The sequence below is a fragment of the Microtus oregoni genome, unplaced genomic scaffold (genome assembly GCF_018167655.1).
Source record: "Microtus oregoni isolate MIOR12 unplaced genomic scaffold, Mior012 000018F_ref0000195, whole genome shotgun sequence".
Classification (NCBI taxonomy): Eukaryota; Metazoa; Chordata; class Mammalia; order Rodentia; family Cricetidae; genus Microtus; species Microtus oregoni.
This window is the reverse complement of record NW_024543077.1, coordinates 33,419,811-33,491,674: the sequence shown is the minus strand read 5'-3', so window position 1 is coordinate 33,491,674 and position 71,864 is coordinate 33,419,811. Positions and strand designations below refer to the sequence as shown.

The following is a 71,864-nucleotide window of genomic DNA, read 5'->3' as shown; positions in this document are numbered from 1 at the left end:
CACTGCCTCCCGGATCCAGATTAAAATTTTAAAAAGCATATGGTGCTGTATCAGGTATAAAATTTCAATTAAGCATCTCTGGTCCTTGGGCATCAATGATCTCAAATCCCTCAGGGAGTGGTCCTTGGCCATAATACAGGTTGTGTAGTAAGACACACAGAGTTAAGGACCACAGGGAATTTTGTCCATTAACAATATAGACATAAATGTAATGCCTTTTCCTCAGTCACCATAAGGCTCACAGCTGGCACTGTATAACAAGAAGAAAAAAAAAAGACACAAAAGAAAATGTAAGGGGGGGGGGGGGGGAGAGAGAGAGAGAGAGAGAATACAACAGATCCATGGCATGTAACCTTTGTGTTGATGAGAGAGTTCAGAAATGAAGACACAGACCCAGAGAAAACAGTTATTCATATGCTGGCATTTAATGACAAGTATCCATCCACATACACACGAAGAAAGAGACATGACCTACCGATGATAAACCTGGAGACAGCAAGGCTCATTTGTTCGGATTCTTCTTCACCTCTCGATATATTTACTCATTTAATCTGGGAACAGGGCAGGACCCCTATCACACAGAGGCCTCTCCTGCAGAAGGAGAAAGAGGAGGATCAGAGAGCAACTCCCCTGCTTCTGTGATTTTTTTCTTCTGTTTCTTTCAAGCTTAAAATGTTCCATATGTCAAGTGCCATGTTTTGAAATATTATGTTTTGAGCCCTGATAGTAATTTTCTCCAATGAGATGCTTAAGAGAAGACATGGATTGGTACCACTGCAGATCAAAAAGGATGGGGAAGAGGAGGAGGAGGAGAAGCAGAAGACGATGAATGGAAGACAGGAGGAGATGAAAGACGAAGAGCAATGGTGTGTGTATATTACTAGCTTGGAATTATTTCATTTTTATATCTTCACTTTCTGCTTTCTCGATTTTGGCTTACAACTTCATTTTTCCACTGAAAGACATCTAAACTTTTAATTTTTGAAAATGAGTCTGCACTGTTACGATAATCCAATATACGAAGACACGGAATATACTACAAAGCAAAAGCAAACAAAAACCACACAGGAATCTGGCAATCAAGCTTGAGGTGGGGGCTCTGTTTACATTTATGCTACTTTTTTGTAACTGTTTTTATTGAGCTCTATACTTTTGAAAGAGCGGAAAGAGCGTGTAAAATGTTGGGGTCTAAATTGCCGTTAGTCAGCCATTTTGAGCGGTTATCTAAAAGGTATTTGGGTCATGTCTGAGTGCAAAGGCAGATGAGTTTAGAAGCCTTTAAATCAGGCGTTAAATGTAGAGGTCTGGGGTTTTCTATGTCTAAAGGATATCCCAGAGGAGATATTGGGTTCATGTTGCTAGGCGAGTTACCCATGAGTCAGGCAGAGAAATAAGATCCAACGGCTTGGAATTTCTAGCATCCCCGAAATTCAGCAAGGATGGAATGAGAAGGCACAAACACAGGGCAGGGGCTAGAGCTGACCCCGAGGGACCCGGACGCGAGGGTCTGAGAGACAGACACATGGGTACCAGAGAGAGGTGAGAAGCCATGGTGGAGAAATGAGGTCTCCCTCCTGGAGAATGGCCAGAGGTGCTTGTCGGCCAAGGGGGTCAGTCACGGCCTTGAAGACAGTGACTGGGGCTTCCCCTGTAGAACTTTAAGACAATTCTGAAGCCATTTCTGACAATTCTGAAGCCCTCTCCGTCTCAGCAGTAATTCCCCTGCTTTTCCCCTCCCCCCTGAAAACCAAGGACCTAACAGCTACACATGCACGTATGTTCTCCAAAAATTGGGGCAAGATAACCTTTAGGATATTGACTCAGTTCCTGAACAATTACCCACACACGTATGTTTTGACTCAGTCCCTGGGAAACGGGGTCAAAGTGACCTCTTGCCTCATCTGATCCCTAAAATTAATCCCTAAAAATATTAATACTAAAATAAAATCCTCCTACGACTAGAATCTTTTTGTGTTTTATATATAAGTAAAACTCAGGAAATGCATTGAATTTGAATAAATAGTAAATAAAATTAAAACTAACCTGCAATCCCAGGCTTAAGCAGAAATTTGAGACCAGAAGTACTGTGAGTTCAGTCTATGTGACATAGCAAGCCCCCATCCCAAACACAAAGAACAGGAAATACACACTCCAGTGTTAACTGCTTCAATTCAGACTTCAGCTCCCTCGGAGTAATGACCTGAGAAAACTCCTGTTCAGTTTCTGATCTGCAAATTAGATAATAATAATTGCCTAATTGGATTGTCAAGAACATGGTGAGTGGGTCACCTTGCAGGTGGTTGGCCCTGCGGGGTAAATCTTCCCGTGGCTGCTGGTCGGGGGTGAGTGACTGCCTTAGAAGCCTGGTGCAGAAGCCAAGCCTCTTTCCTGATTCATAAAATGAACAGCCAGAGAGGTAACGCATGCTAACTGTGCTTTAAAGCCTTGGGAGTCGGGAGCAACTCATTTCGTAGATAACATACATATAAAAATAGGTGAACATTAAAATTTACTGGAAAATATAAATTCAGCTGCAAAACCCTGTCCTAACTTCCATAAGTCTCGGAAAAGAATCCTAAAATGAACTGTAAAGTAACTCCACGATGTCAGTGGTGGTCATAATCAATACACAAACCAATTAGCACAGCTCAGGAGATGATAACTCCCGGCTCAAGCTCTTTTGAATGTAGTATTCAGTAAGGAAACGAGAATGTTCTTGAAACAATAAATTTTTATTTAAAACTATCTAATGTGAATTGTAAGATATAACATGGATGGTCATCACAAACTACTGTCCCTGGCGAGTGTATTTTTGGCTTATGGTCATCTTTTTTCTCAAATGATCCTGGTATTTCTGTGGGAACCATCTGGCAATACGATTTCCAAACATACATTAGAATCTGCAGTATGGAACTTTGCATGGAGCTATGCAAATAAGGTCAGGGCTAGTTAAAGCTATAAACTATAATTGATGAGGAACTCCAGCGGAACAGAAGGGCTTCTATTTGCCAAGCACTGTGCTAAATGCTTAAAACAGAAAACCCAGTCAGATGCACATTTTAAGAAAACTCAGAGTCTGAGAACTTTTTAAGTATTAAGGGATAGAGAGAGGGACTTTATCAATTCCAAAAAGATGGGAGTAACAGACTGAAAAGCATGGGCAAAGAATGAACGACCTAACAAGACAGAAGCTGGACGAGACGTCAGACTTCCCCAGCCAATTCCCAAACATTACAAAGCTTGCCATAGGCTTGCCTTCCATGAACTGTTGAGTAAACGCGACTCTCATTCTACAGAGTGGGTTCTGACAATTGGATAATCTGCACTGGGAAGAACTGATACAGAAAAAAAATTGTAATAAATCACACTGTAATTAAAATGTTAAACCTTTAATATTTAAAAAATTAAAATATTTTTAATACTTAAAATAAATTAAAAAAATAGAAATCCCGGCAGGATGGCTCCGACCTATAATCTTTGCATATAGGAGACTGAGGCAGTGGGATTGCCATAAGTGAAATGGAACTGTGGACTACAGGATTAGGACAAAAGCCGAAACACACACACACACAAACACATACACACGTAAGCACATAAAAGGAAACTGTTTAGAAGATTTGTGTATCCTAAATCTACACACCTGCCTAAAGAAATATCCCCAGAGAAAAATCTATAGGAATACATGTAACTAAGACATCTATATTATAATTCATGCATAAAATATAAAAAACATTAACAGAATACAGTACAGTTTCTTTCATTGCTCTTCATTTAGCATGGTCCTTTTCCACCTGTGGGTCTCAACCCCCTTGCGGTCAAATATCAGATATCCCGCATATCAGATATTTACATTACGATAGCAAAATTATAGTTATGAAATAGCGCTGAAATAATTTTATGGTTGGGGGGTCACCCACAACCTGAGGAACTGTATTAATGGGTCGCAGCATTAGGAAAGTTGAGGGCCACGCTGTTCTTTCATTGTTGGGGGTGGGGGTTTTGTTCCTTTTTGTGAAATTATCTTCAAACTAAGTTTGTCATACTCTAGGAGAAAATTCAACGCCATTTGAACTGGGCTACTCATAAAATATATGCTATTTTCCTGTAAGACTGAGTCATTATACCCAAGAACAAAGACTATCTTCCACCTCCCTTCCGTTTTCTGGTCTTGTTTCTGTTTCCTTGGAGTTCGTAGAGTCACCAGGCGGTCTTCAGACCATGGGTGAGAGGGGTTGAGAGAAAGAGAGGAAAGAGTCACGGCCTATGCTCCGTCAATCAGAGCAATTGTGTCGGTGTCAGGGTAGGAATGGATGTTTGTCCGTCTGGGTGAACAAACATCCACCTGAGATTGGTTTTTGGACCCAAGAGGAAAGAAACACTCTGCCGGGGTGTTGTCAGTGGCAGAGTACATGCCGGTTTTACGGAGGGACTGAAAACAAAAGCGATACTTGCTATTCCCCAAAATAATCAAATAAAGGAGGGAGTCAGATTCCCATCCAAACATCCAAACTCTTCCAGGTTGCACCCGCTTTGCCTGATTATACCTTTTAGAGCCAGCGCAGGTATTGTCTCTCTATGCTAGTTCGAGAAGTTGTTTTATTCCTACTGAAAGAGGCCACGCGGTTAGCAGTAGCTTTGCATTGTAGGTTGAGCACAATTTCCATTGGCGGAGAACCCTGTCTGTCTCCCGCTCACGCTCCTCCACTTCATCCGGATGAATCTCCTCAAAGGGGAAGCCCAGAACGGGAACCACGGAAGCCTTTCCCCCCAGAGAGAACGCAGACCCGCGGTCCCTCCCAGTCACTTTCTGAGGGAACTTCTGCCTGTCTAACTGGACCAGAGAGGCCTTTGCTTAAGAGCCTGCAATTAAACGTACTGTAAGAGTTCAGCTGGGAAGAAATAGCCTTTCCCGATCTGTTTCTTCCCACCCACAAGACATCGTTCCATATGCATTAGACTCCTTATAACCGTGGATCTGGCGTGCCCCGCCCCCTTTTGCATTGGAACACGAAGATGAAGATCAGCCTCCGCGTTATGATGGCTTTTACAAAGCAGAAGGACACCTCGCAACTGATTAAACACATGCAAAAGACAGAAGGCATGACCTATTTGTACGCAGTTTAAACACGTGCCCCCGAAAGCTACAAGATACCGTTCATACACCTGTCCTCATTTCACGTATTCTGCCGCTCATTGCTTGAACCACAAAATGCAGAGAGCCCAGCAAGCGGGAGCAACGCAAGCAAAGGCGCAGCTCGCCATTTTCCCAGCAGGGGCCTCCGCGGCTCTCAGCGTGAGGCTCTGCCTCGCAAGGATGCCAAAAGCCTGCTACAGTCTGACTTTCCCGCTGAAACTGCAGCTTGTAAAACAATCAGGATAAACGATTCCTATATGGTTATTTTCTCACACGGATTGCGAGAAACGGTTGATGTGAATTTGGCTCAAACTAACTATCTGAAATAAGTAAAGAAACCGCATTTCTACCTCTGGAACCACAAAGTGAGTATATTTAAATACTAGGTTTTAATACTGCCCTTGGAGCGTTGCTTTAAAGACCGTGTTATGTATTCCAGTTCTATTATGCTTACGGGAAATGAATGGCCTTGCATCTCTTCATCCCTTCTAAAACAGAGGTTATGCAAATTATGTAACGTATACTCTTGTAAAAAAATGCATCCAAACCACATAAAAACTAGAAACCATTACTTATCTCCACCCATTCCTCTATTTTTAATTATTACGGATCTTTATGTACTTCTAGAGTTCCGTATATTTTTTTAAATATTTATTTATTTATTATGTATACAATATTCTGTTTTGCGTGTATGCCTGCAGGCCAGAAGAGGGCACCAGACCCCATTACAGATGGTTGTGAGCCACCACGTGGTTGCTGGGAATTGAACTCAGGACCTTTGGAAGAGCAGGCAATGCTCTTAACCATTGAGCCATCTCTCCAGCCTCAAGAGTTCCATATATTTTTTATTCCACTCCTCATCTTTCATTTCTTTCCCTTTCCATCCCCTCTCTCTTGCTCTCCATTCGTTTGTTTGTTTGTTTGTTTTTTGGTTTTTTCGAGACAGGGTTTCCCTGTGGCTTTGGAGCCTGTCCTGGAACTAGCTCTGTAGACCAGGCTGGTCTCGAACTCACAGAGATCCGCCTGCCTCCTCAGTCCTTTGCTAGGGCCTAGATTAATTTTCTGTTGTATGTATTTCATAGACAGCATTAAACTGACCTGTTACACGTGTACTGATTTGACCCTGAAAATATTGATGAGGAGCTCGGGATATCTTTGGGCATCTGGAGGGAAGATGGAGCAGGAAAACAAAGAAACCATATACAGCAGGAAATATAAAAGGGTTTTCTGAGAAATAACCCGCTCTAGAGTATATGTGGACAGGGCTTGGAGAAAGGGGTCCTCACAGACTAAGAAATGGTACAAACAGCCAGAAGCTTGTGGGGACAGAGGGACCAGCACCAAAGACATCAGCTCGGAGGAACCAAAAGGCTGTTCTTGGACCTCATCACCCTGTACGTCCTCAGCCTGGATTTAGTGACTTCTTTTGCACCCTCTCTCAAGAAGGTATCTAAGTCCATGGAGCCTGGACCAGGCAGAGTGAATGATCCTTGACGTCTGATTTCTGCCTCTCTAACAAAATGATGTGATAATAAGCTTTACAGAGATACATTTTGTTTTGGCTCATAGTACTAGAAGGTTCAGTCCTTGGAGAACTGGCCCCACCCCTTTGGCAAAGCATGACGTCATGCTAAGATCATGTGATGGAACAAAGACCTCACCTCATGGGCAGGAACCAAAAAGAGATAAGGGAAGGAGACAAAGGCCTTTTTGGCACTAGAAGCAATGGACATAATACCAAAGAACTAGAAAGGAAAGTCTCCTACATAGTACCATCAGAAATGGAAGAGGACCAGATGGTACATATCTGTAGGACATAGCTCGGGATGTGTCTGTGATTTCCAGAGAAGAATTGAGGGGAAGCCCCACTATGAACACGGATGGTAGCATCCCTAGTCTGGAAGCCTGAGCCAAATGAAAGAAGAGAGCAGAGTAGCACCTGGTGGGGGACTCCCCTCTATCTACTGGGAATGTTTTACAACATTGGTTAAGAAAGAAGCTGCTTTGGCCTATGGCGAGGCAGAATAGAGCTAGGCAGGAAAACAAAACAATGCAGGGAGAAAGAAGGTGGAGTCAGGAGATGCCAGGTAGCCTTCCAAGAAGCAAGAGATGAGGTAACAAGCCACAAGCCTTGTGGTAAAAGATAAAATAATAGAAATAGGTTAATTTAAGATGTAAGAGTCCGTTAAGCCTGAGTAAATAGGCCAAATAGCATGTAATTAATATTAAGCCTCAGAGTGGTTATTTCATAAGTGGCTTCAAAAACAGAAAGGTGGAGTAAAACTGGTCCAGGGAGACCATTAGGACCAAGAATACTTCTAGCTACAAACGCCCACATATCCCCTTTCTCTCCTTCTACATCACCGACTTGAGCTGCTGAGTTGTGCTTTTTCCCGTTCCCACCCTCCCACCACGGTGGATTGGCACCTCTGAAAAGATGAACCAGGATCAATCCTCTCTACTTCTGTCAAGTATCTGGACACATGACAGGAAAAATAACGAATGCACCTCCTTGTTCATTGCTATCCCGGAACTTAGCAGCGTTCCTGCATATCGTGAGCACATGATAGATGTCTATGGGATAAATAAACTACAAAATATCTACAGCAACTTTTTCCATGGTGAGAATAAGCTCCAAAGGCTGGCTTTGAAAATGCGTCAAGAGAATGTTTGTGAACACTGAAAATTAAGAAAGGGGACTGAGGGCAATCTGAAAGAAGCAGACCTGGCATTCAGTTGTAAGTAGAAACCCAAGCAAGTGTAGCAGACCTGTGTTTGAAAGAAGAAGAAAAAAACATGGGTAGATGATTGTCCACAAAAGCAGGAAGAAACCCAGATCCTAGGGGAGGAGAATATGATTATGCAAGCAATGCCTGAAGGGAAAGCCATCCCGACTCAACACTCAGAGTGTGAATCTCTTGATGGCACCATCCCTTGAGCTCGGTGCTCTGTCCTTGCTGGGAGGCTCCTCTTGAACGGAACTACTCCTGGTGTTTGTAAAGTCCTTGTTCTTCCGAGTCTGCCTATCTAGGCATTTTTAGTGCTGTGATTATGCTGTCCCTAAAGCTGGAAGAATAAACCTGTAGGACAAGCTTTGTGAGCACTTGAGTGACACCAGGTCACCTAGAAGGATGGCCTTTCCTGGGTGTACTAGGAAAAGGGTGGCGTAGCTCTTGTCAGCTTGAAGCAAGACAAAATGTTTCTGGGAAGAGGGAATCTCAGTTGAGGAACTGCCTCCATCACATTGGCCTGTCTGTGTGTTTATGGGGCATTTTCCTGGTTGCGTCATTTATGAGCACCTAGCCCACTGTGGGCCATGGGTAGATGGGCTCAAGCCAGATGAAGCACTCCTGCGTGGCCTGTGATTCACTTCCTGCCCCCAGCTTCCTGCTGACTTCCTGCCTTGGCTTCCTTCAATGACGGTAAGCTGTAACCTGGAAGAAACTCATTCCTCCCTCACAGTGGCTTTGCTCAGTTTCTATCACAGCAGCAGAAAGCAAATCAGGACAAATGGGATTGCCAACCTCCTAAAATAAAGACTACCCCTGCTGTGATGGAGGCAGCGTGCACAAACCACAGAAAGTACTGGTTTCAGTCCTTTCTCCGTCACTGATGTCTCCGCTTCATCCTGTGCTTTCCTCAGTATCACCTGTCTTCCAGAAGAGGAAAAGAGTGGCCGTTGCTTGGCAACCAATCATATTTTCTTTCTGTCTTACTGTTTTTATTGAGCTACATGTTTTTCTCCACTACCTTCCCTTCCTTCCTCCTCACTTTCCTTCTACCCTCTCCCATGATCCCCATGCTCCCAATTTACTCAGGAGATCTTGTCTTTTTCTATTTCCCATGCAGATTAGATCCACGTATGTCTCTCTTAGTTGTCTTTCTTTGTTGTCTAGGTTCTCTGGGGTTGTGAATTGTAGGCTGGTTTTTCTTTGCTTCCTGTCTGAAAGCCACTAATGAGTCGTACATATTATATTTGTCTTTCTGGGTCTGGGTTACCTCACTCAATATGATGTTTTCCAGATCCATTTGCCTGAAAATTTCAAGATGCCAATATTTTTTCTGCTGTGTAGTACTCCATTATGTAAATGTACCACATTTTCCTTATCCATTCTTCAAAGGGCATTTAGGTTGTTTCCGGGTTCTGGCTGTGACAAACAATGCTGCTATGAACATAGTTGAGCACATGTCCTTGTGGCACAATTGAGCATCTTTTGGGTATCTACCCAAAAGTGGTATTGCTGGGTCTCGAGTTGTTTCCTAATTTTCTGAGAAATCACCACACTGACATCCAAAGGAGTTGTACCAGCTTACACTCCCACCAGCAACGCAGAAGTGTTCCCTTTACCCCACTTCCTCTCCAGCATAAGTTGTCATCAGTGTTTTTGATCTCGGCCATTCTGACAGGTGTAAGATGGAATCTCAGAGTTGTTTTGATTTGCATTTCTCTGATGGCTAAGGATGTTGAGCATTTCCTTAAGTGTCTTTCAGCCATTTTAGATTTGTCTGTTCAGAGTTATTTGTTTAGGTCTGTATCCCACTTTTTACTGGATTATTTGTTCTTTTGATGACCAGTTTCTTGAGTTTTTTTGTATATTTTGGAGGTCAGACCTGTGCACGATGTCAACCAATCATTTGTAATAAAAACAGAAAACACTTGGAATCCCCAGAAATGTGGTGTGTGTGTGTATGTGTGTGTGAGTGTGTGACAAGGGACTGACCCCAGAATCTTACATGTACTGCACAAGTTCTGTACAATATGCTATATCTCTAGTGTGGGATATTATTATTATTATTATTATTATTATCTCTTCTCTTCTACAGAGCAAATAGAAGCAGAAGAAAACAGAACAAACAAGAACACATTCTGTATGTAACATTGTAGTTCCCTATTTTGCTGAGCTACTGTCTCAGGAAAACACTTATTGAATGTTTGTCACAAATCTTTTAATATCCTGTGCCCCTTACTGTTGGTTTCTGTTCCCATCCCCGCCCCCCATGTCACCACTTGCCACCAAATTCCCAACCTCATCTTGTCTCTGTTTAATATGATAGCATAGGTTACCAGCTTTTCATGGCCACTCTGTCCCTATGCACAGTGACACATCAATTTTATGTCTTTCTCCCTGTCCCTCTTGTGGCTCCTTCACTAATTCCAGTGTTAGCTCACCGGAGCGTCATCCTTCAGGACTCTGCGCTGTCAGTCTCTCGGTCATGCTGACTGCTGCAAACGCACAACCTTACTGCGCAGCCTCCACTTGGCAGGCTACACACTCTGCCTGTGACTCTAGCGGAGGCCCGGCTGGTGTCCCGTGCTTTGGATCCCTGATGTGCTAACAGTCTATTGTCATCTCCGTCAGACCACAGGAAAGCATCTGTAAACAGAGACATGAATGCAAACAGCCTAAACAGACAACACAATTACTAACTCAGACACAGAGAGAAGTCAGGACTCCAGCTGGGTTAGTTTACTTTGGTGTGGTTGGGTTTCAGTTGGAGACACCATCTCTATATAGCATTCTCGCCTTGAAATAATGTGTGCCCAGACAGCCCTAAATTTCCAGAAAGATGGCTCGGTGGTTAAGGGTACTTGCTGCTCTTGCAGAAGATCCAAATTCAATTCTAAATACCCACATGATGGCTCACAACCATCTGCAACTCCAATTCTAGGGGATTCAATGTGCTCTTTCAGGCTCCATAGGCACCAGACACAAACATAGTGAACATACATACATGCAAGCAAAAACACTCATACACATAAAATAAAACATATACTGATGCATTTATCTAAATTGTTTTATTACTAATAAAAACTCGGGAGTCAGATATTAGGATGAAGAAAAACTTATTCATCAAGAAAGTAGTAGAGAAGTGATCAACTAGCCCTCTCGGTTCACACTTCCCCTATCAAAAAGGACGGAGAATCTTTCTAAGCCCCTCCCTATTCCTCCCTGTGCTTCTCTATCCTTGGTCTGGTCCTCCAAAATCTCTACGGCTCATTCTGGTCACCTGGCCGCTGACTCCACCTCCTGATTTAAGGTTAACCTTATTAACCTTAAATAATAGTCGTAGTGAGGTCAAATATCCCACAACAAAATGCCTTTTTATTTTAATTTGTAAACCTTCTGCCTCGGCCTTCCATGTGCTGAGATTACAAGTGTGCACTCCCAAGCCCGGCACCTAGCTTTCTCGGCTCTCTCCCTCCGTCCTCTTCTCCTTCCGTGGGTTTCAGTAAGCGCCGCTGGGCAGGCTTTTCCTACTGACTTCACCTGTTACTGCTACAGTACCAACATTCTCAGGCTGATTTGTAAATTGAGGGAATTTGTTTCTCCCCGCTCTGGAGTCTGGAGAGTGAGACAGGCAGGTAGGGTTAGTTATCTGCTGAAGCTTGCTACAGCCTTGCAGGGCAAAAGCAGCAAAGGAAAGGTTCCTTGGACCGCTGATGTCCGCTCTGAGGGTAGAGCCTTCATGTCCCAGGTGCCTCCTAAAACCCCACTTCTTACTACTATAGCATTAAGTTACATAGCAAGTCATTATATATGATGCGTGCCTATGATATTTGATTACCCAGTCCCAGCTTATACATTCCTTCTCCGTTTTGAAGCAAATTCATGAGGAAAAAAGAAACTCATGAGGAAATAGAAAACTCAAGATGAGCCAGCAGAAGACACAAGAGTACTAAGAATCAGCTTCTTGAATTCCAGGGTATGATGGCATATCAATCAGAGTTCCCTAGAGCAACAGAACGGGGAGCCTATAGAATGAATCTCTGAATCTCTCTCTCCCTCCCTCCTTCCCTCCTTCTCTCTCTCTTCTCTCTCTCTCTCTCTCTCTCTCATATATATATATATATATATATATATATGAGATGGGATTTATTAAAATGACTAACAGGCTGTGGTCCAGCTAATCCACCAACTACTGCCTATTAACAGAAGGTCTAAGAATCCAGTAGTTGCTTGGTCCATAATGCAGGATATCTCACTTGGTCTTCGATATATGCCAGAATCCGGAAGAAGTAAGCTCTACTGCCAGTGAAGAAATTGCTAGCAAAGGGGGTGAGGGGCTGGAGAGATGGCTCAGAGGTTAATAGCACTGCCTGATCTTCCAGAGGTCCTGAGTTCAAGTCTCACCAACCACAAGGTGGCTCACGACCATCTGCAATGAGATCTGGTGCCCTCTTCCGGCCTGCAAGCATACATGCAGGCAGAAAACTATACACATGATAAATAAATAAATCTTTTAAAAAAGAAAGAAAGAAAGAAAGAAAAGAAAAGAAATTGCTAGCAAAGTGAGAACAGGCAGGCAAAGAGTAAAAGCTTCCTCCTTCCATGTCCTTCTGTAGACTCCAGCAGAAGATGTGGCCCAGATAAGAGGTGGATCTTCCTCCCTCCAAAGATCCAGATTAAAGATGTTTTCCACCTCAGAGATCCAGATTAAAGGTGTGTCCTCCTAGCTCAGAGATTGTATTAGAAGTGGCCCTTCCGCCGAGTGGTGGTGGTGCACGCCTTTAATCCCAGCACTTGGGAGGTACAGGCAGGCGGAACTCTGTGAGTTTGAGGCCAGCCTGGTCTACAAGAGCTACTTCCAGGAAAGGCTCCAAAGCCACAGAGAAACCCTGTCTCGAAAAACCAAAAAAAAAAAAAAAAAAAAAAAAAAAAACCAAAAAAAAAGAACTAGTTCCAGGAAAGGCTCTAAAAGTACACCGAAACCCTGTCTTGAAACAGTCCCTCCCCAAAAAAGAATAGACATCACAAATGGCTGGTTGGTTGGTGTTAATTGCCAACTTGACAGAATCTAGAATTATCTAGAGACAGGCCTCTCGGCATACCTGTGGAAGAGTATCGTATTACATTTAGGTGGTAAGAGCTGCCTTCTATGAATGATGCCATTCCTTGGCCAGGATCTTGAACCATTTAGATGGTAAAGGGGAGTAAGCAGCATGCAAACGTCCATCGTCCTGCTTCTAAATTGTGGATTCAATCGGAATGACTGATTCTAGTTCCTTCTGTTTGACTTTCCCACCATGGCAGGCTGTGCCCTGAACCCTGCGCTGGAACAAGCCCTCCTCCCTTAAATGGCTTTGGCCAGGTGTTTCATCACAGCAGCAGGCCAGAAACAAAGGCACTGGGTGTGCCTAGCAATTCTCCCTGGAGCATGCAGATTAACTAGTCCCTCGACTTTCTATTCTTACCTCCAGATGCAGTATGTATCAATATTTTAGTATACACACACTAAAATATTGAATAAAAGAAATTCCTTTTCTACGGCCCATAGTAAGTTGTATTATTAAATGTTTATTTTCTGGCCTAAGAAATTTGCTGAACTTTATTTAGCACGGAATAAACCTAGGATGTAATCGGTCCTGTCTCCGTTGCTGGGATCAAGGAAATGAGATTGGAAAGCCAGAGGTAATGGCTCATGCTTGGAACTACAGTTCTCCGAGACTAAAGAAGATGGCAGCATGAGAATGGCTTGGGCTACCATCTCTCGAAAAAGTGGGAGAAGGAGCAGTGAGATTCTGTCTCTTAAAAAAAAGGAAGAGGGGGGCTGGAGAGATGGCTCAGCGGTTAAGAGCATTGCCTGCTCTTCCTAAAGGTCCTGAGTTCAAATCCCAGCAACCACATGGTAGCTCACAACCATCTGTAATGAGGTCTGGTGCCCTCTTCTGGTCTGAAGGCATACATGTAGAAAGAATTTATTGTATACATAATAAATAAAATGAATATTTAAAAAAAGAAGAGATTCTACCTATTATAGAATAAAAAAAAGAAGAGGGGAGGAAACAAAAGACGGCGTGCTTAGACTGACATATAATTTTATAAGGTTGCACGCGCAGCTAATACAAGACAGAGCTCAGCCTCCAGAGTGACTGTTAAGTGACATCTCTTGCCTCTCTCTGATGCTTCCACGACACTATATTCTCCTGGATTCTGTCTAGGAGAAACTCCTACAGGTGAGAAAAGATAGACAGTCTGGGATGCTACTTAAGAGTATTTGTGCACCGGACTCAAGTATAAAATAAAGTATCAATAAATTATGTCAACCTGCATATGTCTCTTCATCTGCGGTAAATACACATGCTAAGATCCTAGTTTAGAAAATGATAAAAGATTAATGGCTTCTTTGAAAAGCTGTGAAGTCGTCAGTTTATGCAAAAGCGGCTTCCCGCGCGACAAAGTCTTGCACGGTCAAGGTTAATCAAACACACAGGAAGGCTGTGTGTACACTGCTTCAAATCTATCAGGATGTCAGTTCATCATTCAGGAAAAATTGAATATTTAATCTTTACAACCACTCAAAATGAAGCTTTATATGTGTTAGCTGTCTAAGGTCAGGCTGATGGGAGCTATAGGCTAAATCGCTTAACCTCGGTGATGGTTATCACTCCATTAGACGGGAGACTTGCTAACCTGGGCCAAGAGAGCTGGAGCTCTTCTGTCGATGCACTTAGCACCGGGCAGCTGCTGGCTCCGGGTAAAAGTGGAAAAAGAGAGAAGCACAAGAAACGGGGCGTTAGAAACGTTGCCCATGGACTAGGCCTTCCGACACAAGGCCTGAAATGAGCCAAAGAGGATACTCCAAACGGGTATGCCAATCCACTTCTCCCTGTGTTAGCCCGATGGAGGTAATCGCAAATAAGGTCAAGCCCTTTCTGGGTCTCAGATTTTCCTAGCGCCCCCTCCCTCCCGCCGCTGTCCCTTTTCCTTTCTCTAACCTCTTGTACCTAGAGAGCTCAATTAGTTCCTGAGCTTGCCCTTTCCCCCCATGCCCCCATTCTTGAATACCTTCAGGTACGAATCCTCAGCAAACACAGCCCTAAGACACTGAGAAACTGGGGGAGCGGCCCATTTGCACAGGGGTAATGATTAGAAACGCGCGCCTTAATTTGCATAATCCCTCTTCCTTCCGCGCCTCATAACGGTCTTTGATAATTTTTTTCTCCCTCCAAATGGCATGGGTTGGGAGAAAGAATTAAGCAAGCATCAAAGTTCTGGTTCCTGTGTTCTCAGCTATTACATTAATCTTTAAGATTTCCGCTCCCATTTATTAAAAACCAGTGACTCGTCCAACTTTACACACAAATCCATATCACAGTTAATTAGAATTTTGGTACTCTGTTTGTCTTTTCCTTTATTAATTCCTGCAAGCATGAAGCAAGCCTGTGAGCTTGGTTGTGGAAGAGAGAAGAAAAGAAATCAGACACAGCTGTCAGCCAATCAACAACCAGCAATGGTCCCACAGTAGGTACGCACCTTAGAGGGGAGCCTAGGTCCCTTGGGCTGAGGGAGCCACCCTCTAAGCAACCCAGGGAGTCAGGTTGGTCTTGTATGAAGTTGAGATTAGTTCTTGGCCCCAACCTCTAAATAAGGGACTGGAGATTAGAAGCAAACAATGGATTTTTTTTTTTAAAGAGAAATGTTTACTCATCCACGATCAGCCAAAACAGTCAATCCTTCCTGTGAATTGACTCTATCCTTCCTTTCTGAAAAGTGTGTGAGTGTGTGCGCATGCGTGTGTGCGCGGGCACGCGTGTGTGTGTGTGTGTGTGTGTGTGTGTGTGTGTGTGTATGTGCGCGCGTGCCCCCACATGCAGGCACAAATACCTTTGCAAAATTTCAGCTGCAAGCAGAAAAAAGGAAGTGTAGAAAGCAAAGTAGATCTAGACTGGAAGCAAGACAGCAGGACAGAGAGAAACTGGACACCAAAGAGGCTAAGCACCCTGGAAAGGCAGGCTGGCCAGGACACACTCGCAGTGAGGAGCTGAGAGCCACCGCTCCAACACCAGGGTTTTTATTGCATATTGATTTTGCTTCAGGAGGTTTGTGTGGAAATCACATAAAACAAACAGAAAACTAATTTTCTTCCCAAACTGCTCTCGAAATGGGTTGGGGACTCTCTCGATGTATTTTCTTATTTAAAAATATCACTTGCATTCCTAACACCCTGCAGTCTATAAAGAAAACACCAAAGGGGAGGTAAGAAATGCAAGGCTCAGCGCACAAGCTTCAGTCGCCCACGGAGAAACCACATTTGAGTTTTGGGGCGCAATGCGTTCATACATTGAAAACACCTTTTTTTTTTTTAAGAAAAAATAAAGTTGTTTAATCACACACTGTGTGGAAGGCAACCATTTGGAGCTCTGGGCGTGGGGAACCTCAAAAGGTACTATATCCTGGATGGGAGGGCTGACCTGGGCATGCTGGGTCCTTCCGAAGCATCCCCCCCCCACAAGTTCTGGGAGCACGCTGTAATTCGGAGGTCCCGGGTTCACCTCTGCATGGATGGTCCCGCTCCCCAATAACTGCCTCCTCCTCCAACTCAGCAATGGCCCTGCTGCCAGCACAGGGCCAGCAATGGACATCCCAGTGGCAATGCCCAGATGCCCAGGCCAGTTGAGAAATACAGCAGGAGCAGAGCCACCTCCCCTCAGCCTCGGCTCAGCCGGGCCTGACTCCTTGGCAGATGAAGCAGGGTTACTGGTACTCGGTTTGGTTCTGTGGCCGGCCCCTTTCTCCGGGTTCAAACAACCTGAAATGGCACAGAGAAATTCTGGGCTTTCAGAGTTTAGAACTTCATGCCACTTCCAGTTTGCCCTCCTGGAGGTGAACAAGAATGTGATCCCATAGTCTCCTGCCCTTAGGTCTGCCTGCTGCAGTGCGCCCCCATCCCTCGCCCTCTCCCAACCCGGTACCCTCGCCACTACCGTTATGGACTCTCCTTTAGAATCATGAGATAAATAAGCTTCCTTCCCAAAGCTGATTCGTCATAGGATTTTATCACAGCAACACTGAACACTTCACAATTGACTCTGCTGAATCCACGTCCTTGTGAGTCCGTCTCTGCCATTCATGCCTTTTGAGATACCGCCCAGCGCTCTCCCTGCTGTGCCCTTTGAACCCTGCTTTCCCAATTGCTGCAGTTAGCATCACTATCCTTGCACAGGGCTCTCCCGGGCTGATCTTAAAGAATTGCTTTCGTTTTGCAATGCAATACGAATTTGCTATATTCCAGTGAGCTATTATCGTCTTCTATTCAATGTGTGTGTTGGGCAGATTCTCTAAAGGAGAAGAACCATATTCTCTCTCTCTCTCTCTCTCTCTCTCTCTCTCTCTCTCACACACACACACACACACACACACACACACACACACGAAACAGGTTTCAGTACGTTGACTCACAAGATACAGCCCGGGGAGTTCACAAATGGCCACCTTAGAACCAGAGAAGATGAGAACCAGCTAGCTCTTCCGTCGGCTAATCTGGACTCCTTAGCAATCCCAATCTGGTGCTGCAGGAGAATCCTGGACACTTGTTGGAACCCGAAGAAGGCGGAGTCTGCTACCAGTGAGGGACAACCACAGCAGTGGTGGCGGCAGTGGCAGTGATGGACCCTGTATTAATCACCCGTTTCTAAGCTCAGGGACTCAAGGGCACCCAGAGCACAAAGCGGTCAGGTGGAAGTCATTCCGGCGTAACGGGTTGGTTATCAGCGCCTCCTGGTGCCTGAGCTCCTCGCCTGGGAACCGTGACTCCTTCAACAGGGCATAAACTCATTGAGAAGGTAACTACAAACACTTACTTAATACTTAAAATTTTCTAGGTATCCCTAAACTTACTTGAGGCTATTATGTCGTCGGTCTCCCTCAATGTAAGAATCAAGCTTGTGTGGCCTCCTGAAGTCAGCAGAGGCTTTTCCAAGAAAGGTATCTCTTTCTGTCCCACAATTAGGCAGAGTGCTAACCCCACCTTCCCAGCAGGAGATCCTTGCTACCTGAGGTTGACCCTTGGTTCCTAGGACATTCTAAGCGGTCCTAGATGGTTAGATATTAATATAAAGCTTCACCAGTGGAGGGCAGCAGAGAGACTGTCTTGGCAGGAAGGACGCTAGTGCTGGGCGGCTTGTTCCTGGGGTGGACCGCGCTCCAGCTCAGGAGACACTAGGGAATGCTCACCTCGAGGGGAGTGTCCTTGGCACTCCAGAGGGGAATCGCCTCAAGTCTAGCTCAGTCAGCTTCCCGGTGTGTCTTCCACATACCCAGTTGGTGTCTTCTAGGCTGTCAGCGCCCACTTGTGTTCCCCCAACCTGCGCCACCAGAATCAACAGACCACAAGACACAACCCCTGGACTCAGCCCCACGGCCAAGAAAGAGCTCCTCTGGATGGGGGAGATGGCTCAGAGGCTAGGGATACTTGGTGCTCTTCCAGAGGACACAAACTCTGTTCCCAGCACCCACATCTGACCCCTCAAAACTGTGATTCCAGCTCCAGGGGTCTGACACATGGCATTTAAAAATTTTTTTTTTAATTAATGCATGAAAAGAGAGAGGGATTCTTAAGAGAGAGAGGGCCTTCCTGGACTAGCTCCTTCCTCAGCTCTTCTACTTCCGTCTTAGAGAACCCCCGTCCCTTGCACCCCCATTCTGCTAGTCTCTGTTTGCCCATTGTTCATTAATGTCCCGATGCTAACTAGGAAAGCTTGATTTTGAACCTCTCCATGCTCCAAACACTGCGGTCCCCATGAGTACAGGCTAGCACCCTAGTACAGACGGGAGGACTGAGGAATTTCCTACTTTCTCAACTTTCTTAGCACATCAGAGAATCTCAGGGGCCCCCCTGCCCACCCCTGGGGCTGCTGCAGAGTTTGAAATATATGCTTCAACCAGCTCCAACGCCAAAGCATCCTGGACCCTCTGCTCCTTCCCTCTTCCTTTTACGTTACAACCGTGTGTAGTTACACTCCTTGTATGGAGTTCTGAGTCCACTGCTGGGGTGTTTTGTCCTCCCCACCTTTCACCGTAAGCTTTTCAGTTCTTGATGTTTCTACTGAGATGTCCTCAGGCACTGACTGACCCTCTCCTCAGCAATGCCTACTAAACCTATTCAAGGGGTGGGGGTATACACGATCAAAACACATTGCGAGAAATTCTCAAAGAATTAATAAAAGAGGCTGGCTCATTCGTGCCTTTTATTTCTGATTTTTAAAATGTACTTGTTTCTCCTCTTACATGTCCATAGCCTTGTAGGGTGCCAAGCTCTCTCACTCGAGTCCTTAGCCGATTTATCATGGTTGTTTTATTTTTTTTAAATGTTTATTTGTTTATTATATATACAATATTCTGTCTGTATGTATGTTTGCAGGCCAGAAGAAGGCACCAGACCTCATTACAGATGGTTGTGAGCCACCATGTGGTTGCCAGGAATTGAACTCAGGACCTTTGGAAGAGCAGGCAATGCTCTTAACCACTGAGCCATCTCTCCAGCCCCTATCATGGTTGTTTTAAATTACGGGTCTGGGGCTGGAGAGATGTCTCAGTGGTTAAGAGCATTGCCTGCTCTACCAAAGGTCTTGAGTTCAATTCCCAGCAACCACATGGTGGCTCACAACCATCTGTAATGAGGTCTGGTACTCTCTTCTGGCCTGCAGGCATACACACAGACAGAATATTGTACACATAATAAATAAATAAATAAATAAATAAATAAATAAATAAATAAATAAATGCACACCATGTTTAAAAAAAGAACAGCATATCCGGAATGCCCTGAAGAGGAGACTCAGAAAGGAAAGGCCTGGGTCACTGCCATTGTTATTGTTTGGGCTTCCCTTATTTTTGATCTCAGATTTTTTTTCAGTCTCGACCTCCATCTTTCCATCCGTTACTGAGCAGTTTCCCCCAGTTCCCCCGGAGTTGTCTGTTCCTGGGTTTCCACTCCTGGATGGTTTTCTGTTATTTGCCACCCACTCCGACTTCAGGGACACGGCCGTTCCCTCCAACCTCACTGCTCCCTCTGTCCTAGGAAGAATTACCCTTACTCTAGTACTCAGTTTGTGGGTGCTGTCAGGATGCAGCGGCAGCTCCTGCACTTCTCCGCCCCATGTAAAGAGTTACTAGACTCCAGTGTCGAGGGAATAATAGCAAGAAAAAAGTTGGCACACAAGGCTTTCCCCCATCATCTCCCCCTTTTGTCTAAACAAGAGCAATCTAAACCCAATAAAAATTATATTTTTTTGTTGGATTCACTGTGGCAAACACCAGACAGGAAAGCTGTACCTATGGAAGGCCAGCCATACTGTGTGCTGAACGGCCATTTGGTCCACTTAGGAAGGTCCTCATCAGCTCTTCTAAAGGGACTTTCGAAGACACCAGTGATCATTTCTTAGATTATTAGTTCATTAGAGATCTCGAACTAGAGAAGTTTTGATATTCTCCATCCTTGCTGGATGGAATTCCTGGTAAAGAAGAAACCTTCTGGATCTGTTGTTTCTCTCCAGCCCTGTGCTCACAGGGGGCATAGAAACACCCTTTGGGGGAGCTGGAGAGATGGCTCAGTGGTTAAGAGCATTGCCTGCTCTTCCAAAGGTCCTGAGTTCAATTCCCAGCAACCACATGGTGGCTCACAACCATCTGTAATGAGGTCTGTTGCCCTCTTCTGGCCTGCAGGCATACACACAGAATACTGTATACATAATAAATAAATGTTTTTTTTTAAAAAAAGAAACACCCTTTGGCACTTCTCAGAACAATTAGCGCCTTCGCGCCCTACAAAATACAAAGGCGATTTTTAAAATTCATGGATTTTTAACATTATTTTCAGTTTATTGCCATTATCTTGGTGCACATTTTCCATCTTTTGTAAGAAAGCAGCCCTCTGAATCGGCCCTCTGGTCTTTTTGAAATGAGCCACGATTCTTTAAAAGATTCCTTTCTTTCAGGTCCAATGAGATGTTTCCAGCTACTCACTCCATTTCTTGCAAGTCTCCAAGGAGTCCTTACTCCTTAATAGGAAACAGCATTTAGAAGCTACAGCCCTGGTTCTGGAGACTCCTTCTTACCACTCTTCACACACAAGGACTAGAAAATGGGCTATTTCAAAGAAAAGCCCTCAGTATTTCATAATGCTACTTCCCAAGAAAATTGTCTAGCTGATTACAACTTATAGACTACTTAGCATCTTTTTTGGACAGGATTTTTTTCGTGATTGCTGATATTAACAAAAACTGTATTTTACCTTACCAGAAATACCTATAATAGCTTCTGGATCCTATTACAAATATGAATGTTGCTTCTTTAGTTTTACCTTGAGGCGTCCCCACTAAGAATGCACAGACAAATACTTATTTTTATAACACTTGAAATAATGTCTATTTTTAAGGGGCAAATATAGCTGGCTTCATTCATTTTACCTTTGCTAGGGTTCTATAGCTACTTTCTTGTCTTCATTTTAGGATGTGTGGCGACAAAACCTTGGCATAGTCTCGGCTCCAAAGCTTTGTAGAGAGCAGTCCAGCATACTGCAGAGAAAAGTCCTGCAGAAAATAACCAGGCTAGCTAAGGATGAAACAATTATATTTTATTTATTATAAGGAGAAAAACTCACAAAACAGGAAACGAGAAATCCAAACACAGTAATGTGGGGGGGAGGGGAGGAGACGTAGAGTGTGTGCACACAGAGATGCACACCTTTGTACCTGGGTCCCAGCAAAGCCACGCCCTAACTAAGACCCACCTCTTAAAGATTATTGGCTAACAAGGCTTTCCCTCCTCATCTCCCCCTTTTGTCTAAACAAGAGCCATCCAAACCCAATACAAAATTATATACAATAAAAACAGATATTAAGTATAGAATTACAAACAGCATGAGCAATATTAAGCTAATACAGGGGAGCATGTCTTATTTTCTGCTAGCTTTGGCCACGGATAGCACACCACTTCAAAAAGGCACAGACGCTGGTGTGCACTTAGGATTCTCCAGATCAGCTGTTCTGCTGGATCAGCCTGTCCTGTTCTTCGCATCACGGGATGCCAGGAGGCTGGCACCTCAGCTGGAGCCAGATAAACTACAGATTCACTATGTCTGCTAGGTGGCAGGCTGTCCCGGAAGTTCCTCAAATGGCTTCTTATCTCTGGCAAACCTAGTACTCCTCCATGATTGAAACCTCAGGACTCCAAGAATGTGAAGCAAGTACCGTGTACAAGTACTGATTCGTCTTTGGTGGGCACTGATCATCACTTTGATCGTCTCCTGAAGCAGAAGCCAGAATAGAAGATGAAGACATGTCAAGAGGGAGGTCAGCTATCAGCTATTGGAAGCTATTGGTAGCTGTGCGCTACCGAGAGCCATGCCCGGCGACAGCACAGTGACATAGGGCAAATTCCAGAGTAAATTATGAATGAAAGAGCTTGCTTCTTCAGTCACCAAGAAAGCATGCCGTCAAATGTCCATAGCTTTTCCTATCTAATATGAAGAGTACTTCAGCGTTATTTTAAAACAATTCTCACATGAACGAAGTTGGGAACTATGGTGGTTTGAATAAAAATGACCCCCAGAGGCCCAGAGGGCATAGCACTATTAGGTGCATCCTTATTGGAGGTGTGCCACGAGGGGGTGGGCTTTGAGGACTTAGACACTCAAGCCTGGCCAAGGTCACTTTTACTCCTGCAGATCCAAAGGGAGAACGCTCAGCTACCTCTCCAGCACCACGCTGCCATGCTTCCAACTGTGATAATGGACTGAACCTCTGAACTGTTAGCCAGCCCCAATCAAATGGTTTCCTTCCTAAGAGTCGGGGTGGTCATGGTGTCTCTCCACAGCAACAGAAACCCTAAGACAGAAATTTATGCTTTTAAGCAGGACTGGAAAGGCTCCTGTTTGTCTGCTTCTGTAACTTTCTATATGTGAAGAACATTTTTTTTTCATATGAATAAAACATGCTTTTTGGTTTATCATTTGGTTTTAATTGTATTCTATAAATGCAGTCAAAATTTATCAGTCTTTCCTTTAATGCTTATATATCTGGAGCCATTTTCTCCTCTATTCTCAAGCACTGGGGGAGTATAAGACTTTTTTTTTTTTTTTTTTTTTTGGTTTTTCGAGACAGGGTTTCTCCGTAGCTTTTGGTTCCTGTCCTAGAACTAGCTCTTGTAGACCAGGCTGGCCTTGAACTCACAGAGATCCGCCTGCCTCTGCCTCCCGAGTGCTGGGATTAAAGGCGTGCGCCACCACCGCCCGGATTTTAAAACGTGTGTAAGGGTTCGTGGCAATGGCGCTATACTAACGCTTAAAGTCCACATTTCCCTTGCTGGCATACTGTGACACTTGACTGTAGACCGGATTAATTAGGTCTGTGCTCAGTTAACATACTGATCCCGGGTGAAATGCTGAAGTCTGTGCTTCTCTCCTCCATCTGCCCCTCTGCCTAGAGAATTTAGTAACTAACCACAATCTTGTCTCTGCCAGAGCCCTACCCAGTGCGCCAGCAGGAGCCTCAATGCATCAACATCACTCAGCAGTTAAATTACAGGGATTTGTGTGTGGGGTTTTGTCATTTCCTCCGCGTATGATCTCGGGCAAATATACTCTATCTTTCTAATGAAGATACCACCTCCGTCACGGGGTCATTTTATAAAGTACCGAAATGTAGGGAATTTGCCAGCCAGCGTAGAACCTGGCGTATTGTCAGTGCTCAATAAATTAGTCTATTACAGGGAAGAATCCTTAATCCCCAAGTGATAAGAACGTATGCTAATGGGATGAGATTAATGCAGAAACAATTCTACCGGCCGTGAAGCTGCTCAATGTTGTGAGCAAACACACACAGAAGGGTAAACTTTGCTAAGTAAGCAATGTGGGTATTCTAGGTATGCCAACTGAATACAGCCTATCAGCGAATGCTATGAAAACACAGAACAGCACAGGGTGTTTGTTACGCACGCCATACACACACACACACCCAGTCTGGGAATCGAGCCGAGGACCTGTACTGAAATCTCTGAAGATTCTAGGCAATGCTCTGCTCTCAACTTTCCATCCCAGACTTGGTGCCCTGTCCTACCAGAGGGTCCTAGCTGAGACCTCCAGCCATCAGAGTGGTGTGCCCTTCCCCCATCCCTCTGCCACTACTAAGCATGTCCTCTAGCTTCTGTCTCCAGCTCAGCACTGTCTGCCCGGAGGGCTTGGGCCTCTAGGTAGGAATCTAAAACTATAAATCCCTTTAAACTGAAAAAAAAAATTTAACATTGATTGATGGCTAGTAGGGAACATTGGTTTTATAGGTGTTGAGAAGCATAACAGAGAATTTCTAGAGGGTTTTTTAAGTGTAAGGCACTTTTTTTAAAAAAGCCATGAAGATCACCTAAAATAGGTACATTTCATTGAATATAAATTTTACACTAAAACTTGAAAATTCCAATGAATAGCCATGTTGGAATATCAAGAAAAATAATACTGTCCAAACAGATTCAGATGGATTGGCTGTGAAACACAGAAATGAGATGCTAAGACAAAAGGCAGGTAGTGAGAACAGGTGTCTGTAAAATTCAGCATCTTATAAAATGATGAAAAATGTATTGTATATTTTGTCATAAATTACTTTATGTGCAAGTGCACAGCAGTAGTGTCCTGTGAGTGGGAACACCTCCTACTGTGCCTGCTGCTTGTCCCAAGCCACTGACCTGGTCCTCTTGTTCTTCTTCTACTACACATTCCTAAGTAGGTCCGGGACCCTTTTGGGCAGAGGAGAATGAAGCCTGGTCCATTGGACCAGTTGGTCAGATCTTTGTAATGAAAGTCCAACCCTATGTCTTGTCGCAGTGGATCAGTGATGTAAGTGCTTTTCTATACCAGGGAAAGGTGCAAAAACTTAAAACTTATTCCCTGGAGCTGCACACGGTCGTTCATGCCGTAGAAGGGGAAAGGAAGATCAAGAGTTCAATGCCAGTCTGGGCTGCATACGCCCCACCCCCCCAAAAAAAAAAACTTATTTTTTTAGCCAGGCGGTGGTGGCGCACGCCTTTAATCCCAGCACTCGGGAGGCAGAGGCAGGCGGATCTCTGTGAGTTCGAGACCTGGTCTACAAGAGCTAGTTCCAGGACAGGCTCCAAAACCACAGAGAAACCCTGTCTCGAAAAACCAAAAAAAAAAAAAAAACTTTTTTTTAAATTCACGGAAATCTCTGAATATTCAGTTGGATATTGTCTGAATTCTTTCCAAATGGCATGGAGGAATGATAACATTTGTCTTACTTCCTATAGCCATAAGGGCCTTTGTGTTTGTTGAGTCTTGGATATAGAGATGCTTTGTACAAATTGGCTCGGATTCCTCAGAGGGCTTGACTGCCCCACTGTCCTAAGCTAGGTTCGTGTCATGGCTTTGGTAAATAGCAAACGGAAGACTCAAATCAAGAGCTCTTCTGCTCAAAACCATGCTTTCACGGTACATTCTGACATGTGAGTTTTGATATGCAAAGTTCATACAACGGCATGAGACAGCCATTTGTCATAAAACACCACTGAGTAATAGATTAGCTCCTAAGAGCAACTTCAGGCTCTACTTCCTTCTCAACAAAAGGCATCTTTAGTGGCGGTTTTCACTAATCCTAGGACTTGCCAGGAAAGGCTGGAGAGAGGGCTCGGTGGTTAAGAGCACTTGCTGCTCTTGCAGCAAACCTGGGTTCAGTTCTCAGCACCCAAAGGGCAGCCAACAACCATGTCCAACTGCAGTTCCAGGGTATCTGGTGCCCTTCTAACCTCCGCAGGCACCGGTCACACATAGGATGGATGCATAGCTACACATTAGGTAAAACACAACTTGAAAAACAGTCTTGGCGGTCTTGCTTTTGTTTTCTTTTTCGAAGTGTTTCTCTGTAGCTTTGGAGCCTGTCCTGGAACTAGCTCTGTAGACCAGGCTGGTCTTGAACTCACAGAGATCCGCCTGCCTCTGCCTCCCGAGTGCTGGGATTAAAGGCGTGCGCCACCACCGCCCCAGGCAATCTTGCTTTTCTGTATCTTGGAGGCAGTTCAATATTTGATCCGCTTAAAGGGAATTTTCTATTGCCTATTTACTATGATTACCTCTTAATGTCATGTATTTCCTGAATAAAGCAGATAAAAATTGTTACCCTATGGAATAGTGGACCCTCTTCTCACCTTAGCTAAGGCAGATTTGTTCACAGATGCTACTCAGTAACTCCAGTAGATGATTCTAACGCAGACAGTTTTTGTTCAAGTAGCCCAACTGATCAGAATTCTTGGTCTTAGGGCTAAATATCCAAACTCGGGTGGGAATTGTGCTTAAGATGGGACGGAGACCTGAAGGTGGAGATGGTGTGTCCTCTGCATCCCCAGTAACGTCAATGCCTCCGAGCCTGTTTTTATACTCATTTTTTCACACTGAGTGACAGGAGTTTGAGATGCCACATTCACTTCCTGAGCAAAGCTTTTAAAAAAAAAATGTGCTTTAAGTTTTAACCTTCTTTTCAGGGAGGAAAAGTCAGTTTTAACTAGATAGAGGTCAGTGAGCCCATGCTACTCCTCCGTAGAGATTTATTCTTAAGTTGGGCAGCTCTAGGCCAGCCTGAGCCACAGTAAAAACTCCTCTCAGGAAGATCTGAGCTCAGCTTTGGTGTAATTTGAGGGATTCTGTTTGAACCGAATTTACAATTTCCAGCATTCCTATGTAGAGGGCCTAATGATCTCTATTCAGAAATGCTTGTTTCAGGCCGTCATCAGTCTGTGCTTTAGAGAAACATCCTTCTAAATACATCTTTCCCTGTTCAATACAATTTCTATATTCTAGATTTACATAGACAGAAATGAGAAAACAATCCTAAAGTCACGCTGTCACTATGAAAGGGAGATGGGCAAGGACAGGAGACAAAGATGTCCAAGTGTTTGATGCAGGGTCTTCCCGACCCAAGCTTCCTTCCAGGTCAGAGGGCAGTTCGTAGCGCTGAGAAGCTCCATGTATGTTATCTGAGCTTTACCTGACATGTATTCAAGGTTACTCCAGTCAGTCTGTGAACAAGAAAGCTAGCCTAGCTTGAATCCAGATGGGAATGAATTTTAAATACCAATGACCTTTAACTTTATCTGGAAATGGTAGGCACGGGTTTTTTTTTAAGCATGCCAATAGCCCCTCGGTGTGTGTTAATACATCTGTGGAATCTAAGATACTACAGGTCAACAGTGAACTGTCAGCTCGCCCTCAATGCTCAGGGCACACCCTAACGTTTTGGGTTGTTTATCTTGACTCTTCAAAGGACTTCAACACCTATTGGCTGAAATGTTAAATGTTATTACACTGAACACCTCATAAAGGTTAAGAAAAAAAAATTCTTCAGGTCTGTTATCGTGCACAAATTCTTGTTAGTAACTTAATGGAATTGATTTTGAGTGTGTTCTGTGGCTTCAGAATTATCAGGTCTTTGTTCATTCAGAAACCTGACTATAGCCTTTGAATCCAAATTCTAGCATATTCTCAATAAACCAAACTTCAAGGCATCTAGAGAAATATGCCTAGAAAACCATTTTCTAGCTTCTTCCTTGGGTGATGGGCTGTTTTCAAAGGTCACAATATGGCGTCAGCAGAAGCATGCCTCAAGTGTTAATCATTAGAGCTGCTTTGTGAACTGCTTTAACCGCTCCCAGTACAACCCCCATCTAGGGCCTCGGGGTGTGAGGACCTCACTAGCCAGTTCTCTCTGCCCTCAACCCCCTCCTGCCGTCCCTGTAACAGAAAATGACTGCTACCATCCGACCCTCATCTCTTAACAAGAATCAGCCTCCAGCAGTCACAGGTGAGGGCCTCAGTGAGCTTAGCGCTTGGCATACGCTTGTTTGGGAAAAGTGTTGTTGCTTCCGGGGCTTCCCAGTCATCGCTGGAACCTCAAGAGTCACATGCACAGCTTGGCTTCACACCAGCAGCCAGCATGCTAATGACACCCAAGAAGGAAAGCATTTCGGCACCACGCGTCAGAGCCTCTGTAAATGGAAACTGTGGTGCTCGTTTGTACTACAGGACTGCACAGCTTAAAATATATAGATGGCGAGTTAACCTTCAAACCACATTCTAAAAGCAATCACTCACTAAGACTGGAGAAAGAGTCCAACAAGGAGTGGGTACGGTATAGGAAAGCTGGGCTGGTTAAGTGCTTCTGTGAAGGCAAACTTGAGTGTTTGGCTATCTGGACATCTTTGGACCTTTTAAGTGTTTTGGACCACTTTGTGGCAACTCTGGGCACATGGCCAGACAAAAGGGACAGGCTGGCCTGATCATACACTGTTGCTCCTGGAAACAATGGGGACCCAACCCTAGAAATACGTTTCTACACTAATGGTTTTTGTTCCACTGGGTCTTGTTGAAAGGTGTATTAACGCTGGTGGCTGGCGGACGGCGTCAGAGGAGGAAGGCAGACACTTTCTTCCATCACTTCCTGACGAGTGGTAGCCAAGCAGACTGGGAAGGCAATTAGTCACTACTGTTTGGATGTCACTTTGCTTTGGAAGTGTTCCTTAAGAAAAAAGAAACTTGTTAATACATCAAACCACATGAACATGTCAAATTACTGAGAGAAGCGTCATTCATAAGGAAAATCTTAGGCCATGTTCTACTTAATCTCAGTATCGCAGAGCACACAGACACTTCCGCACGGAGCCTGGTATTCCCTCTGTTAACATTCTGACCATAGGAGATCCGACTGATCATTTACCGGAAGTCACTGTCATTCCCTACATCCAAATCCTAACTCCTCACTGTTTTTCCTAATCACGACTTGCCTGGGTACCACAGGTTGGAAGAAAATGAATGCAGTTAGAATGGAGGGTCCAACGAGCCACACCTTACCATACTTCAATCTGTCAAAGTTCAAATCCTTCTTTAGAATTACCTTCAACACCACGTCTTCCCACACATAAAGGTACTGCTGTTCCTACCTCTTAAAGTGTCAACATTAACTTGTAAATTATTTTTATTTAAAACATGTCATTACAAAACACAAGCTTACTTTTACTCTTAGGTAGCTTTTTTTTGAAGCACTCAGCAGTGTAGACAAAAATCATAAAAAAAAATCACAAAATAAAATTAGCTATAATTATTAACGTAGGAACAAATGACCAACTATCTATAACATCAAGGCCCTGCACCTATAAACCATAGGTGAATTCCCTGCAGTTCCTCAACTGTTATAATAATCTCCACGAGGAGCCTACTACATTGCAAACTGAAAATCTGTTAAACGAATGAGAACAAACCCCGGCACAGACTGTCCCGAAATGCTACAGAACCTGAATAGAAACTTAGTTATTGGACCGTGTGTGAGGTGAGGGGAGAGCTGGGGAGCAGCCAGACCAAAGCTAAGGCAGCTTCAGGGAACCGGACTGTGTCCTCACAGAACAAGACATCAGGACACACAGCCCCCACCCTACCATCTGCAATCGAGGTACATACTTCTTAAGCCATTTATCCTCGCTTATGAGGCTGTGATTTGGGTTTGGAAACTAAAGCGCATGCACACTCCTCTAGAAGAGAGGCCGTGCCCATCCCAGTGTTTTTCCTTCTACCCGATGACCTGTAATAGGTCGTCACGTGGCTGTCATTTATCTACAAGTGTTTTGTTTTTAGTAAGACCAGCCAGGGGTGCTGGTGCACAACTTCACCACAACACCTGGGCGAGGGAGACAGGAAGCTCTGGAGTTCAGAGACACACCTGGTCTATGAGTTCCCACCCAGCCACGGCTACAGGAGACCCTATCTCCGAAGGATTACAGCTACTGCAGTGTGGTAACTCCCTCCAGTTCCACCAATACTCCACATGGTCGTTTCAAAAAGAAAGCATTCAAGGACTCCGCTGTAAACTTTTCTTCAATGTTTGTAACAAATGGTAACAACATTATCTTCAACAGATTTCCTCTAAAGATAACTTGTTATATATTACACGTTTTATTCCATAATTCCGATAAAGAATCTGGGTCTCTGGTAATTAACCAAGAATGTAGGATGATTTCGTCCTTGGACAAATCTTAACCGCAGGCCAGTCACTCCAGGCAGTCAGTCACGGCTGGGTCACAAGCACTCAAACTGCTGCCAGCACTGGTCAGGCTTCTGGCTGGGGTGGAGATCACTTCAGCTGGACATAGCCCAGTTTAAGACAAAAGAACATTTTCCATGAAATGCTATGGCAGAAGACTCACCATGGCTATATAAGGCTGGTGTCTTAAGTAACTCACCCTTGAAACAGGGACAGGTTTTCAAGTGATGCCCAGTAAGTTCTGGCTCTAAAAATAAATGTTCCTGCTTTCAGAGTTCCTATTCTTCAATAGGAAGGATGTAATCGAGCAGCTTAACGCTTGCAGTAAAAACCAACCATTCTTAACAAACCAAAAATATACAAGGAAACCCGTAAGAGACAAACTTTTCACAGTTAGCAATGAAAAAGTGCACTAAGTGTTCAAGTAGGGCAGGTAGTTTAGCAACTACATGTGTCTCTTTGGTTCAGGTCATCTTTTAAAGGCTCTCCTTGGATCCCTGGCATTACTGATTGTGCTCATGACTGTCTGACTACTACGAGCTCCTGGTAGCTGGGGATTGATGGGGTCCCGGCCATTGCTTCTACCAGTATATGGAAGATGATATCCTCTTGATTCAGGGCCAGTCTGGATACCATTTCCTGCGATAAGAATTCAAAAAAAATTAGCATCATTTTCAGAAGTGGTCTATATTGTGCTACAGAAACACAATCATTTAAGGTCTTACACACAGTGAAACTTATAAATATCACAGGAAACAAACACTTTTATTCTATAAGGAAAAAAGTGGGCTCTGGGCCTCTGTTTTACCAAATACATGACCTCGGTACTGAATGAACAGAAGAAAGAAAACCTAATGAGCAATAAAATTAGGAATAGAGTATAAAAAAATCATTAACTGCCTGTATGTAAATCAGAGGAGAGGCAGAGAACTCTTTGAGAACTAGGGCTTGACTCAAACACAGTGTTCCAATGTGATCAAACTATTGGCAGACAGATTTTCCACAAGGTGAGCTGGTTACAAAAGCCTTCAGCTGCCCTAATGAACTCCATTCACAGAAGGATGCTTCCCAAAAGACACAGGCTCCGGCAATCACCGGTGAGGTCTGCGGGAGAAAGGCCGCTCTGTCTCACCAGCTGCTACTCTACAGCACCATTTTCCTAGACAGGTCCCAGTGCGCCAGAAGACCTAGCAATTCTGCACAGATTATAAACAGCCACTACATCATATGCATTTGTAAACACAGAAAAATAAAAGATCTGTCTGAGGGTTACCAAAAATAGTCTTCTTACTAATCAAGAGAGCAGGGTTTAAATACAGAGGGTGCTCAACACTTGGCCTGGACAAGCACCCTCTAACTTCTGCAGAATCACTTAATCTGAGTGTTCTTGCTAACACTAGAGTTCCCATCTAACACAAAATTAGAATTTTCCCTGTACGTTTTTCATAGTTCCCGGAATGCTTGCACATCATCACAAACATGGACAAAGTCTTACCCAGTGGTCCAAACGCACTGACACTCGCTTTATCCTTCTCATTCTGCACCTGAAACAAGTTTTAAGTTCGGCAAATGAAGACAGAAGTAACACATGTAGAAAATTTATATATATATTTTTTACTTTTAAGGCTTCAAAAGTGGTTTTCCACGATATTTAATGATTTGTCTAAGTCCATGCAATGTTAAGGCATTCAGAAATCTTACCCAAGCTTCTTAATAGCTTTTATTACACCCAGTATTTCCTGATTATTACCTTTACTCTGCAAAATACTAAACAGCACCTCCATCTATTGTTACAAAGCATACGGACTCACAGAATCTATGGAATAAAAGCTACTTTAGAGATTTCTTCTGTCGAGCCAGGGTCTCATAGTCCCCAACTCTTCAAACTCGCCATGTAGCTAAGGATGAGTTTGACCTTTCCTCCTATCTCCAACCTCCTGAGAAACAGGACTTCAGGCCTGTACCACCATGCCAGTCTGGTAAAGAACTGGGGAGCGGAGCCCAGGGGGGCGGAGCCCAGGCCGTCATGCATGCTTGGCAAGAAGTCTATCTGTTGAGCCAAATCCTCTCAAGATTGTTTCACAATTCCTTTCATCACAGTTTGGACATCAGAGGTTTAGCCTACCGACAGAATTAACTCAATCATAACAATATACCATGTACTTGGATTAATTACCGTTTTGTTCTGCTGCCCTCTGTAATCTGGGTTTGGCTCACTGAAATTCGGCACTTCTGAATACACCATACAAAATCTGCAACAAAGCAAAGGCCGTGTAGAATGATTCCCAAACGTTTTCTGTATAACCTCCTTCACTTACAAGAATGAAAACCTTCAGTGTCAAAGAATTACCTTAACATTAGCAAGCTAATCCAATTAATTTGTGATAAAAAAAAATCCCCTAAATAACTATATCCCGAATTAACACCCAGTTATTTGATTCTCTCACAATCCCTCTTGTTCACCATGAATCTGCAAAAAGAATCAAAGGCAAAGAATAACTTCTACATGGCTAAGACAGGTAATTGGCTATCAAGCCACACGTCAGCCCAGGGCTTCTGTAACTGACATCACAACTTGGCACCCTGTTGACACAAGGGTTTCCTCAGCTCTTCAACTCTAAAAAGAAACTAGACCCCGTCTGGAACCGTCTTAAATTGACCCCGACAAAGACGAGCCACCCGTGAGTGGGTGACTTCCTGTGGTTCTTCCCTGAGCTCATCTCCACTACTGTAACATCTCCTGACATCTAGCCAGATCCTGTAATCCCTAACACAGGACACTAAAGGAAGGGCCGGCCCCACTGGGGCTGCTCTCAACACACCTGAGTACTGACCGGGTTTAATCCAGTGACCTCCCTACAGCAGGAACCAAGTGTGCAAGGCTAAGGAGGCAGTTTAGAGTTTGCACCAATTATTCTGCTGACATTATTGGAAACTCAGTCACACGAGATGCATTCCAATACTCACTCTCCAATCTTTTGAAGTTCACCGCCCCTTCCAGTATAAAGAGTCAGGCATCCTTTCCACATTGATGCATACCTGGGGGCGGGGGAAACAGATCGGGTGTTCAGAAGAACGTAGAGCTCTATTTCATTTCCAGTGTGTTTCTGTGTTAGATACAAGTGCAAATCAACCTTTCTACCCACCGTGTCGAGTCAAATATAGCCCGTGTAACTCTTCTGAGAAATGATACAAAGAAAATTCTACTGCCACATTATGATGTAATCATCTCAACTATAACCCTAGGAGAAAATGTTGAGCACTGCCTCAGACTGAACCCAGGCCTTCCTTCCATACACTCAGAAAGCACCCAGCCACTAAGCGAGGGGCTCCCAGATCCTGTTTTTAATAAAAGCCTTATATTCAGACAGCTCCCTAAGCTGTGCAGGCTGGGCTTGACCTTGCTCTGTCACCCAGTAGCCCTAGCCACTTCCTGTCGCAGCCTCGGGAGGAACTGGAAAGCCAGGCGTGGGGCTAGCTAAAGGAAGGCGAGCTGACCGGACCGGGAAGGCTGAATCAGGAAGAACTCAACACAGACACTCAATTTCCGCTGCCAGAAGCTCCTCCTCAGAAGCCACTTTAACTCCTCTGTGGCCTGGCTTTCCTCTCCCTTCCTCTTCCCCTTAACTGAGCTCCACATGGAGAAGTCTACAGAGCGTAGAAAATGCGTGTTTGCCTCTAAACGTGCAATGCAGAGGATCTTACAAGCGTCCCTTCTGCTGAAATGAGGTGCCTGTGTTTTAAAATAATCTTAACTGCAGTCCAACAGTTCGAGAAAGTGTAACATTTTCTTCTAAAAGATAATGTGGAGAACTTGACCAATGAGAGCAAGTCCTCACTGACAGCAAAGCAGCTCCCCTGTGCCAACTACTGATAATTTAGGCGCAGCAGTGTGCTTCCCCAGAACACCATGTCTCTCGCCTCCAGAATCAGACCAAAGTCTGGGTTTTCAATGTTTCTTTGTTCAACCACCAAGGTTACCTCATGGCTTAAATATGGCCTATAATAGATATTTACTGCTATCATTATTGTTGTGGTTGTTATGGTCTTCACCATAGCCTCCAAAGAAGGAATTCTTCTTGGCCGAAGTGACAAAGATGTAATGTCGTGTCACAATGACTCAGTGTTTGAGAATAAGATGTCTGAGTCCTGACTCTCACTTCCTGCTTTTATGACACTCTACCTCACTTCCTGAAAAGGCTGCAAGGCCTACACCACAGTGTCCAAGAGCTCCTGCCCGGGGAACTTAAGGCTTCTCTGAGCCAACATCAACTGCCAACTATCTTCCTGGTAGTGACCAATAAAATCAGTACAATTCTCATCACGTAGGCTTTCAGATTTCTAAGATTCTTTTCTGGCCTTTTCTTAAGACTAACATTTGGGGAAAAGAGTAAAAGTTGATGAAAAACAGTGTTCCACCTCTGTAGCCAACTAAACGGCCTGAAGGTATCAGACACCCTCTGCCACTCGCTGTGTATTTGGGGGTTTGGGGGAGGAGGTAAGAACATTGATCTCACAGAAGAAATCATTTCCACAATCATTTGAGACACGGTCTTCACCTTTCCTGAGTACAAATATGACCACAGAAAATGTTAAGTTCAAGCTAGGACTCAGATGGCAGAATGCTTGCCTGGCATGCAGGAGGCCTCTGGCTCATCCCCAGGACATTTGGGTACATGCCTGTAATCCCACCACCTGGGCGGTGGAGGCAGGTAGGTCAGAGGTTCAAGCTCTTTCTCCTGGACATCTTAAAGTTCAAAAACAACCTGGAATATACAGGAGACACTGTTTCCAAAAAAGGAAGATAAAAGAGCAAAATTCCCAGCTACTGAGTTTATGCCCATACCACCTAAACAAAAACTGTTGACAGGACTTCAAGGCACTAAAAAGAGAAGGATTTGGAAGACACTGTATCAAATGTATGGACCTATTATAAAGGCAGTGCAGTCTTAATAGCCTAAAAAGACTCACGAACTCACACACAGTATTTCTAAAAAATAACAACGAACCTTTCCAATTGGAGGTGAGGAGTTAGTTTTGTACCTGAAATACGCTTAGCCCACCAAAAACAGTTCAGAGCTTCTTGAAGTAGCCCATGGAAGAGCCAGGCAACTTAAGAACTTTGAGAACTTGGCTGGACGGACCCCATAACCCAGCCAACCCCACACCTAACCCCAATTTATGCACACCTACCCTCTGGTCAACCGAATAATATCCCCGGTCTGTATGAGCCCTCCGATCTCATCCCACACAGAAATAGTGATGCTGCCCGTTCTATCAGCTACTTTGCAGGATCTCACTTCATGGCCGTCTTTGGTTTTGGTCACGCGTCCTGTGAAGATTTATAAAAATCCAAAGGTGGGGGGAAGAGATGTGTTAGATAACGAGGCCGTTCGGGGCAGCTGCCTCACCCTCCTAGGACACGGTACAGGACTGGCTTCTGTCCCGGGGTAGGAGCCGAGTCCGGCCTAGGGCGGCTGGGAGCACGTGTGGGTGCGGGCGGGGGGGGGGGGGGGGGGGGGGGGGGGCGGGAAGAAGTCCGAGCGCTCGAGGGCGTGGGGCGGGCTGCGGACCCCACTTACCTATCTCCAGGACAATAAAGACGACATTTAAGTTTTTCAGTCCGGCCTTAATGTCTTTTATAAAAAGCGGAGGGTCGTTGACCCCAAGCATACTGAGGCAGGTGCGGCTACGCTGGGCAAAGCTTCCCACCCTCCGGGGCCAAGGGGCAGAGCCGGGGGAGGGGGAGCAACCTGGGACGGGGCTGGTGACCGGGGTCAGAAGCGGTTAGGCAAGGGCCGGGGAGACCAGCCCTGGAGGCACCAAGCCAAAAGGAAGGAAAAAAAAAAAAAAAAAACAGCTCACAAGTTCCAAAATCAAAAAGACGACGCACTCCGCACACCGAGTGGGCGGTGAGCAAACAAGGGTGCGGACTGCCGCCGCCTGGGCTAAGGGAAAGAGGCAGCCGGGGACCGCCCGGCCCGAGTCTCGCTGTCCCTCGCACAACACACGCACGCACGCTCGTGCCCCTTCGGGCTCAGGCTCCGGGAAGAGACCGAGACAGCAAAACGGCAAAGCAGCCGACCAAACGCGCAGCCAGCGACTGCCGAGCGCGCCCTCCGGCCGGCTTTATTACTCCTTCGCTCCGCCCATTTTATGGCGTCACGCGACGTCGCCACGCCCACCAGCCCGCCTATCGGGGGAAGCTCGGGGCGCCCAGGCCCAGCGCGGCCGCTCTAAGCCCCGCCCCGGCCACGCAAGCCACGCCCCCTGCGCGGCGACCGGCGCTCGGCCACACCCTCCTCTTCCCGGCCGGCTTGCAAAGGTCTTCCGGGTTTCGATCGAGCCTGGGGTTTGGCCACTCGCACAGAGCGTGGGCTTCTCGTCCCTGCCCTCGGGGGACTTCAGTCCTCCGGCCTGGCCCTTTCGCACCGCGATCCCGCGGAACGATGCCGTCTCGGACCCCGTGGGTAGAGCAAGTGTGCGGTTGAGAAGGAAACAGGGCTCGGGAGAGTGGGCGAGCGGGACCGAGGAGCCAGGCCCGAACTTCCCACCCGAAGGGAGCTCGCCCACCAACTTCCCTCCTTTAGGCTTGTTTAAAATTGGGATCCAGTAAAACGAGGTTGTCTCTTACAGTAACTTGTAAGCCTCTTTGCATGCTAAAAATAATAATAATATAATTATAATAATAATAGAGCAAGGTGTGGCCAGAAGTTTGGAGAGGTGGCTAACCATTTCCGGAATTCTCAACCATTTGCCCTCATAAAGAATTGGGCTGAACCATGGTGGCTCATGTCTTTAATCCCAGCACTTGAAAGGCAGAGACGGGCACATTTTACAGAGGCAGTGCCAGGACAGGCTTCAAAGCTACACAGGGAAACCCTGTCTTAGAAAACCAAATTAATTAATTAATTAAGGGAGGCTGCTCAGAATTATATACACATTTTATAAAGAGGACCTGAATACTTAAACCGGGCCCAGCACGGGTCTGGACCAGATGGGGTCCCATCGCCCAAAGGGGAAGTGGGCGCATGCTCCCATCCCAAACTCAGAAGCTACCTCCGACCCATAACTGCTCACAAATGAAAAGTTCCCTCCAAAAGAGTCTCTCTGGTGATACAAACCACTCTTGAGGCCAGGCCCTATGCCCAGCAGTAGGTGACCAACACAAAACCAGCCCGGAGGCATTTTTGGATGTTCTTTGTCAGGGCTTTTCTTATTTTAACCTTAAAGGTCATTTTCATATATTTTATGGTTTCTGGTTCTGTGGTTTTGTGGGATTCCTGTGTGCGAATGTGTGTCTCTGTGGCCGTAGGTGTTTCTTGTGCTTTTTCTTTGGCTCTTTTTTTTCCCATTTGTTTGTTTTCTTCTATTTGATTTATTTTATTACTACTTTCCAGATGCCTGTTTGTTTTCTAACTAGAGAAAGAAAGTGAGTGGATTTGCACGGGAGGGGAGGTTGGGAGGACCTAGGAGGAGTTGGGGAAGGAAAACCATAATCAGAATATACTGTATGGGAAAAAAAGCTATATTCAATAAAAGAACACACACACACCCAAAAAAAAGAGAAAAGAAAAGAAAGCCCTGTAAGAAGCAGAAGCTACTGTGGAGGCTGGCCCTGCCCTTCCCTGCCCTACCTCCTGGGACCCACTCAGCTGATCCTCTCTCACTTCCTCCCCCAGCAGGGAGGTCCCCCCCCCCCAACATGGCAGCCGCTTTCTCTCTAACCCAAAGGCTGCACTGATTTTCATAGAAAACGTTCCCAAGGAGAAAAACCCCGGGGGTGGGGGAGGAACCTTTCATGGTTTCAGCGTTTGTTGTTGTTGTTGTTGTTATTTGTTTGGTTGGTTTAGGTTTTTTGAGGTAGGATTTCTCTCTCTCTCTCTCTCTCTCTCTCTCTCTCTCTCTGTGTGTGTGTGTGTGTGTGTGTGTGTGAGAGAGAGAGAGAGAGAGAGAGAGAGAGAGACATACACACACACACACACACACACACACACACACACACAGCGCTGACTGGCCTTGAACTCTCCCTGCAGACTAGACTGGCCTTGAACTCACCCAGTAGAGCAGGCTGGCCTTGAACTCAGAGCTCCGCCTGCCTCTGCCTCCCAAGTGCTGGGATTTAAAGGTGTGCACCACCACCACCACCACCACCACCCCCCCCCCCCACACACACACACACAGTCAGTCTTACAAAACTCAGAGAAGGCTTAATCTGGATGCAGAGCCAAGAGTTGCTACTGTCCACTTGTTTCCTATGTCCTATGTAAACTTGAAAGAACGTATGAACAAATACTTAATGTATAAACTCAGGATGGCTGGTCCCAGAGCCCCTAACAAGCCTTACAGAAAGTATCAGATTCCCTATGCTCACTCCAGACACATGTGGGTCTTATGACTATTTGGCATTCCCATTTACTAGCTGGTTTGCTGGCAAAGGCCTGCAATCTCCAGCACTTGGGAAGCTGATCTGAGCTATATATCAAGGCCACAGATTTCTGATTTACTATGGTGATGTCTCTACAATCAAAATGGATACCTGTCTCTTACTTTGGAGCATTGTCAAGCTCATACATGCACACAGACACCTTCACCTCATTGTGAAGAAAGAGTTGGTGCTTGCCGTGCAGGGGTGGTGCACGCCTTTAATCCCAGCACTTGGAAGGCAGAGGCAGGTGGATCTCCATGAGTTCGAGGCCAACCTGGTCTACAAGAGCTAGTTCCAGGACAGGCTCCAAAGCCACAGAGAAACCCTGCCTCAGAGAGAGAGAGAGAGAGAGGAGAGAGAGAGAGTCGGTGCTCTGTATTAAGGTTCTCTAGAGGAACAGAACTGATATATCAAAGGGGAATTCATTAGAGTGGTTGATAGGGTGTGGTCCAGCTAGTTCAACAATAACTGCCTCCTGACAGAAAGACCAAGAATCCAGGAGCTGTTGGTCCATGAGATTATATATCTTCAGGTGGCCTTCAGTCGCAAGGAAGTAGGGATTACAACATAAAACCTTTGATTTTGTGGATGAAAAAAAAAAATACAAGCCTGGAGATGTTAATAGGAATACCACCTATATATAGTTCCTAATGAATTCCTACGTTCCAGTCATAATCACTAATAGTTGATAAGATTATGGAAAGGACATAACTGGACTCTCTCAGCGGGACTGACATCAAACCTTCCACATGTTTACAAAGCATCCCCAGGTAATGGTCAATGTACAACCAAGCATGGGAGGTTAAGAGAGGTTTTAGAAGAAAGTAATTTCCATTTACCTTTTAGTTACCTGGACCAGGGTTCCCTTGTACTGGTTAGTTTTACTGGTGACCACTTGGGAGTGGCATTAGTGAGTACGACTTGATATCATCAAATTCTATTGGGGGAATTTTGAAAACATATTTCCTTGTGTACTTTGTATAGGCATTAAACATAATTAACCTATTGATACTAAACTTATCTTTGCTAGGAGTGAGGCTGTGCCAGAATTTTAAAAGAAGTGCAAAAAAAAAAAATATCCATGGCTTTCTGGAACTTACATTCTAAAGGAGTAGACAGAAAAAAAAATGGTGGAATTATATAGTAACTAGTGAGCCACGAACAATAGGGTAAGAAAGTAAAGCAAGGGATAGACCTGATTCTGTAGGTAGACCTTCAGAGGGCTCAGGGATTCTGCAAGGAAGCCCGAGGCTCTGGATGAGTGTCAGGCTAGATGACACCCGAGTAAAGACAGAAAGACGTTCATTTTTACTAAATCAGTTTCTTTAGTGGGGAAGTCTGTGTACGCGTTTGTTTTTACTGTAGGCTGGACAAAGAGCCACCCACCACTGGACTGTATTCCCAGCCCGTCTGCACAGCCGTTTCTGTTGTGTACAGGCACGCGTACCACATTGGTTCTTTCCTTCCTCATTTATGTGAGTCCCAGACATGACTGAGCTCAGGTCCTCAGGTTGACGTTTCTGTGAGTCCCAGACATGAATGAGCTCAGGTCCTCAGGTTGACGTGGCCACCATTTTACCAACTGAGCCATCTCACCGACTCTTTATATTATTATTTTTAGATTACAAAAGTACATCTGTCCTGATATGGAAATGAGGCCGGGATGCGGGGAAATGAGGAAGGGCTTTGCCTACCATGCAGAAAGCCCTGGGTTCGAAACCCTGGACCAGATAATAAATATGGGTACTGTGGTCAGGTTTTTATATAATGAAAGCCCACATGTCTGTTCTCAAACTCCCCATCTGGATGGATATCTATCATGTAATGGCAGGGTCCTTGGGGCTTGAGATGAAGATGTGGGAGAAGAGTTTTAATTTTCCATTTATCTGCTTTATCTGATTTGAATTTTTGAATTTTCTGATCACTAACTGATAGGCATATAGATTTTTGCTGTCAGTATACACTTTTATTTTCCTCTTTTTATACTTTTGTTCTATCTGGCACCGTTGCCCACACTTCCTCCATTTGACGGAACTTCAGGTCTCGTGCCTCTCGTCAGTACGTCTCCCCTACAGTGTTTTTTTTCAAGTTACAGGATTGTCCATATGTCCGATTTCCTATTTCTTCCAGGTACTGAAAGTCTTTGTGCGCTCTGGGGAATTATGCGTTGTCTAGCTGTCTGGAAAGCAAAGGGCCGAGTACGTAAAGCAGAAAAGAGAAGTGAGCTAGAACCTGATGGAAACCAAAGCCACTGGTTGATGAACCAAACCCCCAGGGCGGGGTTCCTGTACCACCATCTAACTAGGGCAAAGAGAACTAGATAAAAGGCTTAGGGGAAAAACAAGAACAGCGAGCTCACTGATTCCTTTTAGGGGAGATCACTTCTAGGTAGGGAAGCATCACACTAATGTCCCTTTGTCACTTTTCCGTGACTTATTAGCTGATCTGTCCTGTGTGGGTGGGACGAACAGAAGAGGCAGGGACCTTTAAAAGGGAAACAGTGCAGGCGTCCTTGTGAGTGTAAGACAAGTCAAGAGCTTGCTTTTTTAGAGCCTAAAAAAAAAAAATACCAAAAGATGCACACACACACACACACACACACACACACACACACACACACACACGGCGGGGTTGGGGTCAATAGACAGACGCTCGTTTCTTTCCCAGTGTGAGCAGCACAGGACTTCAAGGGGCTCCTACTCCTGTCACTCAAGGACCCAGGTTCTTTCCGTTTCCCAGTCACCATCACCTCAGGGCCCCAAAGCTGGGCTGTGATTGGGTTTCGCACTCACACCCACAGAAAGGGAGAGAGCAACTTCAAGGCAAATGAGGTCTCTTTAAGGCACAGAAGAGGAGAACTTCTCCAAGGGGGCACATTTCAGCCTCCAAAGTGTCATCATAGATTATGAAAACCATCTACGTCTTTTACAACTCAATTCTAGTGAATGAGGCTAAAATCCGTATCCCCTCCCCTACAACAATGCTAGGCAGCTGTAAAAAGTGATCAAAGCTTTAGGAAAGATGAGTTAGAAGTGGATTGGCCCTCGTGTTATCTCTAAAGCAAGCAAGCAAACAAACAAACAAAATCAGCGAAGCACCAAGAGGCCAGGATGTGTTTTAAGGTCAGAAAATGACGTAATGAAAGGAGAGCCAGGACCCAAATCTTCCATTTCTTTTTTTTTTTTAAACTTTTTTTTATTTAACTTTTATTATGTTCATTGGTGTGAAGGTGTCAGATCTCATGGAACTGCATTTTCAGACAGTTGTGAGCTGCCATGTGGGTGCTGGGAATCGAACCCGGGTCCTCTGGAAGAGCAGTCAGTGCTCTTAACCGCTGAGCCATCTCTCCAGCCCCAATCTTCCATTTCTTATCTATTGTTACTGACCCTTCTTCCCGATGTCCTTTATCATTTGCTGAACACTACGTTCTTGTTTTGTTTTGTTTTTAGACAAGATTATCACATTGTCCAAAGGCTAGCTTGGAGCTCACTGGACAGCCTGCACTGGCCTGGAACTCAGAGCAGTCCTCCTGCCTCAGTCTCCTAAGTGCTGGGGTTATAAGGATAAGCCACCACACTGGCTGTGTTCTTCATTTAACCCGAAAGGGTGTAAGCTGAAGACAGTGGCATCTCTCTGAGCAGGTGAACCTGAACCGTTAAGCTGCTTCTTTGCTAACACAGTTCAACCTTTCAACCTCTTTCTATAGGAAGAAACAGTCACGAGGATTAACTTTGGGTATGAATTAGATGCATGAAAGTGCTCATCAAAACCTAGTGGCTTCAAAACCTAGTGGCTTCAAAACAGCATCTGTATACTTTCATGATGTCATCTAGGAGTGACTTCCGGGGGCCTTGCTGTAAGCATTCATAGGCTCAAGTCATCTTGATGGCTCATCTGAGCCTAAAGGGCCTCAGGAGACCGCATTCACACATCCGGCAGCTGGTGGCTCTGCACTGGGACACCTGTTCCTCCCACAGTGTCTTCTGTCCTCTGGAAAGTGATACCAGGTTTCACAGCAAGATGACGTCAGGGTTTTGGGAGGGAGGTAGACGCTTCCATTCTAAAGGCCTAGACTCTGGAACTAGCAGCATTTACGTTTGTTCCATTTTGTTGACTGTCCAATCTAGTTCTAAGGGAATGAGATAACATCCGTGGCTTTTTCGTTTTGTCCCCAGCTCTATCCAAGTCACCTGACGGGACTTCAAATGCTACAGTTTACTTCCCTTGACCGGAACAGAGGGAGAGAAGAGTGAAACTCATTCCAGTCAGGGGATAATTTCTAAAAACAAGCACACCTATCCCTCTCATACTGTGTGGGTTTGGACTTAGTCCCAAAGCCTCATTTGTCAGCAAGGGGAGGGGTCTGGAGAAGAAGCATGAGCCAAGCCAGAAGTTGGCAAACCGGTCATTCGCTACAGAAGAGCAGATGCAGATTTAAAAACATCAACTAGGGAAGGGGGGGAAAAAAAAAACGAGGCAGAGATTAGAGATAAAAGACAGGGGGAAAAAATGTAAGAACAAAAGCCAGAGATTGCAGAGCAGGGCATTTGGGGAATGTCTGATGAAGTGAAGAATCCAACAAAGCTAGAGTGGGGGATGGGCACTAGATAAGGATGAAGAAAGGGAGGAGAGATCTGGGCCTGATAAGGACCAGTGTGCTGGGAAGGAAGAGACCAGAAGCAAGGGCACCTCTGGGCTCCTCAAGTCCAGCCCAGTGCTTGGCTAAAGGACTCGCAGGAGAGTCTTATGTATAGCTCTAACAGTGACAGATTCCGATGGAAGACACAAGGGGCAAAGTCTGGAGGAAGCTTTGTTCGAAGCTCTCCTGTGGGAGTCACAAGTGATAACACCTGGTAGGAAATGCTGCCCTCGGGGGAAGTGCTCTACAGACTTGGTGGCCCAGTTCTAACTGAGTGCTGGGCACGCTAGTGCTCTCCTTAGGGGGCAGACCCAAGTTCCTGAGTAACAGAAGGAAGGTATTGAATATGGACTGTGTTGTTCACGCACTTTAAGCATAGGAAGTCACACATAACTCAGATAATGGGTGGGAACTCTCCTGGACCCTAAGCTTCCAGATGCCAGTCAAGTGGCCAGACACAGATCTTTCTAGAAATAGCAATCTTTTTTTTTAAATTTTTTTAATTTATTTATTTTTTATTTTGTTTTGTTTTGTTTTAGGCAGGATTTCTCTGTGTAGCACTTTCTGTCCTGGAACTAGCTCTTGTACACCAGGCTGGCCTCGAACTCACAGAGATCCGCCTGCCTCTGCCTCCCAAGTGCTGGGATTAAAGGTGTGCACCACCACTGCCCAGCGGAAGAAAGAGCAATCTTGTACCTACTATTAACTACTCCTACTATTCTTTGCACACAAGTCCACAGAGAGGGACTCAAACCAGAGTGGAATAGGAGGCAGGAGAATCAGCCAGGAAACAGTCTCCACAGCTAGTACAGCAAAAAGTAAATCATGAAGCCGGGCGGTGGTGGCGCACATCTTTAATCCCAGCACTTGGGAGGCAGAGGCAGGCGGATCTCTGTGAGTTCGAGACCAGCCTGGTCTACAAGAGCTAGTTCCAGGACAGGCTCCAAAACCACAGAGAAACCCTGTCTCGAAAAACCAAAAAAAAAAGTAAATCATGAGGCAGAGGAGCTAAGACGGAGAGCAAGGACCAGACCAACAGCAGAATTCAGAAGCCGGGGAGTTAAACTGAGCGCAGGGAAGTCTTAACTTGCACAGAAGAAAGAGGGGGCTGTCCATATAACAACCTCAGCAGTGCCTTTGAGGAACTGGAATTCTTCCTTAATTCCGGAGGTGAATGATCCATGTTCCAGTTCTACATGAGGCCTGGTTGTTCCATTGAAATACCCACACACTTGCCTCCTCCTTATTCTGCAGTACTGTAGTAAATCCAAGTTTCCCAGGATCAGAGGCACATACATCTGTGTCCCTTGAAACCCAAAGCACGTCAGTCTCATATCATGGGTGCCACCCACGGAAGACGTAGGTAGACTTTTCTGAGAAAAGCTGGGATGGTAGTCAAGAGACAATTGGCCAGTCAGATAAAGGGATTGTGACCCGCAGGAGGTTTTCCTCCAAGATGGCTACGTAGCCATACCTCGGCTCCATCAGGCTACTCACAAATTATTCCGATGAAAAATCTTTATTCATTTTAACTTGGCTACTATAGTCTACTTGGTCTTCAGTCTCTGGTCCTCCTGCGTCCATCACAAGGACTCTGCACTCAGCAGGAATATCATTTGCATATTCTATGCAGCTCCTCTGACCACTTCCCATGCTCTGGCTGGGTCCCCTTTGAGTGAGCCCTGTCCACGGCACGGCTCTTCCAAGTCTTGTCATATGTTCTCATGTAATATTTATTAAATATATTATACTAGGATATTTATATGCTTATCTTAAGCACACTGTGTGCCTGACACATAGAAAAATGCTTCAGAAGGGTAATGCTTTAAAAGATGTGTACACTGAATAAACAAAGGCACACATAAACCAAGAAACAGTATAATATTTTATATAGTGGAGTTCTGATACCAAAATCAAAAATCCTTGATTAAAACATTCAATTTTCACGTCTCATGCTTGAAACGATAGCTCTTAACTATTAGGGTGCCTGGTATTTCCCAAAATACATTGCTCCCCCTTTTTTCTTCTTTTCTTTCTTTCTTTCTTTCTTTCTTTTTTTGTTTGCTTTTGTTTTTTTAAGACAGGGTTTCTCTGTGGCTTCAGAGTCTGTCCTGGAACTAGCTCTTGTAGACCAGGCTGGTCTCGAACTCACAGAGATCCGCCTGCCTCTGCCTCCCAAGTGCTGGCATTAAAGGCGTGCGCCAATACTGCCAGGCTCCTTGCTTCTTCTTTAATGAGATTATTAGTTTCCACAGGTTAAAGTGGATACATTGGCGTTGACTGTAATAAATCCCCCAGAGAGGAAGCAAATTCTTTTGAATTGTGGAAAGGCTTAGCCATTCCCCAGCTATGCAAGTTTAGTGCCGACTGCACACTGCTCAAGAGTATCCAAAGGTGTTTACGTGAGAAGGCAAACGCGGCCCAGTAGTCGCACAGCCCTTTCTAGACTAAAGCACTTCCAACCTCGGGGCTTCACATGTGCATGTGGGCTTTCCCAAGGAGGCTGATTTCAAGAACTATCACTTCGCTAAGCTGACACTTCCGGCACTACAACCAATTCCCTAAAAAATTGAAGGCGGAGGGAGATAGGGCCATAGCACCAGCATCACCAGACTGTCTTCGGGTAGGGGGGTCTCTTGAGTCTAGCTCTTTAAACATTGGTAGGTGTGCATTGTAAGTGCCTTTTATTTGCCCAGGTTTTGAGAACAAAAGCCTTTGGTTGAACACTCTGATCAGTAGCTCTGGTTTATGGATGAACATTCACGTGAATTATACAAAATGAATTCCCAGAAACTGGAGACAGAATTCGTTTCTCTGGATAGCATCACCTGAATCTGAAGTTCATTAGAATTAACTTTTCCAAGAGAATGAAAGCCTGTGTGTGTGTGTGTGTGTGTGTGTGTGTGTGTGTGTGTGTGTCTGTGTGTCTGTGTGTACAGCATGGGCTACGGTTGCCCTGCTTCATAGTACATACAAAGGACAGGGTGGCAAGGTCAGAGAAGAAAACACTGTTTCCTTGAAACATTTCCTTTGTGTCAGGCACTTGGCATCCGCTCTCCTGGAATCCCCACAGCCCTCTCTCTAAAGCAGGATTTATTACCCACATTCCACAGAACTAGAACTTCAGCCATATTTCATTGCCTGTGTCTCTACCAGTCAGCCTAAGAGACAGCGAGACCATGTCATAAGACCCAAATCCCCCTAGACAGGTGGAGCTCACACTCAGTAACAACCCCCAATGGGTGGCAACAGTCAGCAAACCATGGCCCAAGCTGCTTGTCTGTTCTGTTATCTAAGGCTACATTCCAAATGTAGGGCCAGAGCTGAACACGTGGTCTGCCGAGTTCAAAATATTTATTACCCATCCTGTCCTGAGAGACTGTGCTGAGCCCCGGCACAGAACCCGTCAATCAAGAGGCAGTGCCAGTGTAAGAAAAGCAATTTAAAATCCAGCACGCCCTGGAAAGGAGTATTTTACGGGTGCATGGGAAACCCGCTGACTCAGCGTCGATCTAAAGCCGGTGTTCTAAAGTCAGTCAATTCCCCTTGGCTTGCTCTCTCATCTCCAGAGGAATCTCACCTTAAGTATATCATTCCAGGATGATGACCACCGAAAACACATACAAGGAAACACACGTGTAGTTATCACGAATGTAGCCAAGTTATAGGTGGTTCAGTGTTTCAGATTCAAATCACCACATCATGCAATTAGTATGATTGTCCTATACAAGTGGGATTATATGGAGAGATTAATAAAACAGGATTTATAAACTTTACAGTAGGATTGTCACTGCCCCCCCCAAAAAAACAAGTTTATTGAAAAATGTTCTAGTTGAGAAAACAGATAATCAACCTCTCAAGATACATTATGCTATCAGAATCTCCTTCATATCAAATAACTTCAAATAATAAGTAGGCTTAATTGACGGAAGATGTTTGCAGTGTTCAACAATTTGTTTTCAATAAGTATACTCTTTATTTGGTCTTACACCAAGAGGGCAAAAGAAGCCAAAGAACATAAATGCAGAATGAGTTTGTTTTCTTTCTAAACATGTGTGTGTGTGTGATGTGTATGCATACGTGCATGTATGATATGTATATATTGTGATGTATGTGTGATGTGTGTATGTGTGTGTGCTATGTATGTGTGTTTGTGATGTTGGGTGCTTACGCGTGTGATGTGTGTGTATGTGCATGTGTGTGTGATATGTGCGCATGTGTGTACCATAGCATGTATGTAGAAGTCAGAAGACAGCCTGGAGGATTTGGGTCTGTCATTCCACCTTCACACGGGCCCCAGGGACGGGATACAGGCTGTCAGGTTTGTATAACACGCGCTCCACCCAGTGGGCCGTCTTGCTAGCCCTACGAATGATTTAAACAACGATTCACTAGAAATGGCAGACCGGGAAGCTGCAGAGTTGACGCCGATTATCTCGGCCTTACTGCTCCAAGTCACTTCACTTCTGAATCAAGGCGGAAGACGCCATGCTGGGCCTGGAGCAAGAAATAAAATAGAGCCAAGACAGATGAAGTATAAACTAAAGACTTTTAAATAATTTTTAAAGTGAACAATTTTTTTCTTACCTTGAAACTTTACAATAACTGGCGATAATAAACGTGCCTTATTTCAGCCACTTTTATACGCTTCTACTTTAGGACAATTTCGGATTTATAGAAACCTACAAAGGTAATACAAAGTTCCTATATATCGCTCAAAGGAATTTCCCTATTGCTGGTATTATACATTAATGGGAAATACTTGCTATGATTAATGAACCAGTTCCTAATGGCAGTCCATACCATCATCAGCTTACTTAAGTTCTTATCTACTGTGCTTTCTAGGTTGCCTTGTGCTTCTTGTCTCTGAACCAATTAAATACTGGCTGGAGAAACTCGAGGACTAGGAGTGATTTAATCCGTGAACAGAGGACCTCAAGAGTGAGGGGCTGGGCTAAGCAGATGGCCGATCAGCCAGTGAACTCAGTGAGCTGCACAGGGCTTTCCGACGAAGAGTTTACTATGAACACACACCACATGCACGCACGCACGCATGCAGGCACACACACGCATGCGCACACACACATGTGTACACACATGCACACACGCAGGCACACATGCAGACACATGCATGCGTGCACACACACAAATCAGTTCTCTGCAGGTCTATAATGGGTCCTTGTCCCTTCCTTTATGCCCCGCCCTGACTATCGGCATGAATTCTCACGACACTCGTTTGTCCTGAGAACTATTAAAATAAGAATACCCTGCCACAGAGAACACAGCAAACTCCACCCGTCTTGACTTTGATATGTTCTTCACAGGATAAACTTTTCACGAGGCCGGGAAGAAAACATTTGTTTCTTGAGGGTGGGGACAGAATGGTGTGGTGGAGAGGGCTCCGCAACCACAAAGTTGGAAGGGGCCTGCCGGGAGTTTGGAGGATTCCTAGTCGTATTGGGGGATATATAAGTGTCGTTCTTCCAACTTTTAATAATCCCTTATAAATGTATGGGGAAATCAAGGCCAGGGTGGATTTTTCAAGTCGGCAATCATTAATAATAATTAACTTCACTTAATGGTTCATTAGGTACCAGCATGCTTAAGGATCAGGAATGCCTAATCAATGCGTGAAACCGTCTCCAGACATTGATTAAGGGTACTTATGAGGGTTGCTTCAGATTGCACCTTTTAATTAATAATTAAATTATATTTAATACTAACACCAACTGGTTTCCTAGAGATTTTCTTTCAAATCTTTGAAATCCTTTGTTGGGGTTTAATTATTGGGTAAAAGTCGTGTTTCACAGTGGTGCTTCCTCAAGCCTGGACCCTCAGACTGCAAACCTCCACCTAATCCCCGTGACGCTGGCAAGCAGGGCATTCCGCTCCAGCTGGACGGACAGACAGCCCAGGCAGGCAATTACACACTTAGCCAGACATAAGCCAAAGGCAACCTCGCTCCAACTCCAATCCGTGTCCAGCTTTGAAACTCATGAGCAATGTGTTGGTTTTCAAATATCTGAGCTTCCATGGGGTACTGGCCTGGGCTCATTCGTTGTAGTTCCTTTAGCCAGCTGAGTTCAGTTTGCTGCGGGGAGTATCTGGAGCTGAAACAGAAGAGACTCTCGCGGTGTCCCACCATAGCTCTGGATATAGTCAGGAAGCAGAAACACACAAGTGGCCACAGCTGATGTGTTTCCAGACAGTGACAGGAGCCTTATTGGAATTGAGCAGCCATATCCGGGCAAAGCTTGTTCCCCACGGAGCTTCAAGCCCAGGGAGCTCCAAAACCTCTCAGCTCCTTGGGAAACGTATAGTGAAGTTCTGTATCTTGTAAGATTCCCAAGTCACTGGAAAAATGAAAATAAAAAGCCATTTTGTCTCAGGTTCTTTATGAGTAAAATCGAAAGTGGAACTTGCAGGAAAGTAGCATTTCAGAACCGTGTGCACTTTGATACTGCGCAGAATCCCGTCCCCTATATGCAAGGGGAAGCCCTGCTAAGGCAACCGGCTGAACTTGTAATATACCTCAAAACCGCACAGGAAGGTGAGGCTCACAGGAACTTAAAGGCTGCCTGTTCTTCTTGAAGGTTCCTTATTGGAGCCCCAAAAGATTGTCCCTCAAGGCAGTCTACTCAGGCTGTACAAACAACCTCACTCTTGGAATGACAGAACTGTAGTTTGGGTTCAGAGTCCGCCAGTGTCCACTGCACGCATGCGCACAGACACTCACAAGGCACACGAGAAAGCACCAAGCGAGGAGCAAGATTCCTTGTGATTCTTGGCAAGTGTGTTTTTGAATGTGCTTCGGGAAAACTCGTGGCATGCATACACATGGGAGCATGCTATCTGTTTTGTTGTTGGTTTGGGTTTTTTGTTGTTGTTGTTGTTGTTGTTATTTTTTTGGTTTTCCGAGACAGGGTTTCTCTGTGTCTCTTTGTTGGAACTCGCTCTTGTAGACCAGGCTGGCCTTGAACTCACAGAGATCTGCCTGCCTCTGCCTCCTGAGTGCTGGGATTAAAGGCGTGTGCCACCACCACCTGGCCACTATTTAGTTCTCTATAATCTACAGTTATTCTCCAACAGCCAATCAGTGTCCCTGTAGGTCAAATTGAAAGGGTTTGGGCCTGGGTGAATAATCTCTACTTTTCCAGACCAACCCTGCTAAACTTGCTTCACTTTTCACAATCCTGGACACAATCTATCAGTTGTAGTACTCAAGGCATATCCGTGCGGTGCATCCATTTCCAGTATAATTCTCCACAGAGAAAAAAAATATGTATAATATACTCTGAGGGACCAGAACGAAAGCACACCTAACCCCTGAATCCACCTAAAGTAAAATATTTTGCATATTAACAGTAGATTCGTCTACAGTTCAACAGTGGGCCCCTAGTTGCCCTGCGTGCTCCTCACCTACAAGTAACCATGGCTCCCTTGCTAGAAAAGCAGCTGGGATGCATCAGGTCCCTTTCCTTCCCAGTTGTGGGAGCCGGCAGAGATCGCGACATCTGCCTTTCTGTGAGTTTCCCACCCCTACCCCGAGGAACTCTGGCTCAATAGAAACTCTTGCCACATTTTCCCCCAGGTGACCTAGACAGGCACTTGGCCTGATCCTCTTCTCTCCAACTTGAAGAAATGGCCAGGCAGGGCCTTCACCCCACCCCACCCAGTCCTCCATTATTCCTGGCAGACCATAGGCAAACAGAGTGACTACCTCTCATGCGTCCTGTTGGAATTCATCCTTTAGGAGAGCAAACTGCCTCTGGGCACATGACTCAGCCTCCCGTTCTGCGTGTCTCATTATCCCGGGCAGGGGTCATGCAACCGCAGCTGCAGCTTCCTTGCAATTCCGCTCCATGCTGACCATCTCATTATCCAGGGCAGGGGTCATGCAACCGCGGCTGCAGCTTCCTTGCAATTCCGCTCCATGCTGACCATCTCATTATCCAGGGCAGGGGTCATGCAACCGCGGCTGCAGCTTCCTTGCAATTCCGCTCCAGTTGACCGTCTCATTATTCCGGGCAGGGCTCATGCAACCATGGCTGCAGCTTCTTTGTTATCCTGCTCCATGTCTGCTGTTTTCTGAGATCACAGCATCTGCTCCAGTCTTGCAGCTATGTGGGAGTGGCCCGCATTCATGCAGCAGACCCAATTCAAGAAGAAGGCAGGCTACCCCAGAGCACAGGGAGGGAAGTGGCTCCACTGGGTGCCTGCCCCAAACCTCCCACTCTAACATCCTCTTTGGGCAGACGGCTCAGCCTCAGCTGTGTGTTTTACTCCCTCAATCAGGGATCCCCCAACTGTCACTACAGCAAGAAAGCGTGCTACCCCTTACTAAATGGCTGGGAACGGCTATTTGGGGATCCCCCAGCCCGCCACCACAGACATTCTCCTCATAAATGGCTTGGCCCCGGTACATCCCTTTTCATTCAGTAAAGGCAATGTGATCGCTCCACCCAGACTCATCTTTGCTTCTGGCAGGTTTCTGCTCCAGTTTGTTATATGACTTCTTGAGTAGACAGACAGAGAAGATGTCTATTCACCCAATAGAGTCCCACCAAGTGAAAGAAATGATCCCATCCAAGTCCACCTTAGTGAACGGTGAGTTTACCGGGTTTACATATAGGATCACTGGTGACTCTCAGACTTCTTCATCACTGAAAAGCCCCACCCCAGCCTGGGTAATGAATGACTGACAAGAGCTGCATGGCCGGGGGCGGTGGTGGCGCACGCCTTTAATCCCAGCACTCGGGAGGCAGAGGCAGGCGGATCTCTGGGAGTTCGAGGCCAGCCTAGTCTACAAGAGCTAGTTCAGGGACAGGCACCAAAGCTACAGAGAAACCCTGTCTCGAAAAACCAGCTGCATGGTTCGATTCCCTATCTTGACTCAAATCTTCCACCTGTACACTCTACCATTCCACAGGATGGCATGTAGCTAGGGCAGGATTGTGCACAATAAGGGGGCAAGCAGGAGTGGCTGGAATCTCAGACGAGGGGCTGCTGATCCTTCCTACGGGGGAATGGTAACAGGCCCAGGCTCGTGAGGATCTCATGGAACTGATCCCAGCTGCTTTGGCTTCAAGACAAAGATTGGCCAGGCCAAATCGAGAGGACATTTTTGCTACAGGCATGACAAGGAAGAGGTAGATATTGTTCACAGCTAGTCTCCGTAGCTCATAGGGACTGTGTTTCCTTTCCTACACAGTACTTCATTTTTTTTTTCAAATTAGTCTCTTGTTTTGATGTTGTTATTGTTGTTTACCTAGGTTTTCTTATACTTATTCATCTTCTCCTTCAATTTTATGGACTTCTAACAAGAACCCTAATAAGTTCCTCTTCTGGTGAAAAACTGGCTTACCTGAATCTGGATGAAATGCTGGTCAATATTAACCCTAATAGGAAACTTAGAACTTCCTACACAATAAGTCCTAAGGCGTCTGTCTTTTTTCTTCTCTCTGGTTTACAAGCCTTCCTCATTCTCCCTTACTTCCCACCACTTAGGAACTGCCTTCAAAATAGTAAAGAGGAACTAAATGTCAAGAGAGTTTATATATCTGAAAACATGCTCATTTATACTTTGTGCTTTTTCAGTAGAAAACTAGAAGTCTGTTTTTTTTCTCTGAATTTTGAAGTCCCCTCTGTAATGGTCTGTCCTGTCCCTTTAAGAGACAAGCCCCACCCACTCTCTCCCCCTTCCACCGAGGCAAGCAGATCTTCCTTCTGCTTCTAGTCTGTGCTCTCTTTCTTTTCTATTTCCTCTCCTCTCCCCCTTCCCCCCTTTCTGCTTCTCTCTGCCCTTCTCCCCCTTTCCTTTCCTCTCCATAACCCACTAAATAAATACCCACTTCCTCTGCATGCTGTGCCTATCCATCTCTGTCTCTCACCTGCTAAGACTCTGTGAAACCAGCCTACCCACCAAGGTCTCTCATCTGCCACCTCCCACCCACCTGGGACCCACAGAGGTCTTGGGTAGTGAGACCTGGCTTCCCCTCATTGCCCACTGCTGCGCCTCGGGGAACTACAGCCTTTTATCTAAACCATAACACCCTCTGTTGGACTCTACAATTGTTTCTGTGCTGTACATTTGCATCTGTGACCTTCTGTTGCTTGATTTTGCAGATGGTAAATGTGAAGGGTTTCCCCCTTAGGATCTCGCACTTTCGTTACTCAGAACTTTGTTTATTCTTTGACACAGGTGTACAGAGTATATAGGGACAGGGGTGTAATTCAATGGTCTAGTATTTGCCTCGCTTATGTAAGGCCTTAGTTCAATCTCTAGTAGTATAAAGAAAACAATATAGACCATCTACCATGTGCCAGCCATGGCTGAAGGTCCTAGGAAAATGTCAAAAAAAGTTTCATCATCACATTCCTACAAGGGCATCTATCACTCCCGCTCTGGGAGCATCTGATGGGCCTGTTCATCTGGAAACAGAGTCTACAACCCACTTTCATTAGTTTTCTTCTCCTCTCATGCACTCTCTCTCCTTTTCATAACCCTGTTATTAGATGTTGAGCCTCCTGACAGGTCCTCTGATTTTCATATCCCTTCTTCCCCACATCATCCTGATATTAGTCTTTTTGCTTACTTCCTTGGGGGGTTCTCCTAACTTTATCTTTTAGCTTGTATATTGAATTTCTCATTTCTAATGTCATATATTAGTGGCTAGCCTCTTCCGAGTTCACCAAATATTCCTTTTGTAGACAGACCCGTTATTGTTTCCTACCTTCCCTTATCTCTCTGAAGACAAGAGAGTTTATGTTTGAAGTTTTGCATGGGCAGAATTTGTTTCCTTTGGGTTACTGCCTTCTATTTGTTTCGGTCTCTATCTTTCATTAGTAAGCTTTTTACAGATTCTTGCCATCCCTCACTGGCCTTGTGCGTCCCTAGCTTTGTTTTGAGAATGGGATTGAAAGTTGGTACTCTGTGCAAAAAAGAAGCTCTCTTTTGTTTGCTTTAGGATGGTGTAGCAGAGACCCCTACACTGGACCAAGGTCAGTGCCTTTCTTCATAGGCCAGTGGAGACTGCCTAGGGAATGAGTTGAGGTTTCTTCTGGGAAAATGAAAGCCTGCCTACCTCTCTACCCATGCTCTGGGAGTCAAGTAAAAGAAGAAGATGGAGGAACCAGCTCCAAAATCAACAGCTAGAACTGGACCAGCCGTGACCATATTCTGGACAAAATACCCATCAGGCCTCTTGTCCCTTTTGTGTTTCCGTTCCTTTATATAAGGTGAAGTGTATTCAGCATATCTGTCACCTCAAGTCCAAACTCTGAGTGCTACAGTGCCTTTTGATAGTGGTCACTGTATTCATAGAGGCACCTCACATTCTCAGTTACTCATGTCAGAAACCAGGGAGCTCTTTTACTCCCACATCCTCATTTCACCAAATCCCACTCCTGAGTGTGCCTGCCTATGACCATTGAGGACATGACTGTACTTCCTTTCGTGCCTTCTGTGAAGGTCCCAGTCCCAGTCCACACTACCTCTCCCTATACTTTCCCAGTTGTCACCTGCTATTGTCCCTGTTGCATTTATTCTCAGCCTCTCACTTGTCCACACTACACACACTGCTGCAATCACTGTCTTTGCAAAACGTCAGCCACGTCTGAACTCATGCATCCGCTTCCATCTTTCCAGGGCTTCCCAATCAAAAGAGAAAAGGTTCTGTGCAAGGCTCTGCAGGCATTGGCCACACCCTCCTCAGCCTCACCTAGGAGGCTGCTTCCCCTCCCACAAGCTCTTGTTTTCTGTCCTTGGTTTCTGGTGTTCTCACAAAGGCGGAAAGTGCCCTGGCTACAGTTGTATACCCAGTCTAGATGACCCCTCCACTTGGCTCTGGTTACGGCTTGTGTCTTGGCTCAAGTATAATTTCCTCAGAGAATCCTAGCAAGGTCAGGGATCTGTTAGTATAAGAACAAGCATTTCCCTTGCTTACTAATGAGCTCCAATTTAGTGACTATCTGATTATTATATGTCTGCCCCAGCCAACCGTAAGTCAATAGTGCCAGGCATGGTGATGCATACCTTTGATCCCAGCACGGGGGAGTCAGCGACAGGCAGATCTTTGAAAATGTAAGGTGAGACTGGTGTATATGTTGAGTTCCAGGCCAGGCAGGGACACACAGTAAGACCTGTTCTCAAAAACAAAATCAACCAACAAAAAAGAGTATCTCAGCCAAAATATCCCTCAGATTCATGACATCATCACACGTTATCCACACCTTTTAATGGATGGAGGGCTTTGTTACTTTTTAAATGCTGTAATACATTTCTTAGGATCATGTTGCTTAGTTGTTTGCTGAGTCGGGACCTTGCTGTACATCCAGGCTTACCCAGAACTTACTGTCTGCTTTCCTTAGTCACACCCTGGGATTACAGCTGTGTGCCGTAAGCCTCGGCTAACTTCTTAGATGTGTTGAATGTAGATAGCTGTCAACTGCAGTGGTAAACAATCGCAGGCTGATTGAGTAGGGGGTGGAGAATCAGACCAGTCTGAAGCTTTCAAAAGGCAAATTAAATTTTATCCGTGTTTCATAGATATTACAAGCGATTGGGTTAACGATCAATGTCAAACACAGGCAGTGTTTTGTGACAATGTTTCCTTGGTGCTGTTGTTATCATTATGGAGAATTTATCACTCACTGGCAATAAGCAAGGGCTTGAAATGCATTAGTGCGTGCCATCCTCGTACCCAGTCCTAAGGTGGTCTATAGGTGGTGTTTCCAGTTTAGCAGTGACAAAACCTAGGCAGGGCTAAGAAAGTGGCCAATGGTTGACATAGGGTCACATCCAAAAATCTGACGTCAATGAGAAAAGCCAAGTGTGTGTGTGTGTGTGTGTGTGTGTGTGTGTCTGAAAGTCAGGGGATGGCTTGCAAGAATCTGCTCTCTTCTCCTAACCTGTGGGATCTGAGCATCTAATGCAGCCATCAGTCTTGTTGGTAAATGCCTCTACCCTGTGAACCATCTCGCTGGACCAAGCAATCCCTTTCTCTGGAGAAAGCGACCTCACACTGGGGAGGCTCTTTATTTGGACACAAAGAAGGAACATTTTGAAATCATTCAGCACTGAGACAAGCTACTCTGACGGATGGGTATCCAGCCCCAAAGAGCCATGTGTTATCTTTAAAAGCAGAAGTTGGTCCCACGGTTAAGTAAAGCCTAGCTCCCCAAGTTTGAGAAGTCGTTTATAGCTAGCTTCTGTCACCAAGCTTTTCCCTGGTTGAAAGTTTGCATTGATGTCATCAACTCTGCCTTATCCCAGGGCTGCTTAACCAGGGTGAATCTTGCTTTATTGAGTTCGGGAGTCACTTTGCTTAATGGCTTGCTGTGTGAACAACTTGGCATATCCTTCACCCACAGTCAGCACCTCCTCACTTTAATTACTCGCTTTGTTGACATTATGCCGTCTTCAGGGAAACGCGGAACTCCGAAGCTTGATGCCCTGGTTCTTCTGTGCTGCTGTAACAGAACGGACTGCGTAATTTGTAATGAGCCGAGGTGGATTGGTTCGTGGTTCCCTTAGCAAATCCAAAATTCGGGGGCTGGCATCTAACAAAGGCTTTCTCGCTATGTGTCAGGGTACATAGGTGAAAAGAGAGTCAGAGAACAGATGGCTGAACTTAAACTTGCCTAACAATGATGTCAAGAATATGTCCCCAAGGGCTGAGCCTTCATGGCCTGTTTACTTCTTGTTTGGCTCGACCTCCTCTACTGTTATATTGAGGGCTAGGTTCCTATCATATGGACCTCGTAACACATTCAAACCACAGTGCTGCTAGTGACCATCACAAAATACATAAAATTATAAATAATGGTAAGGAGAAAAACACAAGGCAAGAGTTGACAGGAATTAGCGTGATTTTCATGAGGATTTGATAAACTCCAAAGCATAAGAACGCAGTCTGAGACAGAAGGAGCATGGTAAATTTGAGACAGCCGTCTCCACATAACAAATGCTGAGCCAGCCAGGGCTATAAGGTCACAGTAAGACCTTGCCTCACAAAACCAAAACCAACCAAACAAAAGGTGCTTGAAAAGAAAAAAAAATGAAAAAACAAACCGTGACTCCATATCAGGAAGGCAAGAGCCATAAGAACAGGATTAGGAAGGCTAATTCTATTCTGTATAGGTCTCTTGAAGCTTGCTTGAAATACATTGTCTACTTTGAAAAAAATGCATTGTATGTTTAAAAACAAAAAGAATCCAGGTTAAGCCTGATGACACAGACCTGTAATCCTAGCACCTAGGAGGAGGCAGCAACAGGAAGTTTGTCCGAGCAAACCTGAGCGCGCATGTGTGTGTGTGTGTTTCTGTATATAGAAAGAAATACGTTAGATTGGAATTATTATAGCTCTTCCCAAATGGTTGAAGGGAAACATCCATCTATGGCCCACAAGTGTTTCCCTTGGACCTGGGAATGTCACTTAATCGCTCTGTTTCTAAATCTGGCCACACAGGCTGGAGCTTTTTATAAAACACAGATTGGTCCTCACATCCCAGCATTCTGAAGAGCAGCTTACAAAACTTCCTGCCAACAACAGGGCAAGCTGCTAAATCTGCAGAGTGAGAGGGGAGCCTACTCTCTGGCTTGGGTATCCTCGCTGGAGAATAGCTGACCCTATGGTCCCACAGGATGTCTTGAAGACGAAATACAACGAAGAAGAAGATACGCAAGTCAAGAAGGGACAGTGATGGCTTTTCAAGGTAACGTAAGAATGCCGGTTGGCCAAACAAGCCTGCCAGACACTACCAGGGTTTTGACTAGATTCCTTGGGTCCCTGCTTCCTGTTGCTACGTGCCTATCCCTCAGTGTTTGCATGTCAGCGCCAATCTAACCAGCCAGCCCTCTGATTAAGAGAGCCACTTGCAGGCACTGGAGAGCCCTGAGCCACAGGTGTTGAGATTAAGGAGGGTGGGGGAGCTCACGCCCCACCCCTGCCCTGGACCAGCAGACAAGTCAGTCCAGAGCTGGGACTGAGTGGAGAAGGAAGCTTCCACACAGGCGCCCTTGACTTCTCCTTCACCACCTCCGCAATTCCCTCCCGGGATCCTTTTAGATTTAAGTACATCACTGAGCTGAGTATCATTTGGCCACAAATCTTCATCTAGACACATTTCTGCAAATATCATCTCCCTCAGCTGCAGAAGTTGTTTAATGTCTGTCTGTTCAATGTCTGTGTGTTCACGAAAGTAACGCCTGCCGATTCTTCTTTTGGGATCTCACGTCTTTCCTCATCTTTCATTCAGATTAGGGTTTGTTGTTGTTGTTGGTTTTTTTTTAAGTGTATAATCTACGTACAGGAAAGGCCAACTTTTATTATTTATTTATTTATTTATTTATTTGTGGTTTTTTGAGACAGGGTTTCTCTGTGGCTTTGGAGCCTGTCCTGGAACTAGCTTTGTAGACCAGGCTGGTCTTGAATTCACAGAGATCCGCCTGCCTCTGCTTCCCGAGTGCTGGGATTAAAGGCGTGTGCCACCATCGCCCGGCTTAGGCCAACTTTTAGTACTTAGCTCAACAGATTCTACATATACACACCCATGCAATCAACCCCCAGATCTAGATCTAAAAAACTTCCAGCACCTGAGGGCTTTCCATGGCTCCTCCCAGTCAGCAGAAGCCACTCCTTAGCAACTAAGATTCCATCACTGTGGACGAGTTGAGCCTGTTAGGTCCTTAGAGGCACAAACATCCTTTGTGGTCTCTGTCCTTCAGTAAGCATTATGTCTGGAAAAATTTCCACTCTTCTACATTACATGGACTTTTTTCCTCTGCTTTCTTTCCTCCCTTCTCTCCCTTCCTTCCTCTTTCTTTCTTTTCCTTTTTCGAGAATTTACAGTAATGCTCCTGCCTCAGCCTTCAGCATGTATGGTTTTTTTTTCATTGTTTCAATACTGTAAGGTTTCTATACCCATTCTATCGTCAACGGAAACTGGGGTTCTTTGTAATTTGGAGTCATTATGAACGAAGCAGACAGGAATACCCTTTACCTGCTGTTGCCAGGGACAAATGCTCATTTCTGGCTTTATGCTGAGGACTGGAATTGTGGGGTCCAGGTTAAATGGCTACCCAGCTGCCACTGTTGCTAATGCAAACACGCTCTTTGTTTTGTTCATATACATACCTACTTAGTTATCTACATTTTTAGTTACCGCTAGCCTTTGTCCTCAAGTTTTATTGTAGTATAATTTCACATATAAATTACACCTTTTTAAGGTAAAGTTTTTGTTTTGTTTTTTTTTTATTTTCGAGACAGGGTTTCTCTGTAGTATTTTTGGTGCCTGGCACTAGGTCTTGTAGACCAGGCTGGCCTCGAACTCACAAAGATCCTCCTGCCTCTGCCTCCCGAGTGCTGGGATTAAAGGGGTGCACCACCACCGCCCGGCTTACGGTAAAGTTTTAGTAACTTTGACTAGGATTCCAGTAGCACAATAAATTCCACAATCAGAATAACGAACATCACCACCACCCTAATTATCTTCCACATTCCCAGAAATATCGGCATTGTTTATACAATCATGTATGACCATCTCCCCTTTTATCTGTCCCCCTTTTAAAATTTTCCCATTTATTCCTTCAGATGGACTCAGAATGCCTCTGCAAGTCAGAACAGACAAAACACACGAACCAAAAGACAGATCAGCCTAGGAGGGATTAAGTCACGCACAGCATGGCACAAAGCAAGCCACCATCCTCTCTGATACCACAATTAGAATGACGGGGCCTGTGTAAGAAACAGTGCAAATGACGAAAAAAATCTACAACAAAGGCTTAAAATTGGCCTCACCCTTCTAAACATGTCACCTGCAGTAACTTCCTCAACTCTCCCTACAGTCCTCTGGAGTACAGTTTTCCCTCTCCCGGTTTCACACCCGCAGAAACCAAAGCCCGGAGAAACTCAATAAGTTTCCAGCCCTGAGTCCTGCCAGAGCCATGCGCTGGTGGCTACTGTGCTCCCCGCTGCCTCTGCCTCCCAGCCAAGGGTGAGCCTCAAAGAGCCTTCCCTCAAGGATACAGCCCTGCTACCTTTATTACATCCATTCATCTTCGCTAGGCTTTCAGTTAGCTATACAATTCCTCCTTTGTGCCAAGCACGATTTTAGTTTAAGTTAGCCACACACATTTGATGCCCTTTGGTACCATCATCGATGGGTGCATCTTTTTCCCATGGTGCTCCTCAGTGGTCCCTAGGGGAGGGAGCCAGAGCTGTAAACCCATTCACAGTGTGTAACTAAACGCACCGCATCAGGACCAATTAACAGGTCCACAAAGAGCAGCTTGAAGCAAGGTAACCCTGCCCTGCTTTATTGCTGATTGGAATGAGGGGATTGATAATGAGGAAAAACAGGCTGGCATTTCTCACCATTGTCAGAGAATGAAGCATAGAAAAGAAGTCAGACACTTCCAAAACACATGCTATACCCGTTACCAAATTTTATTCTTTTTTTTTTTTTTTTTTTTCGAGACAGGGTTTCTCTGTGGCTATGGAGCCTGTCCTGGAACTAGCTCTGTAGACCAGGCTGGTCTCGAACTCACAGAGATCCGCCTCCCGAGTGCTGGGATTAAAGGTGTGCGCCACCACCGCCCGGCCCAAATTTTATTCTTAAACTTCTCGTTCTTGCTACTTTGAAATCTTATCTGTAGCTTAAATTGACTAAGGGATAATTTTAACATCTTCTCACTGGTTAAAGAACTCTGCAGTGAGCAAATAGCTCTTCACCTGTAGATGTTCACGTTCTATTATACTTGACAAATGAATCAGGGGAAAGAAGCTTCGTGTTTGCTTTGAATTTAATTTCTCTTCAGTGGATAAATATTGCTCCTGTTTAGGGGTGGGAACTCTCGGGCAGTATGTTGAAATGTTTTGACTTGCGTGCTGTAGATATAACTAAAAGTGAGCATTTCAGTCCTTCGGAGAACATTTTACTGTAAGTAAGAATCTACAAATCAGGGTTGGGGCTGGAGAGATGGCTCAGAGGTTAAGAGCACTGGCTGCTCTTCCAGGGGTCGTGAGTTTAATTCCCAGCAACCACCTGGCAGCTCACAACCTTCTATAATGAGATCCGGTGCCCTCTTCTGCTGTGCAGGCAGACATGCATGCAGAACACTATATACAAAATAAATAAATCTTTAAAAAAAGATTCTTTAAAAGAGCAGAAAAAAAGTAAATAATAAAAAAAAATCTACTATGTCCCTAAATGTCCCTGGAACAATGATTAATCTGCTACCAGTTGGGATAATGACCAGTTGGGACAATGGGAAGGGAGGTTGCATTCAGGGTTTAAGAATGCAGCCTAAGGAAGGTCAAACAAGGGGCTGTTTGCCAAAGGTGTTGGCTGTGGAGGAGCCCCAAGGAGTGGCGGTGTACACGAGAATCAATGTCAATGAATCACAGGGAAAGCTGATGGGACAGAAATAGCCCTGTGGATAAGGCCATGGTAGGAGGACTCCCAGAAGGCAGTCAGCTCTGGATCCTGCATACTAAATCTAATACACACTCAAAGTCTAAACGGCCAGGAAAAAAAATAAATAAAAGGTACTTTCCAATACTCACTCAGAAACATGTTTCTTGACAGTAATTTGATTAAACACAAGAAAAAAAAAGTGTTACTCGAGATTTTAGGGTATAAATAACAAAAGTATAAGCAATAACAGAAAAAGAAAGTGTATTTGGTCATCACTGGGAACTCTAGGAACCCTTCTGGGCCTAGGGCAGATGAAGAATGATTATTGCCTGTTACGTCCAGGCTTCTCCTGTGGAGAACGATCATGAAGAGAGCACTCAGAGTCCATGTCCCATGCCTTTCCCTGCAGAACAAGGGCGGTAACCCGGGTCTGTAGCTGTTACTGTTGCTGACGGGGTAAGCGGGGGCTCAGAGCTCGGCTCACCCAACCATGAATCACAGCTGGAAGGAAGTCACTCCGCTAGGGCATCTGGGAAGGTAACTGGCATATGGCATCGTTCAGCTTGTCCAGAGCAGCGTCCCCACTGCCCACCTTCCAGGTGGCTCTCCTACCTTGTCCTCTGCTGTTGAGCACACGCTTCAGAGATTCCAGCCGTACCAGTAGATGGCCGTCAACCGCATACGCTAGCCAGAAGTAGAGACCTGTCTTGAGAAGCAACCCCAAAGTGTGAGCTTCTTAGTTGCTCTGTAGTTAGATGAAACGAAGTCTTAGATTTTAAATTCCTAAAAAGTTCATCACCAAGCTAGCTATGGTGGTTCATGCCTCCCTATAAGCCTAGTCCTCGGGAAGCTGAAGCAAAGGAACTGCCGTGAGTTCAAGGCCAGCCTGGGCTAGGCAGAAAAACTCTGCTTTAACAAAGCCCGTCAGCAATAGTGACAGCAGGGTACCTTCTACTACTTCCATTTCTCAGCAACGTTCCCGTCTCTAAATCTCTTTCTAACATTGATTTACGGCATCTGGGAGATCTAAACTTATGAAGCTCTGGAAGGTTGTGGGGGGAAATCGGTCCTCTTTTATGACAGTTCTTCCAAATCTCATGGGGACTTTTTTTCACTGGTTCAGCTGGCTCTGTCTTTGTCCTTAGGGAGAACTGGAGCACCTGATCTGTTGTGTTTCTGCTGCCTTGACAACCCCTGCTGCCAGGAGTGAGTCAGTCTCTCACCTGAGCTACGCAGCCTAAGAACGATGGGGGGAGGGGCCATATCTGTGTGCAGAACGGACAGACGGTAGAAAGGCTTCACCGAATGTTTGCGTCTTCACGTCAGCAATTACCAAGCTTGACTACACATTACAACCGTCCCGGGAGCACAAGGCCTAAGACAATTAATTCACAAGCTCTTGGCCATGGAGACCCAGGAATAGGCTGGGTTACAGAAGCAGGGTGTTGCTAAGGTACACCCAAGGTTGTCAGTAATTGCCTTCAAGACAATAGTATTTCTCAGGCCAGTTAAAAGATGATGTTTGTCTTGTTCTGGGATCACTTTTTAACTTGTTGCTCAAATCAGAAGCCTGGGAAGATAAAGTAGCTAAAACATAGCTTTTGAATCTTTCTGAGTTCTTTCATAGAAACAGAAGACCCAAAGCAAGCGAGGGGAAATCCATGGATGGCACACAGAACCAAACCGGGCACAAAATCCACCCACCAACCACAAAATAAAAATAAATGCTTGCAACCCATAATGTCTATGCAGTCGGTTCAAAAGGGAAGTCAGCGGGTGGCTGAAAGATGCGAGACAGAGCAGATGCTTCCCAACTTCTGATGGGCTGTCTCACAGTGATTTTTGTCGGGAATTGAAACAGAAGTCAATCAAATGCATTAAGGCATCGAATTTAGCCAATCCACTGCGAACCTCTGTGGCTCCGTGGCTGACCGTGAGCAGTCAGTAAGGAACTCCCATGCTCAGCATCAACACACAGTATTGGCCAACAGATTGCTGAGCTCAAAATTCAAAGCTGAAAGCTGAAGGCTTCGCTTGATTGTCAAAGGGCTTGCGTAGCACATACAAACCCCAGCACGACTTAGACCTAGCTGGTGGCACAAGCCCGCCATCCCAGCACTACGGAGGCAGAGGCAGGAGGCTTAGAAGCTCAAGGTCACTATTTGTTGAAATAAGGGCGGCGGGGCTGCGTCCCCAGCACCCCGGCTGCCTGGCTAGCTTATGCCCGAAATAACAACACACAAACTGTATTTGTTTAAACACAGCTTGGCTCTTTAGCTCTAGCCCTTACTGGCTAATTCTGATATCCCGATCAATCCATCTCTAATAATCTGTGAGCACCGGTCTTACTGGGAAGATTCTAGCCTACGTCCATCCTGGGTCGGAGCTGAACCGCGTCTGCCCGGGAGAGCGGAGCATGGGGTCTCTCTGAGGCTTCTGTTCCCGAGAGGAGAGCTGTGGAGTCTGAGCTCACTTCCTCTTCCTCCCAGCATTCTGTTCTGTTTACTCCTCCCACCTATCTTCTAACCAATGAGGACCAAGCAGTTTCTTTTTATTTAACCAATGACCTTCCTCCATCAACTATTGGCTAAGTGAGTTCGAGGCCATCTTGGGTGCATGAGACCTTGTCTCAAGAAGGAAAATAATCAAAATTCAAAGCCTTCTTTCTGCTGAGTGAACACTACTCTCCCGCCATCACAGATGAAAATGGTGTACGCGTGGCCTAAGCTGGGAGCTGTCTGTAATGAATTAGTACTCTTTGAGAGCACAGCCCTGGCCAGATAGGTCCTTGACGATAGACACAAACTAAGCTGGTGTCAAACTTTCCTGTGAATTTTCACAGATTTCTTGCTATTTCATATTTTCCACAGCGATCATAGATTACTAGAACATAAGCATGTAATTGCGTATAATAACATGTGCATTGTGTATGAACATACACGTTGCACAGGGGTGTCTCCAATAGTAGAAAACAGATCCGTGAAGCCTGAGTGTGAGTGTGTGGGAGCCTGGGCCTCCTGAAGGTCATGCAGGTAGGACCCATTAGGACGTCACCACGGTCAAACCATCTGCAGTGTAGATTCCACACCTTGTGAAGCCAACCGGGGAAATCCGGCCGGGGAAATCCGGCGGGGAAAGTGGAGCTTACGCAGAAAGTCCGTATGAAAACAAGGAGGTGACAACCCCACCATGGACAACAGGCTGGAGACGTCATCTGATCCAGATGCCATAATGTCACTGAGCAGGACAGCTATGGTCAATGGCTGGAGGCTGCCAAAATGTTTGGATTGGTTGTTTCTATCAAGCTAAAATATAAACCAAGCATCAGGAGAATGAGCAAAGAAACGAGGAAAGTTGATGTAGAACCTTGTGTATCTAAGCACCGTGGCACTGGACTAACTCGGCTGAAGAAGGCTGTTACAGGGTGTCTGTCTGTCCTCTAATCCAGACAAGACTGACACCCATCATGAGCATCTCATCATTCTTAGTGATCCTTACCTTCTTCTTCCTCAAAACAACGTGTCAGAATGCTGCTGTGTCTCAAGGCCCTTGAAGGACAGGAGGTCAGTCATAGAAGACCTCAGGGTGACAGTTGTCAGGAACCACAGAACCAATCACCACTCTCATCATGAAAATCAATGAGAAGTCTGCGTTGAACTGGTAACCCATGTGATTCCCTCAGTCTGCATCCCCAAGCTAATATTATCTCGAAACCTCAGGTTCCCTGTCTGTGAAACAGGCTTGCTAACTGTATTCATCGTTGGGGATAGTGGCTGCCCCCTGTAATTTCAGAGCTTGGCCGGCTGAGGCAAGAAGGTGCCACGAGTTCAAGGTCAATCTGATCAAGGTCAATCTGAGCTACAAACTGAGAGCCAGGGCTACAGAGCAAAATCCTACCCCCCAAACCAGGCAATAATAGTGATGATGATGACGATGATGATGATTTTATCCAAGGTGTAATAACGAAATCACAGTGCGTAGGACAACGCCAACAAAATGCTAACTGATGACAGCAGTGTCTTTACTAGGGACACAGGGCAGACACCAAATCTCTAATATGAAGGAGAAAATGCCGCAGAACATGGCTAATCTAAAAGTTCCAGGCTTAGCAAAACTGATTTCACCGTCTAAGGGCTTCCCTTGTGGTGCTCATGTTATTATACCATGTTACTGTGGATAGAGCACATATGGTTAGCAATGAGAAATGTTGTCACCTTAAGTATTTATCTTACATTGCACTTTATCGCGCTGTTGGGCACGGAGGACTTTGAACCTCCAAAAGACCCGGGCAAGGCAGCTGAAATGCAGGGCCAGCAGAGATGCCTGCCCAGCCTGGTAGGTGGGAGCAGCCGGTGAGATCACAGAGGGACCAGCTCGTTACAGAAAGCCCCCCCCCACACACACACACCTCCTTCATGCATTTTGAGCCACCTAGGCCCCCTTTATCTGGGAAAAAAAAACAGTCCTCCGGGTTAATCAGCAGCCACAGCAAACACCTGTTTTCCTGCGTGTGGCTTCAGATGACTTGGTATGAGTAACTTCTCAGGGAGTTGATTACATCAACAGATTGGCTCAGGTCTTATGCAGACTTAGAATCTATTTTGCCTGGTGAAGGTTTTACTGAGGGCCATCTTTCCAATCTTTTTTTTTTTTTTTTTTTGTCTACAAGCTGTTGGCTCTGGGAAGTATTTACATTTTAATTAGGAGCGCTCAACTCCCTTCTACTCCGTCAAGCCGGCTTATTTTCTTCCTACCGGCAGCTTTGGAGGAAGCAGCTTAGGGTGCCTTGCCTCGCCAATCCACTGAACCAAAGCAGGAGGCCTTGCAGAAACATGAAACCACGTCCTCATTTACCAGATCTGCTTCTTGTCGGGCTTTATCATAGGGACTCTGAAATGAGCCGCTTCCTAGAGCAAGCAAGCCGTTACCTGTCTCTCTTCTCTGGGTGAAGCTACATTTTAATACAGCACATATACACAGCGCTCACTCAACGTCTCTGGGAAGGAAGTTTGTTTTCTGTGCGTCTTTTCAGATAAGCCTATCCTCTTAATCGTCCATCCTTCTTATTTACGAAGCTATACTATTAAACGTTATTCAACCTCATCCCGCTTCTAAATCAGACAGCTCTCACCACGCATGCGCCATTGGACTATGCGCTGCCACCCACAAGGGCTACAGATCTCAAGGACTGCTGTCCCCAGCGTTGCCCCTTGCACTCCAGTTTCTGGCTTTCTGTCTTCCTGTTCCTTTCTCTGCTCCTCACTTGCGGTTTCTAATCCGTCTGATTTGCTAATCACCTAAGTGTGTTTCCTAGAACGAGGGGGCTAGCCCCGCCTGTTCCTAGAACTTGGTGACTGGCGGAACACTTGACAGGAGAATGTCACAAACTTAGGGCGGACTTGCTACTAGCCAGCATGCGGCTAGCTACAGATGACTCATGAGAGCTTCACTACAGGAATTTATTGTCTCCCAGCTCTAATTTCTCCCCCATGGTCGACTTCATTCTCCAGCTGGTGGCAATATGACTTGGTGGCCAGAGACGCACCAAGATACCTCAGAGTTTCCAACAACGGAGGGATGGCAGCAACTGCCGTGCCTCTCTCGGGATAAAGCAACTGTTTCCCAGCTGGCTGCCCACCTCAAGGCCCACAGTTGCCCTCTCTTAAACTCGCCGTCGGGGCCTCTGGCTCAGGATCTAGAATTCCTGGGACCAGCTCAGGCCGAAGTGGAACGCCCTTGGGAAAAGAGGCGCTACAGGCACCAAAGTGAGCCACAGCACTTCCTTGGAATGAGCTGCTCTGCCATCGACGTCTAAAAATAGCGTTCCCGGCTGGAAACCGTCTCTGCAAGCGGCTCAGATTTGGAGCAGATCGCTTAGAGAAATGTCAAGGATTGTTTGAGACAAAACCGGTCGGCTACCAAGGACATTCTAGTTGGCATGAACAAGGAGCCGGGGACAAAGTTTGGTGTGGATCCTATGTGACTTTTGTGGCATCCAAATTAGACAAGAGATCAAACTGCACAGAGCATTAGAAGATCTTCAAAATACGGTGGTGATCATGGCTGTGGATTTTTATGCTAAGCCGGAATCCTTCCAACCCTTGCAGGCAATTGGGTCAAGTGAATGGCCCCTCCACTGGTGGAGTCTTCTTACAGCACATTAAAAAGATGTTTCAACTGATGACAGCTTATGCTGGAGAGGATGTGGGGAAAGGGGGATATTCCTGCATTGCTGGTGGGAGCACAAGCTGGTACAGCCCCTTTGGAAATCAGTATGGCGATTTCTCAGAAAATTAGGAAACAACCTTCCTCAAGACCCAGCGATACCACTTTTGGGTATATATCCAAAGGATGCTCAATCATGCCACAAGGACATGTGCTCAACTATGTTCATAGCTGCTTTGTTTGTCATAGCCAGAACTTGGAAACAACCTAAATGCCCCTCGACTGAAGAATGGATAAGGAAAATGTGGTGCATTCACACAATGGAGTAGTACACAGCAGAAAAAATGACAGCTTGAAATTTGCAGGAAAATGGATGGAGCTAGAAAACATCATTTTGAGGGAGATAACCCAGACCCAGAAAGACAATTATCATATGTATTCATTCATAGGTGATTTTTAAACATAAAGCAAAGAAAACCAGCCTACAAATCACAATTGCAAAGAACTTAGACAACAATGAGGACCCTAAGAGAGACTTACATAGATCTAATATACATGGGAAGTAGAAAAAGACAAGATCTCCTGAGTAAATTGGGAGCATGGGGACCTTGGGAGAGGGCTTAAGTGGAGGGGAGAGGCAGGGAAAGGAGCAGAGAAAAATGTAGAGCTCAATAACAGTTTCTGTTCTACAGTTGCATCTGGGTTTGGGTCTCAGGTTAGTTCAAAGTGGAAAAAGTCACAAGACACACCCTAAAATATTCTTTATTTGTTTGGAAAGAAGTCTTTTCCCCAAATTAGGACGAGTCAAACTACTATACATAGTACTGTCCCACCTGCCTCCTTTCCCCACCACCTGAAGAGAGATGCAGTCGGGGCAGAAATGAGAACTAGAGTTCAGATGCCAGCCATGCCCGGGGAGTCTAAAGGTACAGCAACTGGGTTGTCCCAAAGTTAAGAAGGAACACACTGTTCCAAGAACATCACTGCTTGCATTCTGAAAGCACTCATTAAGAGGAAGAGGCAAAAGATTTCCTGAACTTGAGTCTCAGAGAAACTTTCTTGTATGTTTTCTCAACATGACAGACAAGGTGTCAGTCGAACTTGCTGATGCAGGCCTCTAATCACTGGAATGGGGAATGCTGAGGCAGGAGGATATCTGCTTAGAAGCCTGCCGAGACTAAAGAGCAAATTCAAGACCAGCCTGCTCAACTTAGTAAGACTCTGTCTCAAAATGAAAGGTTGAAACAAGAGCCCCGGTTTAGGTCAGCAGGACAGCATCGGCTGATTCGTGGGCACCCCGGAGGCTCAGTCAGCAAAACTGGGGTAAAGGTGATGGAACATTTGCCAGACTCAACAAGCTATTAGCTACAACAAAACAGTGTCCCTTAGAAGCATCCTGAATGCAGGGCCCTGGATGGACAACCAAGAAAAGGAAATCCTTCACACTTAAGCCATTTGAGATATAAGGCATATGCTTTAGACAATTTTTCTCTTTAAAATAAAAAGCCTAGGGGCTGGAGAGATGGCTCAGAGGTTAAGAGCATTGCCTGCTCTTCCAAAGGTCCTGAGTTCAATTCCCAGCAACCACGTGGTGGCTCACAACCATCTGTAATGGGGTCTGGTGCCCTCTTCTGGCCTGCAGGCATACACACAGATGGAATATTGTATACATAATAAATAAATAAATATTTTAAAAAAATAAAATAAAAAGCCTAATAATAAGTAGGAAATATTAACTTATCTGCCGCGTCAGGGAAGCTTTTTGGAAAGAAAATATTCATGACAGGGACAGGATGGAGCAATAGGCCAGTGGTTCACAGTCAGTCAAGGCTGAAAAAACTGGACTCAAGCTTGGGAAAGTTTAAAGAAACCAGAGCAGCCTGAGGCTCCCTGGGAGCAGAAACTCCGCCCCAGGGGGCCACAGCTCCCTGCCTCTCAGCCTGGAGCTTCAGTTTTATCTGATTCAAGCACTCAGGGACAGAGGTAAACCCTCCAAGGAAGAACCCAAAAGTCACTCAAACAGACTTAGCAGAGCTCCCTGTAAGGAGAAAGACGATCCCCTGGTCCTCCTTTCCCTGGCTCAATTCTATTCTGAAGAGCCTCTGAGCAGCCTCAGGGGTCCGACTCCCACTTGAGACCCACGGTATCCTCCTGTCTTTTACCCCACTTGTCTGTCTTTATTTGCTCTTTAGTGTGAAGGAGGTTTCAATGAGAAATCCATCACCTGAATCATTTAGCTACCTCATTCCACTGAAGATTTTAAGAGAACCAACCCTTCTACTAGAATAGAGACGGAAGGGATATAAGCATACAAACATCCACCTTTCCTGGTGACAAGCCTAGATGTTGGAGCGAAGCCATGATGAGGACGGGTTCCCTGGCTTGGCTTGGCCACCCCTCTCTTCATCCTCTTTCTTATTTTTTTTTTTTGATTTTTCAAGACAGGGTTTCTCTGTAGCTTTTGGTTCCTGTCCTGGAACTAGCTCTTGTAGAACAGGCTGGCCTCAAACTCACAGAGATCCGCCTGTCTCTGCCTCCCCTCCCGAGTGCTGGGATTAAAGGCGTGCGCCACCACCGCCTGGCTCATCCTCTTTCTTCTGCCTCAAGATGCAGACATGCGACATTTCTCCTTCCACTCAGTTCTCAATTCTCTGCTGCTGCCCACGCGAAGGCCTCTCTCTCTCCTGCCCCTCTACCTGCAGCATGGCGACACAGCCCTCAATCAGCTTCCCCAAAATGTAGTCCTGCTCCCTTTGAGAGTGACTGGGATGCTGGTGCAGGGGAGGGGGACCAGAAATCTTACAAGCTGTCACTGCTGGATCATGATGTAGAACACACTGAGAAGGAGGTAGAGAATCCATGGGTCTTATGCCAGCATTCTCATTTATTGCCACCGTCGAGATTACAGTCTAGCACACGCAAGTACCACTCAAGCAAGGTGGCTTCCCAGGCATGCACCCCATGATAAAGGAGCAATTGTCTTCATCTCTTCAAGTTGAGATAGGCCGACCATCTGCATGGAATGCAGTTCCCAGGGAGGCACCATTCTCTCGAAGACCCTGTTGCTACATCAAGGGGAACAAGGTGGCCACAGGGCACAGCTCAATGGGTGCGCCAGAGTTTTCCCAGAAAACTTCAGGGGGCCTGTCAGTGCGCCTTTGCATTTATTGAGCCTAAATACTGTCTCATCCAACAGCATAGCTAGCCGACTGCCTTGTCGGCTAATTAGGGGAAAGATGTGACAGCAGGACAAGTGGCCCCTTTGGGGTTTGTAAACCAGGGTCTGCAGCTAACTTTCTCTGTTCGGTTTTTCACTTTGCTTTGTAAAAGGCTTTGTGAAGATGTAACTAGCATAGCCAATTTCAAACATCTGGTTTAGCGATTTCCGGGAGATTTATAGTTATCCAAAATTTGCCTTCTGTCACCTCCAAAAGATTCTTGGGTCCTTTTACACTCAATCCCTATTCCTGCCCCAGCCCCCAGTCGCTATTATGCTGTCTGTCTTATTTAGATTGGTCTCTCCAGGAAATTTCATAGAAATTGGGTTATATAATGCGCAGAGCTTGGGTGTCTACTTTTTTTTGTTAGCGTAAGGTACCAAGGCTCTTTGACATTGTCGCATGCAGTTGTACTTCTTTGTTTTTGGTTGCTGTAGAGTATTCGTTGTAGGACTAAATCACATTATTTCAATTCACGGATTGATTGACATTGGATTACTAACCCTTAAGGGATATTATGAATGCACTTTCTATGCTATGCCTTTGTGATTGTTTTTAGAAACCTATGTCGTCATGACACTTGGGTAGATACCTAGGAGTAGATGCACTAGATCATATGTAACATATGCCATCATGACACTTGGGTAGATATCTAGGAGTAGACTCACCAGGTCCTATGTAACATATGTCATCATTACACTTGAGTAGATACCTAGGAGTAGATTCACCAGGTCCTATGTAACACATGACATCGTGACACTTGAGTAGATACCTAGGAGTAGACTCTGCAAGTCCCATGTAACATATGACATCATGACACTAGGGTAGGTATCTAGGAATAGACACAGCAGGTCCTATGTAACATATGTCATCATGACACTTGGGTAGCTATCTAGGAGTAGACTCACCAGGTCATATGTAAAATTTATGCTTAACTTGAAGGAGTTGCCAAGTAGTTTCCAAAACAGATGTACCATTTTACATCCTAACCAGCATGTTCTGATGTTTCTACATTTTCACCAACAAATGCTGTCATCTATATTTTTTTTAAATAT

At 45.3% G+C, this 71,864-nt stretch overlaps 1 protein-coding gene across 3 annotated transcripts; it reads right to left on the bottom strand.

Moving 5' to 3' along the window:
• Window positions 1-29,814: 29,814 nt before the first annotated feature.
• Nabp1 (nucleic acid binding protein 1) lies at window positions 29,815-36,047 on the bottom strand. 3 transcript variants are annotated; one of them, XM_041668449.1, is made up of 6 exons: window positions 35,525-36,047; window positions 35,136-35,274; window positions 32,910-32,981; window positions 32,119-32,194; window positions 31,438-31,486; window positions 29,815-30,581 (listed from the first exon to the last, which is right to left on the bottom strand). In XM_041668449.1, the coding sequence occupies exons 1-6, from the start codon at window positions 35,613-35,615 to the stop codon at window positions 30,412-30,414; spliced, it is 597 nt and encodes a 198-aa protein (XP_041524383.1). In that variant the 5' UTR covers window positions 35,616-36,047; the 3' UTR covers window positions 29,815-30,411. The 3 variants fall into 3 exon arrangements, with proteins under 3 accessions (XP_041524383.1, XP_041524385.1, XP_041524384.1); XM_041668451.1 differs by lacking the exon at window positions 35,525-36,047 and adding an exon at window positions 34,623-34,708 and having other exon boundaries at window positions 35,243-35,354; XM_041668450.1 differs by lacking the exon at window positions 35,525-36,047 and adding an exon at window positions 34,623-34,708 and having other exon boundaries at window positions 35,136-35,353.
• Between the last annotated feature and the right edge of the window lie 35,817 nt (window positions 36,048-71,864).

What these genes read in the sequence shown, in the direction of transcription:
- Nabp1 (XM_041668449.1), bottom strand. Translation starts at nt 35,615, where the DNA reads ATGCTTGGGGTCAACGACCCTCCGCTTTTTATAAAAGACATTAAGGCC. An exon ending in GAGGGCAGCAGAACAAAACG is followed by an intron (nt 31,487 to 32,118) that starts GTAATTAATCCA and finishes AACTTGTTTCAG; the next exon opens with GTGCAGAATGAGAAGGATAA. An exon ending in CAGTGCGTTTGGACCACTGG is followed by an intron (nt 30,582 to 31,437) that starts GTAAGACTTTGT and finishes TTCTTATCGCAG; the next exon opens with GAAATGGTATCCAGACTGGC.